The sequence below is a fragment of the Rattus norvegicus genome, chromosome 7 (genome assembly GCF_036323735.1).
Source record: "Rattus norvegicus strain BN/NHsdMcwi chromosome 7, GRCr8, whole genome shotgun sequence".
Taxonomy (NCBI): Eukaryota; Metazoa; Chordata; class Mammalia; order Rodentia; family Muridae; genus Rattus; species Rattus norvegicus.
This window is the reverse complement of record NC_086025.1, coordinates 37,719,907-37,791,995: the sequence shown is the minus strand read 5'-3', so window position 1 is coordinate 37,791,995 and position 72,089 is coordinate 37,719,907.

Here is a 72,089-nt window from a genome sequence, read left to right as displayed (position 1 = left end):
AGTGGAGCAATGAAATGTAATAAATGCATTACAAAATTGTCAAAAAATTAACCTATCTATACTTCTATACTGCCAAAACTTAATATTTGAGGTGACTAGCACTAAAAGTTTGTTTTTGCTTGTCTCACATGTTTATTCAAAATGTAAATAAAAATAGAAAGGAAAAAAAACCTGCAATCAGTATTTTTATATTGAAGAGAAATTTTAGTATTAAGCTTTTATTAGTAAATTCTTAGTTATTGAAGAAAACATATAAAGATAAAACAAATTTCACAAAATTAGTTCAGCTATTTAGGCTATCTTGGAAGTCTTGGAATCATTAAGCATCCATCTGGTTTCTCATCCTCTAAGTGAGCAAATGACTTTTGCCCCATGTTATAATCCTAAAGGATTATTTTTGAGGTCCATTCTGTCAGTGGAATTGAGGTTATGCAAAATGTATTAAAGAAAAGTGAATACAGTATCTTATAAACATAATTAATAGAACATCCAAGGATATTCTTTTAAGCCAGCAACTGTGTCCAAAGAAGTGATACATTAAACAAAACAGCAACAATGAAGGAAATCTTGAATAGCCCTGCTGTCACTCGGTGCTCACACAAAATGGGCAATTTTTATTTTGTTGTAGAAGTCAATATGTATCATAACACCTGGCACAAAGCAGATGCTAAACAAATGTGAAATAAGTAAACATATGGCTGTATGCCTAGATCGGTACCTGGCTAGCATAATAAACATTCAAGTAGTAAATCTTAATAAACCCGGGACAGTGAAACACAGTGGCGAATGTGTAGCATTGAATATTCCCTAGATTGGCGACTTAGAATCCTGATATCAATCAACCTCAGAATACACCCATCCCAGTATCTCACTTTACTTTTGGTGGTTCTATTTTTATTAGGCCTCACTGAATGAAGAGTCTCCTAGGATGGTCTGCCTAGTACACATACACAGAATTCATTTAGCGATGAATTGTGTTAGTGAAATGCTCTTTCCATCTATGAAAACCTTACTGGAAGCTTCACATCTAGATAATTATCTTGGAAGTTAGCTCTTTTTTTCGGCCTTCTCAAGATAATGGAACTATCCAGGAAAAATAATTATGTCTGAAGGGAGCAACATTTTTTTTGTCTTAAGCAAATTCACACCCTGAGTCTGATTAATTAAACAGGAGTCCTTAATAATTCTCTTTACCATAGGCCTCTTTGGCAGTTTGATAATGCTTTTGGACTCGGTTCTCCTCAGAATGATCATCTGAATTCTCTGAATAAAATGCACAAGATGACAAAATGTAATTATCTTGAAATACTTAAAATATTTCAATTACAACTCAGTAAAATAATGTATGTACTGCTTGATTAACACATTAAATATTAATATCCTGTACTGTTTATAATGTACTTGGATCTTAAAGTGGAGCTATTTTAGGACTATCAGTAACAAATGGACCTAGAAAATAATTATGTGACTGGTACTGCTAAAACAAATGTGAGGTTTCTTTTCTTTTTCAAAATCTATAAAGTAACTGAAGAAGTCTATTTGTGCTGTCATACTTAATTCTGTAGTTGTTAGCAGGATAGGTGGTATGTATCTAGTATATCATAGCAGGGCCAATGTGAAAGGAAAAGCGTGGCAAAGACAGTATGTTGAAATGAGAAATATTATGGGTGGTGGTCACGAACACGCACACACAAAGAACACTACTGAAGTCCCTTTTATGTTCTGTGATCAATCTTTTAACTAAGTTGGTTGTTTGCTTGGTGTTCAGTCTTTTGAGATCTTTGGATATTCTAGACACCAACCCTCCCTCTCATGTACAGCTGGTAAAGATTTCTTGCCCATCTGTGGGCTGGAAATTGAATATTCTATTTTTAAAAAATGCAGTCAATAGAGATATTCATAATCTGACAAAAATGTATCTACTATGCTGTGAACAGATTGTGTTGCTTCTGAAAACCTAGGTCAACTCTGGCGGAAATTTTATGATAGAAGTGAAAGTTAATCTATCTTATATCCAGGTGTGGCTTTTGAAAGTTGATTAGAATTAGATACTGTTATCAGAGTTCAGGCCCAGGAATAAATACAGATGGTGTTCTAACAAGAGTGTGATGAGAACATTCATATACAAAAACTCACGTCTCTCACAGGGATATTCTCTGTGCAATTCTGGGATTCTACCTAGGACAAGGTCTGGCAACGGACGCAGTCCTCTTGACTTTTGGCCAGAACTATAAGTGAAGATAAATGTCTCTTCTGTATAACCTGTGTAGTATGTAATGGCATACTGTTATCAATAAAAAACAAACCAAGATGGCATCTTTCCAGGTCATCTATGCTAGGATCAATCAGTATAAAATAACACAAAATAACACAGTAGATTCTGCAATGGAAAAAGTGTGTGTGTGTGTGTGTGTGTGTGTGTGTGTGTGTGTGTGTGTGTGTGTGTGTGTGTTGTGGCAAGTCCATTGAGTTTGTCACTCTGTGAAAGTGGGCAGGATTTGAATGTCTGTGGTCCAAGATATCATTATGCCTTCCTGGTAGTGACTGAACACTTGGAATGATGACTGGCTTCAAAGTAAGCAACAGGAGAACAGAAGTTCTGTGGATTTTTATGGATAAAACACAAAGGAATCCGGTGATAAGCATGAAAAACAGTGTTCCTTGTTGAGCTCATTTAGGTAAGATCCCTGAGGAGCAGTAAGTGTGACCTGATTTTATACTTATCATGGGAGCAAAGATTTACACAAATGAATATGACATTAGCAGTCTGGCCCTCCCTATCTAGTCTTCATCTAGCCTAAAGACAATGGAGAATTTAAAAAGTAATACCTCTCACAAAGAATCAATGAGTCAGAAGATAGAGGTAACTGATCAAGCCGTGGGTCTCTGCTGCATATATATATATATATATATATATATATATATATATATATATATATAAATTTTCCATAGCAGAAGCATCTGACTGATAATCAGCCAAATTGCCTGAGAAAACTGGACTGAAAAATAGCAGGTATCGTCCTCTGCCAGGCCACAGCTGCCTGATTCTCTGAAAGCTGGTAAGTACTGTCTGTTCATCAGAGACAAAATAAAACAAATACACTAAGCGTGTGGAATTCTGGGATGCCATATGTTTTGGGCATGTCTGCTAATTTTAGGTATCAGTTGTTCTTTCAATGTAGCCTTTTTTTTTTCAAGCAAGGAAACTGGATGATTCTCAGAAATCTTAACAGAGCTGGGGCATTTGTGACTGAATGTAAAACCTTTTCCTCCTTGAAACCAAACCCTGCCAATTCTTGGCAAAATCATCTAGGAAATTTGATTTCTCAGCAAGGTTACCTGTGGGAATCCTGAGCATGTAGATTTCATTCTCCCTCGATACATTTAAGGAGATTCTGAATTCAGTCCCTTTGAAGAGATGTCTGAGGAACCCTGTTTTAAAATACCTTGCAAATGATTAAAGGAACAGCGGTGCACAGAAATGACTGACTGAAGGCTCATGACAGATATACCTAACATGCTTTCCCTCTGTGACTATGGACTCTACATCACAATCTCATGTCCTGGGTGAACTCCATCTGTCACAAAACAATACTTTTTATAATAAAAATGGGGTTACGTAGAGAGATTCCTCTTGAGTACTGTCTCTATTTTGTTACGATTACAAATTTTAACAGGGTAAGAGGGAAATGATTAAAACTGTTTTTTACTAAAGTGGATTTCTTGTTTTTCTGGATATGTCTGGATAATGGAAGTTCACTATCATAATAATTCAATATTTTTTTTATTAACTTGAGTATTTCTTTTTTTTTTTATTAACTTGAGTATTTCTTATATACATTTCAAGTGTTATTCCCTTTCCCGGTTTCTGGGCAAAATCCCCCTCCCCCCTCCCCTTCCTTATGGGTGTTCCCCTCCCAACCCTCCCCCCATTGCCGCCCTCCCCCCATAGACTAGTTCACTGGGGGTTCAGTCTTAGCAGGACCCAGGGCTTCCCCTTCCACTGGTGCTCTTACTAGGATATTCATTGCTACCTATGGGGTCAGAGTCCAGGGTCAGTCCATGTATAGTCTTTAGGTAGTGGCTTAGTCCCTGGAAGCTCTGGTTGCTTGACATTGTTGTACTTTTGGGGTCTCGAGCCCCTTCAAGCTCTTCCAGTTCTTTCTCTGATTCCTTCAACGGGGACCTATTCTCAGTTCAGTGGTTTGCTGCTGGCATTCGCCTCTGTATTTGCTGTATTCTGGCTGTGTCTCTCAGGAGCGATCTACATCCGGCTCCTGTCGGTCTGCACTTCTTTGCTTCATCCATCTTGTCCAATTGGGTGGCTGTATATGTATGGGCCACCTGTGGGGCAGGCTCTGAATGGGTGTTCCTTCAGTCTCTGTTTTAATCTTTGCCTCTCCCTTCCCTGCCAAGGGTATTCTTTTTCCTCATTTAAAGAAGGAGTGAAGCATTCACATTTTGATCATCCGTCTTGAGTTTCGTTTGTTCTAGGGATCTAGGGTAATTCAAGCATTTGGGCTAATAGCCACTTATCAATGAGTGCATACCATGTATGTCTTTCTGTGATTGGGTTAGCTCACTCAGGATGATATTTTCCAGTTCCAACCATTTGCCTACGAATTTCATAAACTCGTTGTTTTTGATAGCTGAGTAATATTCCATTGTGTAGATGTACCACATTTTCTGTATCCATTCCTCTGTTGAAGGGCATCTGGGTTCTTTCCATTTCCTGGCTATTATAAATAAGGCTGCGATGAACATAGTGGAGCACGTGTCTCATTTATATGTTGAGGCATCTTTTGGGTATATGCCCAAGAGAGGTATAGCTGGATCCTCAGGCAGTTCAATGTCCAATTTTCTGAGGAACCTCCAGACTGATTTCCAGAATGGTTTTACCAGTCTGCAATCCCACCAACAATGGAGGAGTGTTCCTCTTTCTCCACATCCTCGCCAGCATCTGCTGTCACCTGAGTTTTTGATCTTAGCCATTCTCACTGGTGTGAGGTGAAATCTCAGGGTTGTTTTGATTTGCATTTCCCTTATGACTAAAGATGTGGAACATTTCTTTAGGTGTTTCTCAGCCATTCGGCATTCCTCAGCTGTGAATTCTTTGTTTAGCTCTGAACCCCATTTTTTAATAGGGTTATTTGTTTCCCTGCGGTCTAACTTCTTGAGTTCTTTGTATATTTTGGATATAAGGCCTCTATCTGTTGTAGGATTGGTAAAGATCTTTTCCCAATCTGTTGGTTGCCGTTTTGTCCTAACCACCGTGTCCTTTGCCTTACAGAAGCTTTGCAGTTTTATGAGATCCCATTTGTCGATTCTTGATCTTAGAGCATAAGCCATTGGTGTTTTGTTCAGGAAATTTTTTCCAGTGCCCATGTGTTCCAGATGCTTCCCTAGTTTTTCTACTATTAGTTTGAGTGTGTCTGGTTTGATGTGGAGGTCCTTGATCCACTTGGACTTAAGCTTTGTACAGGGTGATAAGCATGGATCGATCTGCATTCTTCTACATGTTGCCCTCCAGTTGAACCAGCACCATTTGCTGAAAATGCTATCTTTTTTCCATTGGATGGTTTTGGCTCCTTTGTCAAAAATCAAGTGACCATAGGTGTGTGGGTTCATTTCTGGGTCTTCAATTCTATTCCATTGGTCTATCTGTCTGTCTCTGTACCAATACCATGCAGTTTTTATCACTATTGCTCTGTAATACTGCTTGAGTTCAGGGATAGTGATTCCCCCTGAAGTCCTTTTATTGTTGAGGATAGCTTTAGCTATCCTGGGTTTTTTGTTATTCCAGATGAATTTGCAAATTGTTCTGTCTAACTCTTTGAAGAATTGGATTGGTATTTTGATGGGGATTGCATTGAATCTGTAGATTGCTTTTGGTAAAATGGCCATTTTTACTATATTAATCCTGCCAATCCATGAGCATGGGAGATCTTTCCATCTTCTGAGGTCTTCTTCAATTTCTTTCCTCAGTGTCTTGAAGTTCTTATTGTACAGATCTTTTACTTGCTTGGTTAAAGTCACACCGAGGTACTTTATATTATTTGGGTCTATTATGAAGGGTGTCGTTTCCCTAATTTCTTTCTTGGCTTGTTTCTCTTTTGTATAGAGGAAGGCAACTGATTTATTTGAGTTAATTTTATACCCAGCCACTTTGCTGAAGTTGTTTATCAGCTTTAGTAGTTCTCTGGTGGAACTTTTGGGATCACTTAAATATACTATCATGTCATCTGCAAATAGTGATATTTTGACTTCTTCTTTTCCGATCTGTATCCCCTTGATCTCCTTTTGTTGTCTGATTGCTCTGGCTAGAACTTCAAGAACTATATTGAATAAGTAGGGAGAGAGTGGGCAGCCTTGTCTAGTCCCTGATTTTAGTGGGATTGCTTCGAGTTTCTCTCCATTTAGTTTAATGTTAGCAACTGGTTTGCTGTATATGGCTTTTACTATGTTTAGGTATGGGCCTTGAATTCCTATTCTTTCCAGGACTTTTATCATGAAGGGGTGTTGAATTTTGTCAAATGCTTTCTCAGCATCTAATGAAATGATCATGTGGTTTTGTTCTTTCAGTTTGTTTATATGATGGATCACGTTGATGGTTTTCCGTATATTAAACCATCCCTGCATGCCTGGGATGAAGCCTACTTGATCATGGTGGATGATTGTTTTGATGTGCTCTTGAATTCGGTTTGCCAGAATTTTATTGAGTATTTTTGCGTCGATATTCATAAGGGAAATTGGTCTGAAGTTCTCTTTCTTTGTTGTGTCTTTGTGTGGTTTAGGTATAAGAGTAATTGTGGCTTCGTAGAAGGAATTCGGTAGTGCTCCATCTGTTTCAATTTTGTGGAATAGTTTGGATAATATTGGTATGAGGTCTTCTATGAAGGTTTGATAGAATTCTGCACTAAACCCGTCTGGACCTGGGCTCTTTTTGGTTGGAAGACCTTTAATGACTGCTTCTATTTCCTTAGGAGTCATGGGGTTGTTTAACTGGTTTATCTGTTCCTGATTTAACTTCGATACCTGGTATCTGTCTAGGAAATTGTCCATTTCCTGAAGATTTTCAAATTTTGTTGAATATAGGTTTTTATAGTAAGATCTGATGATTTTTTGAATTTCCTCTGAATCTGTAGTTATGTCTCCCTTTTCATTTCTAATTTTGTTAATTTGGACGCACTCTCTGTGTCCTCTCGTTAGTCTGGCTAAGGGTTTATCTATCTTGTTGATTTTCTCAAAGAACCAACTTTTGGTTCTGTTGATTCTTTCTATGGTCCTTTTTGTTTCTACTTGGTTGATTTCAGCTCTGAGTTTGATTATTTCCTGCCTTCTACTCCTCCTGGATGTATTTGCTTCTTTTTGTTCTAGAGCTTTTAGGTGTGCTGTCAAGCTGCTGACATATGCTCTTTCCTGTTTCTTTCTGCAGGCACTCAGCGCTATGAGTTTTCCTCTTAGCACAGCTTTCATTGTGTCCCATAAGTTTGGGTATGTTGTATCTTCATTTTCATTAAATTCTAAAAAGTTCATAATTTCTTTCTTTATTTCTTCCTTGACCAGGTTATCATTGAGTAGAGCATTGTTCAATTTCCACGTATATGTGGGCATTCTTCCCTTATTGTTATTGAAGACCAGTTTTAGGCCGTGGTGGTCCGATAGCATGCATGGGATTATCTCTATCTTTCTGTACCTGTTGAGGCCCGTTTTTTGACCAATTATATGGTCAATTTTGGAGAAAGTACCATGAGGAGCTGAGAAGAAGGTATATCCTTTTGCTTTAGGATAGAATGTTCTATAAATATCCGTTAAGTCCATTTGGCTCATGACTTCTCTTAGTCTGTCGACATCACTGTTTAATTTCTGTTTCCATGATCTGTCCATTGATGAGAGTGGGGTGTTGAAGTCTCCCACTATTATTGTGTGAGGTGCAATGTGTGTTTTGAGCTTTAGTAAGGTTTCTTTTACGTATGTAGGTTCCCTTGTATTTGGGGCATAGATATTTAGGATTGAGAGTTCATCTTGGTGGATTTTTCCTTTGATGAATATGAAGTGTCCTTCCTTATCTTTTTTGATGACTCTTAGTTGGAAATTGATTTTATTTGATATTAGAATGGCTACTCCAGCTTGCTTCTTCTGACCATTTGCTTGGAAAGTTGTTTTCCAGCCTTTCACTCTGAGGTAGTGTCTGTCTTTGTCTCTGAGGTGTGTTTCCTGTAGGCAGCAGAATGCAGGGTCCTCATTGCGTATCCAGTTTGTTAATCTATGTCTTTTTATTGGGGAGTTGAGGCCATTGATATTGAGAGATATTAAGGAATAGTGATTATTGCTTCCCTTTATATTCATATTTGGATGTGAGGTTATGTTTGTGTGCTTTCATTCTCTTTGTTTTGTTGCCAAGACGATTAGTTTCTTGCTTCTTCTAGGGTATAGCTTGCCTCCTTATGTTGGCCTTTACCATTTATTATCCTTTGTAGTGCTGGATTTGTAGAAAGATATTGTGTAAATTTGGTTTTGTCATGGAATATCTTGGTTCCTCCATCAATGTTAATTGAGAGTTTTGCTGGATACAGTAACCTGGGCTGGCATTTGTGTTCTCTTAAGGTCTGTATGACATCAGTCCAGGATCTTCTGGCCTTCATAGTTTCTGGCGAGAAGTCTGGTGTGATTCTGATAGGTCTCCCTTTATATGTTACTTGACCTTTTTCCCTTACTGCTTTTAATATTCTTTCTTTATTTTGTGCGTTTGGTGTTTTGACAATTATGTGACGGGAGGTGTTTCTTTTCTGGTCCAATCTATTTGGAGTTCTGTAGGCTTCTTGTATGTCTATGGGTATCTCTTTTTTTAGGTTAGGGAAGTTTTCTTCTATGATTTTGTTGAAGATATTTACTGGTCCTTTGAGCTGGGAGTCCTCACTCTCTTCTATACCTATTATCCTTAGGTTTGATCTTCTCATTGAGTCCTGGATTTCCTGTATGTTTTGGACCAGTAGCTTTTTCCGCTTTACATTATCTTTGACAGTTGAGTCAATGATTTCTATGGAATCTTCTGCTCCTGAGATTCTCTCTTCCATCTCTTGAATTCTGTTGGTGAGGCTTGTATCTACAGCTCCTTGTCTCTTCTTTTGGTTTTCTATATCCAGGGTTGTTTCCATGTGTTCTTTCTTGATTGCTTCTATTTCCATTTTTAATTCCTTCAACTGTTTGATTGTGTTTTCCTGGAATTCTTTCAGGGATTTTTGCGATTCCTCTCTGTAGGCTTTTACTTGTTTATTAATGTTTTCCTGTGCTTCCCTAAGTGTGTTCATGTCTTTCTTGAAGTCCTCCAGCATCATGATCAAATATGATTTTGTAACTAGATCTTGCTTTTCTGGTGTGTTTGGATATTCCATGTTTGTTTTGGTGGGAGAATTGGGCTCCGATGATGGCATGTAGTCTTGGTTTCTGTTGCTTGGGTTCCTGCGCTTGCCTCTCGCCATCAGATTATCTCTAGTGTTACTTTGTTCTGCTATTTCTGACAGTGGCTAGACTGTCCTATAAGCCTGTGTGACAGGAGTGCTGTAGACCTGTTTTCCTCTCTTTCAGTCAGTTATGGGGACAGAGTGTTCTGCTTTCTGGCGTGTAGTTTTTCCTCTCTACAGGTCTTCAGCTGTTCCTGTGGGCCTGTGTCTTGAGTTCACCAGGCAGCTTTCTTGCAGCAGAAAATTTGGTCTTACCTGTGGTCCCGAGGCTCAGGTTCGCTCGTGGGGTGCTGCCCACGGGCTCTCTGCAGCGGCAGCAACCAGGAAGACCTGTGCCGCCCCTTCCGGGAACTTCAGTGCACCAGGGTTCCAGATGGTCTTTGGCTTTTTCCTCTGGCGTCCGAGATGTGTGTGCAGGGAGCAGTCACTTCTGGTTTCCCAGGCTTGTCTGCCTCTCTGAAGGTTTAGCTCTCCCTCCCACGGGATTTGGGTGCAGAGAACTGTTTATCTGGTCTGTTTCTTTCAGGTTCCGGCGGTGTCTCAGGGACAGGGTCCTGCCGCTCCTGGGCCCTCCCCCACGGGAACCCAGAGGCCTTATACAGTTTCCTCTTGGGCCAGGGATGTGGGCAGGGGTGAGCAGAGTTGGTGGTCTCTTCTGCTCTGCAGCCTCAGGAGTGCCCACCTGACCAGGCGGTTGGGTCTCTCTCTCACCGGGTCTGGGAGCAGAGAGCTGCCAATAATTCAATATTTTATCTCTGCGGTGCCTCCTTGTTTCATTATACTTACATATTTGCTTAATTGTTGTCAAACTATTACCTTTAAATATGCTATTGTGTACACAATGATATACTCTTCTGTCATACATCAATACATACCAATATATAAATATATATACATGCATACACGCATACATGCATGCATACATTATACTACACTATGTTGTTTTAATACATTGTTAACTAAGGTAGATTTTTTTCAGTGTACATTCAAATTATTAGTCATCTTTCAGAAAAAAATCAGTCACACATAAGACATTACATTAACATTACATTAAATTTTCTTATGAAATTTCTTGTCTTATTCTTTATTTGATTAGTTATGTCTGTATTTTAAGCACAGTAACTCTGGAATAAATTTTAAATAATTTGAAAAATATATGTCTTTTAAGTAAGAAAAGAAATGATTGAAGTCTGGAATTTAATATTTATTTATCAAGAATGTAATTGTGATTATCATAAGTCTACCTGTCATAGGGAGATGGAGCCTATTCGCTTTTAAAAGTAGAAATTATCTTCACTGTAAAATCAAATTAACCTTGTGGTAAAATTGTAAGAGCTGTGTGATTTCACAAAGTACCTAAGGACCCTAATTCTGTCATTGTAAGAATGTGAAGGAATTGACACAATATCAGCTGCCTTACCAAAGAAAAGTAAGTGAACATAAACAATTTCTTAATATAAGGGAGCTACTGATCTTAGCTTATGATGACTGGAAGTTGAGACTTTAAAATGTACATTAACTTTAAAATCTATACTAACCATATCTTTATTGGCTAAATATAACACATTAACAAATAATGTTATATCTTATGTTTACATATGGAGTTACAACACAATGTACTTTAATTTAATAAGAAGACCAATAGTTTTCAGATTATATAAATAGTTTTCGTTGAAACTATTCAGTTAAGGGTACTTAGAATTGACATAAATTTTATTATTCAAAATATTTGGATAACATTTTTTCTAAAGGATTGGTTTTTTTTCTTCCTTTGGCATATATTAAAATATCCATAATGCCAAAAATTATCTTTCACTTGAGAACAGATTTAATTTTAAAATATCTCAACATCATCTGTAAGCAGTAAGAATAAATTTGATGATTGGAATGAATGTCAGCATCTAAGTTGGGGATAAAGATAAACGGATGTAATCTAATTTAGAACTATAGTTTATGATCTGTTTTTATGGAAATTCTCTCTGCACAAAATTACAAAGCAATTTTAGAAATAGGCAGCTTTTTTAAATTTAATTTTTTACTTATTCACTTTACATCCCACTCACATGCCCACCTCCCAGTCACCCTCTCCCACAATCCTTCCACCAAACCTCCCTCTCCCCTTCTCCTCTGAGAGAAGCAGACTGCCACCCCCACCCCAGGTATCTCAAAACCCTTGGACTTCAAATCTCTGTGAGGCTAGGCTCTTCCTCTCCCATTGAGGCCAGACAAGGCAGCCCAGCTAAAAGAGCATATCCCATGTATAGGCAAGAGCTTTTTGGACAGTTCCAGTTGTTCAAGATTCATGTAAAGACCAAGATGCTACACATCTGCTCCATATAAAAGGGGAAACCTAGGTCAAGCCTGTGTATATTCTTTGGTCAGTGGTTCAGCCTCTGAGAGCCCCAATGGTCTAGGTTAGTTGATTCTGTTGGTCTTCTTGTGGAATTTCTACCTCCTTTGAGGCCTGTAATCCTCCTTTCTATTCTTCCATAAGAGTCGTCAAGCTCTATCCACTCTTTCACTGTGGATGTCTGTATCTGTACAGACAGCACTTTAAAAGTAAACATTTAGAGTTCTCCAAAACCTCTTTCAGTATCTGAGGAACATAAGTATAATAAATACATAAAAAACAATCATATTAACAAAGATTGAATTGTGTATCTCTATATCTTTCAAAAGTCATTGAAAAAAAATAATTTGAAGTAATAAAAAGAGCCAAATCATTAGTCAAAATTATTATTTTCAGAAAAAAATTAAGCAAGCCAGTCTTTTAAAACATAGTTTATCAAAAGAATTTAATTTAGTTATATATTTTGATTTTAATTTACAATCCCAATGTCTGTATTTTGATAGTTGGTAGCACCAATCTGCAGGGGGTTCAGCGCAGACCTGAGGAGGGGGCAAAAGAGTGGGGGACAGGAGGCGCAAAGAAGTTGAGCCAGTCGATTGTTTGATCAAGCTCTCAGACTTTATTTCAGGGCAGTGGCTTAAAAAGACAAGCAAGCAGGGGGGAAGTCCACACAGGGCCCAAGACCAATTCATCACCATCACCACCCTCCCTGTAGCTATAAACAATAAATTGCAGGTATAAACTGACAAGAACAGACAACTGGCTAGGTTTCCCAGAGAAAGAGGCTGTAAAATTGAGCCTGAAACATTCCTGAGACAAAGGGTGTATAAGCGGGCTTGGCTCCGGCATCTCCTCCCTTTTAACTCCTTTTATGCGGTCAGTAAGCAGCCAGGGAATGATTGCATTATGAGAATAAATGGGCATTAACTAGAGGGGAAAAGCATTGACCTGATCTTCCCAGCACTTTGTGCAGTATCGGTGTCTTTTAGGGGAAGAGAGGAATCTTTGTCTTGGTGATCTCAACAGAAGTGTTATCTGTGAAATCCAACCAAGGGAGAGATTAACGCCAACCTCTATGCAATCAGGTTTACTTCTCTGGGGACTCAGAGATGGACAATAGGGTCCTCACCTTGCAGTACTTAGTCTCACACCCCCTGCAGGTACCCACGCCAATTCAGGCGAGCACAAATCTGAGTTTTATGCAGCTCCTAAAGGAGGCAGATCATCATAGGGTTTGGTCAGGCCTCTGTCAGCCAAATCAAGTCTCTGATAATGAATCTGTAGAGGTTTGGATGACAGGGAGTCAATGTGCTGCCTAATAAAGCTCATAAGTTTGTTAAACTGAAAGGGTCCCAAACAATGGCCCACGGAGGGGAAGAAAGTTAGGCAAGACTCCATTAAAGGCATTCCACAGAGGGTTGGTGAAGAGTTCTTGACATCTCTTTTTTGGGTCATCTTTGTGTTTTTTGATCCTGTCTTGGATTCCAGACTTATTTGTATAGAAGCAACATTTTTCCTGTAAAACCAAGCAGATACCTCCCTTTGTCCGCAGTTAGTAAGTCAAGGCCTTGTCTATTTTGGAGGACCACTTCAGCCAGGGAGTCCACTTGATCTTGAAGATCCTTTACTGAGTGAGACTATATTGGCGTCGTCAGTCAATTGTTGGGACAGCTTGTTTTAAGTATCTATTGACATTCCAAGACCAGCAGAGCCAGTAGCAAGTGCCCCAGATATGCCCTACCCAATTTAAAAGGGGGATAAATTGAACAGCTCTTTTACGTCTAGGGACAAATATGTCAAAACTAGACAAAGGGATGGGTACATCCTCTGGCATAATCTCAAGGTGCGGCAAAAGTAAGGCCTGAGCACAAGAACTGGTCCAATTCACAGGGAGGAAGGAGTATGCCATATTATCCCCACACACATACTCCCTCCATCTGCCCAAGGAGCCTGAATCAGAAGAATTAATGAAGTCATTGCATGAAGTAAACATGGCTAGGCCAAGATGCACATCAAAGGATTGTTTTCAAAAGGACTAAAAAGACAGGTAGACACATTAAAACCACTTGGTAAGACTTTAAAAGGCCTTGAATAGCTACAACTGTTGTGAGAGGGAAGGATTGTGAAGTCATTAGATAAGGGTATCACAAGAGGCCAGGAGGCTCCCAATGCAAGGCACAGTCAGCAGTCACTGGCCGGGGAGGATTGAAAACACTGAAGGTGGCATGAGTAGTAACAAGAATCCCAGGGGTCTCGGGGTTGGGTGTTTGGGGGGGGGAGGGGACAAACCTGATAGCCTCAGGGGTTTATCTTCAGTTTGGAGTCAGGGGCTGGCCCCTTGGGGAATTTCCCGGGCCTTGAAGGCAGGGTGCTACCCTGGGCATCCAGTTTAGAGCAGCACTCGGAAGCCCAATGTCTGCTTCTTTTGCATCGAGGACACAGGGAGGAGGGAGGTGTGCATCCAGCCTTGGGGGCCCTGCATTCTCTGGAGAAATGGCCTGGTTGTTTGCAACTGAAGCAAATCTTTGGGTGACTATCCTGGGTAAAGTCTCTAAGGGTGGCTCCGATGGTTAAGCCGACATTATGAGCTGAACTGATGCCCGCACAGAGTTTGATATAGCCAGAACAGTCCTTGCCACTATGGTAGGGCCGTATGGTGGCTTGACAGGCAGGGTTTGAGTTTTTGAAAGCAATATGTTTAATGAATTTTCCTTCATTTTTGTCTCAGCTGACAAGCCTTTCAGCCATCTGTGAGGCGGCTGATGAAGCTGCTATAGGATTCATCAGGACCCTGTCATATTTTGGCCAGGGAGGTAGTCGCTGACCCCTTGTGGAGCAGGTGTTTCCAGGCTTTAAGACCAGCGTTTTGTATCTGAGCTAAGAGGCCAGGAGGGAACTTAGCCTGCCATTCATTGGTGTCATAGGGGCTGAGACCTAAAAGTTTATCCTTGGTCCAAGTTTTGTAGGTTTTGCTTTCAAAATTGCAGATTGCTGTTTCTCTACAATTTTCAACAAATTCAGTTTTCCAGAGAACCTAATCGCCCCCTGACAAGGCGGCCCACGCCACAAGATACCAATCATTAGGTGTAAGCCATCGGTCACTCAAGGTTTCAATTACAGGTAAAGTAAATGGGGCTGCTGGGCCATAGAATGTTGCCACCGTCTTTAATTCTCTTATGTGTTTAAAGCCAAGGCAGCGATACTGTTGATGTTTAAACTCTTCCTTTTTCCCATCTGAATCTCCTGAAACCTCATTCTCATTACTTGAGGCTTCACCACCAATGGGGGGTGGGTCCCTCCCTGACTGGAAGCATTGTCTTCTCTGGCTGTTCCTTCAAGGTGGGGGGGTAAGGGCTATTTTGATTGTGACCAGGAATGCTTGAAGGGTTTTAGGGATTTTTTTTCTTTATTTCAGATTTAGGATTTTTCTTTGTCTCAATTTTAAGAGGGGTTGGTGACCAGATAGCTCAAGATCCAAAGCCCGCAATTCTCTCAATAGGGTAAGATGTCCCCTTTTCTTTAAGAGTAAATTTTTAAGGGAGGCTGCCTCCGGCAAAGTTTTATTTTAGCATTTGGCGTTCATAATATCTGAGTTAAAATTTAAAAAGGCTGTAAAAATGAGCCTGAAACATTTCTGAGAACACTCCTGAGACAAAGGGTGTATAAGTGGGCTTGGCTTCTGGCAGTTGATATTTAAAATTAGTAAAAAAAAATTACATATATACACACCAAACACCTTCTAGGTCTGTGTGATCCAGCTGGAATGCCAACATGCCACACATTTTTAATCCCTTTGACTAGAATACAGACAGGCCTTTAGTACACACTTTTAATTCCAAACAATGACAACTAATTGAGGAACAGATAGTGGTGAATCAGAGAAAGATTTGACAGAATGAGTCAGAGACAGAATAAGCCTAATTCTCATGAGAAGAGACAGAAAATAGGCTTCTTCAGAGCAGTGAACGGAGAGATATTTCAGTTCAGTTCAGAGCCTTTCAGTTTGGTGCAGTTTCAATCGAATGCAGTCAAGCTCAGTTGAGTCCCTGTAGTTCTGTTCGGTTCCATTCAGTTCATGCAGTCAGTGCAATTCAATTTGTGGAGTTCAGACACTGTTTATCCAATCAGAGCAATCCCATAAGAAGCCAAGAGAAGCCATTTTGAATCAGTCAGCTTGGAGAGGAGTTTGAGCTAGAACGGCTTAGTTGAACCAGGTATTCTTAGCCAGAATTCAGAAAGAGCTAGAAATGGTAAGTTTATTCAGCAATCAGTCTTGAAGGCTAAAGCATTCTAAGCATAGCTTAGCAGATGGAGGCTGGAAGCTGAAGCCTTAGAGGTCCAGGCTTGAGGAAGTATAGATTGTATGGAAGCTAGAAGTTTCTGGTCTTAGCCTTAGGGATAGTTAAAAATATACAATATTCCTCAACAATAAATATGTCTTTTTCCAGTTACCCATTAATATAAATATCTACCAGTCAGGATTATATGGAAATAACTATTACTTTTAGCAGTAATTCAGTGTTCAAATTATCCCATGGAAACAAATTTTTTTTAAAAAAAAGAAAGGAAAAATCAAAGGAAGCAATAAAGAAAATCCACAAGGTGGGGAAAAGAAGGTGGTTACATGAGTCAAATACACACTTCAGCATGGGAAGGGAAAAGTCCATGAAACTTCAAATCTAGGAATGCTGGGAGCAGAAGAAATTATCTTCCCTTGGGAAGACCAAACCAATTGGTTGTCTAATACTCAATGGTTAGCCTTGATACCGTATATGTGAGTAATATTACACAGTCTGAGCAGGTTATGTTTGGAGATATATATATATATATATGTATATATATATATATATATATATATATATATATATATATATAGTCAATTAGTAGAAAAGAGGACCTAAATTTGAAAGAAATCAAGGAAGTGTGTGTTGCCAAGTTTAGAGGAAGGAAAAAGAAGGGAGAAAAGATGTAATTATATTGCAATTTCAAATTTTTAGGGTAAAATTTTAAAAAGTTGATTCACAGAAAGGAAAAATTCCCATTATTAAGAAGGAATGAAGTCTGATTCTGAACTCCCTGCAAAGGGTTGTGAGTTTAATTGAAAATAAAGTGCTATGGGTCTTTATTTTTCTGGGGAAAAAAGTAACTCTCTGGATATTGAGCGTCAATCAAAGGCTAAATTTGACAAACAGGATTAGAGCAGTAAGTTAAGGTTCTGTGACAGGGACAATACAGATGAACACAAACAGCATTCTGAGTAGTTGAAAGAGGACAGAAACTATCGAACTGACTCAAATGCAAGGGACTGCATTCACCCCTTAGCTGGCCAATCAGACTATTCTTTACTGTGACCCTGATGGGTACTGTTTCTACTATTATTTCTACTCTTGAGAGAGAAATCGCAATGAGACGAATTTGAATGTCTTGTGGAACATTTCAAGTAGGCATCAAGAAGTAAAATTTAATTGATATTTGTTACTTTACAGACTTGTAGAAAGTACTCTACCTTTGCTTTCACAAAAGCAATATCCTCCTAAATTGTTCGGAATGTGAGAATTTGTTCCATGGAAGTACTAGAAGCACCATAAAATAACATTTCAGAGGGCAGTGTCAATGATTTCTTTTGTATGAAAGTCAATTCTGTTTTCATTTTATAATGAATCCTTGACACCTTAAGATTAAAAGCAAATGTTTTGGTTTCTTCAGTATTGAATATAAGCAATAGTCAAAATATACAGACATCTCATCTATATCTCAGTTTTAGAAAATCTGATTTTAAAATTGTATCTATAGTCTTATTTAATCCTTACTTTGTAAAGAAACTATAGCTGGGAAATTAAACACCAATTTACACAATGGGGAGGGCATTTTTATCCAATAGTAAGAAATCTTTAATCTAAAAACAGTATGGTTGTTCATCTTTGCTATTGGATCTAGTATTATTGTTACCTATGTAAGGAATATCTTAATATACTCGTTTATCTGTAAGTAGTGGAAGTAAGAAATAAAAATAAAAAATAAAAAATAAAGAATGTCTGCAGGCCAGAATGTTGGCCCAGCACTCAAGGGCACTTGCTGCTTTTGCAGAGGACTGAAGTTCAGTTATCAGCATTCCCATGGAGTCTCAAAACCATCTGAATTCCAGTGCTCAAAGATCCAACAACCTGTTCTGACCGCCTGAGGCACCTGAACTATGCATGGTGCATATACAGAAATAAAGGAAATACTCATAGACATAAACTGTAGAATAAAGCTTAATACCACTGGTGTATCAGCCACATTCCAAGACAGGTTCTGTGTTCAAGAGTTGTTGGACAACACAGAAGAAATAACGTGATTCTTGCTGTTGTTATTTCTATGGAGTTTTGATTTGGTGTTTTCTGTTCTTTTGGTCTTTTGCTTGCTTATTGTGATTTTGTAAGTGATTCTTTAGTGAATGAGAAAGAACATAAAGTTCGATGAGTATGGAGGTCCGAAAAATCTGGGGGAATTGGGAAAGGGAGAATAATGTCAAAATATACTGCATAAAGTTTTTTAAAATGTATATGTATAATAAAAAGTAAAAATAATAAAACAATCAAAAGGAAAGTATTATTGTGCCAAGTGTTGCCCCACTTCCAATGTTAAGTTATTGCCTCTCTATTTTGAGATGAACCTCTTCATAATTCTTGGGTATATCCAGGATTGAGATCATCAATACCATTTCAGTGAGATTTACCTAAGTGAATCTATGTGAAGGATTGAACTAAGTTTTATTGATTTTAATTATTCACTTTAAAGTTGAAGAAAGGAAGCATAGAAAGGAAAATAAAGTTGCTAAGTGTTAATGTTGGGTTCCAATTCAAATATAGCCTCCTTCTACAATGGAAACAAGGTTACAAATTCTCATTTTATTTTTCTTTAATTTAAGACAGCCACATTAATGATATCAAAACTGTTAGAACTGCTTCTATGTATAGACTTTATTCAAGATTCTTTTTTCATTTTGTATTTCCAATATTTTACACTTAAGCTTTGAAAATCATTTCAAATATATTAGAAATAAATGGTTCATCATTCATATTCCAACTACCTTTGTTTTAAGAAACAGTAAATTCAAAATAAAAGCAATAATTTCAAACCAAAGGAAATTGTGGTTGAAAAGAACCCACTCAAGTCTCATGTAGGCAATTGCTGAACTGTTAGACATTGATCCTTCATACTAAAAATAAAGGGACTAAAAATCTTTAATATGAAAGCTTAAGAAGTACTTGATACATGTCAAGCAAACATTTTCTTTCTGAACTCACTTGAGTTTTGCACTTGAATTACCACATTTTGTCAGACAAGGGCCACTCTGAACTGGTCCTTTTCTTTTCTAAACTGCAGAGAATAGTTTGTTTACAGAAGAAAAAATGCAAATAGAAAAAAAAAGTGGGATTTTCTAATAAGACACACCAGACAAAATAGTCTGAGGCTTTTCAGAGAAACGGGCCGTGTGAGAAATATGCTTCAAATGAGACTTCCTTGTGATGAAGCAGAAAAGCTAATTTAATCTGAATGTGAGATACAGAAACAAGCGCCAGAGAAAAGAAATGCTTTCCAGGAAATGAGTTTATTTTACGTCTCTGTACTTGACTGTTTTGTGTCTGAACATCCAGAGAAAGTGTGTGCTTAATAGGGAAGAGAGGGCAAGAGAGGTGTAGCCTATGGCTTCTGAGGAAGGCAGAATTAAGAGCGCTGGAGTTGGGAATGAAGGATGAGGAGTCAGTGGTTAAAAAGAACCATGGGCGTTGGCTCAGATGTAAACATTACGGGAAATCCTAGGCCACCATCAAAAGCGAAGTACGTTTTAAATTTCTCCTAGGTTTGGTCCTTGAGAAGTGAGCAGCTCTTGCGGCTGCCTAATAATAATACTGAAGCGCTGTGAAAGATGTACTGGTATTCCACTGGGATCCTAGAACGGGATGACTATTACAGGGCAGACAATTAGAACCAATGGCACCCGCAAAGGACACATGATGAAGAGCAACAAAGCCAGCCGAGCTGGGAAAGCTGTGTGGGCTGAATACCTGCAGAGTTCAGGGTCGCAGTATCCACTCAATGGCCTTGTTTGTAATTCTCGAAAAATTTTAATCTCGGGACAAGCACTTCACTTTATGCACTGAGTCACCTCCCCGCCCTTCAAATATGAATTTTACTGAATGAGACTGTATCCTTAGTGTGAGTAAGAATTTCTAGGTTAGAAAGAAGAAAGTTTCTGAAATGAGGCCACAGACAAATTTTATCAGGCATTACAAAGGAAGTAACTCTAAAACGTATATTAGGTACATCTATGGGGAAACTTATCTGCATTATAAATAATTTAGATAAAATGTCTAATAATTATTTTCATAACCCTTGCTGGGTTAAGTAGTACTATCAGAATAAAATTAGTACTCTAATATGAAAAATTTATAATTTCAAAGCTTTGCCTGATATCTATACAAAAATAAAAATTCTGTATCTCCACATTAATAAACAGTCATCAAGGGGTTGGGGATTTAGCTCAGTGGTAGAGCGCTTGTCTAGCAAGCGCAAGGCCCTGGGTTAGATCCTCAGCTCCAAAAAATAAAATAAAATAAAATAAAATAAAATAAAATAAAATAAAATAAACAGTCATCAAATAACAACAAAAGGACAAAAATGCTCCTACAAAGCATCTATACCTGGAAATAAATTAAACAATGAAAGTCATACCAAAGCATGAAAAGTCTGTGTGACTAGAACACAAGGTGGGCACTTCCTACCTCTTGGCAATCTCTGTGATGGTCCTCCAACCACAACACTTGATGCTTTTAAACACCAACCCCCTTCCCTGGTCCTGTGAATGGGGATACATTCAAGTGTGTCTGGCCCTATGAAAATATCTCTACCATTCAAACACCTGACTCCTTTCTTGTGGTAAATGCAAATTACCAGTAGAAAACTACTGAGATAGACTCCCACACACGTATGAGTACTCTTCCACAAGGGGTGTAATGAGACCTGCCTTGTGAAACATCCTTGCCCCAGATTTAACTCAGAAACCATATGGATTGTGTCCATAGTAAACTGTAAGACAGAGGTAAAGAATAACTCCTCCTTTGCAGAGCTGCATCCCTGTCTTTCTCCTTTTTTTGGCCACAGTGTTTCCTCATTGTAGCACTAAGCCTGGTTGCTCCTGCAAAAGTCTGCACTTGTAACCACTTACAGACTCAGACACCAATGAGGCTTTAAAAAAAAGAGAGAAAAAATATGTGGAGATCTGCACAGCATTTTTTTTTCTAAACTAACAGAGAACTAAGAAGCTAAAGAAAAGGCCATTATTTTGCATGTAATCACCTGTCACAAAAACATAAAATTTGGCCTTTTCCTATTCAGAATAGGTGATATTTTGAGGACGTGGTATTTTCTGCGAGATAAGACAGGAAAATAAAGTCTATGCCTACCGAGTCCGCACTCCCTGTTCACTGTCCTTTCTCATCAGTATTCCGAAGGGTGTTTTCCGCCTTTAAGAATCTCTGTCACTTTTCACAGTTTAACACTCAGCTATCAACTTTTCCATAACTGCAATCACACCAGGAACTTCTTCATCTGCATGTGTCAAGAGGAAAATGTAAAAAGATGTATATTTCATGACATAATAACATTCTACATATTTCAAAATAGAATCTTGCAACCTGTATGGTTATTTCTATTTTTTTTCTGTTTTATTTTTTTCCCCTTCTCAAACTGGTCTCATATTTGGGCCTTTCACGTGTTGGTGTTTGTTGCATATTTATTTCCATCTTTAAATTTTATGAAATTATCTCTTCCTCTGTCAGCTTACTGTGTGGATGTACTTTCAATCCTAAGGTTTAATAGGCACCACCATTTATTTTAACACGAGCTATCAAGAAAAATTACATTTGCTTTGATTTCCTTAGATGAACACTAAGATACAAAATGGGATTCAGGTGGTTTAAAGCATGGTCTATTCAACCAACCCTGAAATTTTTTGAATATATAACTATATTTCAATGAAGAACATACATTCTGTATTCTGGATTATGATTGGTGTGTGTGTGTGTGTGTGTGTGTGTGTGTGTGTGTGTGTGTGTAGTGTTGTATGTGTGTTGTGGTATGTGTGTATGTGTGTGTGTGTGTGTGTGTGTGTGTGTGTGTGTGTGTTCTCCTACCGTGTGTCCCTACCTGTACTGCCATTAGAGTAAGGGCAATATGGAATCCTTAGAATGCTGAAATCACACTCCAAGTCCACAGTCCAAAGTACACTTTGCACAAGGCAAAGTGTTCTCAATCCATCTCTATGGCTGTTACAACAGCATCACAAAAATAGTATGTTACAACAATATAAATGTATCTTTTTACATTTACAGGGGCAATGGTATAAAGTCAATTGCACTGGCTAAGTGCCAATGTCATCAGGGCCCTTCCTTCTGGAAGCCCTAGGAGAAGAATCCCTTCTGTGGCCTCTCCTGGCTTTCACAGATAAAAGTTTTGACTCAGTCTCATAATGCCCTTCCCTGTCTTCAAAGGCAGCCCTGTCACTCTTCAGATCTGTGTTCCCAAGATCACACCACCTTCTTTCTGTCATAAAAATCTCTCATACTCACAGCAGATCCAAACAGATAACCCAGGATAATCTCATTTCAAAATGCTTGCTTATTTCTGCAAAATTCCATTTGTAAAGTAAAATAACATGTCTGCTCATTCATGGTTTAAGACACAGAGGTCTTGGGAAGGTGCTCTTGAGCCAATGTCGTCGCTGGTGAATAAAGACTCTGTGTGTGTGTGTGTGTGTGTGTGTGTGTGTGTGTGTGTGTGGTGTGTGGTGTGTGTGTGTGTGTGGTGTGTGGTGTGTGTGTGTGTGTGGTATGGTGTGGTGTGTGTGTGTGTGTGTGGTGTGTGGTGTGTGTGTGTGTGTGTGTGTGTGTGGTATGGTGTGGTGTGTGTGTTGTGTATCTGTGTGTGGTATGGTGTGGTGTGTGTGTGTGTGGTTTGTGTGTGTGTGTGTGTGGTATGGTGTGGTGTGTGTGTGTTGTGTGTGTGTGTGTGGTATGGTGTGGTGTGTGTGTGTGTGTGGTTTGTGTGTATGTGTGTGTGGTATGGTGTGGTGTGTGTGTTGTGTATGTGTGTATGGTGTGTGTGTGTGTGGTGTGTGTGTGTGGTGTGTGTGTGTGGTGTGTGTGTGTGGTGTGTGTGTGTGTGTAATTTCAGTAGTGTTTTATAAATGGAATGGAAGGCTCAGTAGGAGCAGTGGTGATCCTCATTATTCTCAACAGATATGTATAAATGCTGTATTCTAAAGATGTTATCTTGCTGCCCATACATTTCTATAACCTCTTCCTATTCTTTCAGCATTGCTTATTCACCCAGCATTTAAACCTTAAGTCCTCTTATATTATTTAACGAAGACATTATACAGAGTGGAATAAATGCTTCCTCTTTTCACTGCATCCCAGAAAATTCTTAAAGCCATGATATATCAAATGGGTGAATTTTATCTGAAAGAAGAATGAGAAAAGATCCTAATGTGTTCCTAAAAGACAGGATGCACAGGACCAGGTAAGAAGCAAAGGACAAAAGGAAAAGAAAAGGGATTAGGTTCCTTGAGGTTTCAGCACTCTACCGACAATAGCAACCCTATTAATAACCACAATGTCATTAAGTAAGAGCAAATATTTCCTGGTGAAACAAAGAATTGGTAATAATGAACCTATTTGTGGATGATCTGGTCTATATTTTAAATACCACATGTCTAGAATTGTATATCCCTAAGTCAGATACCTCAACACTGCCCTTTGTCTTCTCAAGGGACAAGAGTCTCTCCAAACTCCATGACATAGGTGGCATCTAAGGAGAATTGGCCAGTCTGAAACCAGCAGAAAAGATAGGATCAATTTGCCAGGACCCCAATTATCATCCCAAAGCTTAAAAAATCCTACATCATTGTCATCTAAAATCAAAGATGGGCTAAAGAGGAAATGTTTGACATGTAATCTACATGAAGTTGGGAGGAAACTCAGCTGATCAATTGCTTGCCTTACAAGCATGAGGTCCAGAGTTCATGTAGAATATGGGTACCAATCCCTGTCTATATAGGCTATGGGCCCTGGGAAAAAACATACTACAATTTGTCCTGCTAAATGGGTGTAGTATTTAAATGACTCCTAAGGATTTATTGCTATACCCTTATAGACAGACTCATCACTCTGCCTGCACCAACAGTAGTTACTTTTTGCGGAAGGTAACAATTAATGCAGATGCCTACAACTGGTCAATGCAGGAGAGAGAAAAAATTTACAATAGCTTGAATGGTAGATGACTCTAAGGAAAGGTTGTCCCTTTTTTAACACAACAACGAAGATTCACATATCAATTATGAAATATGCAAAATCCTAAAGCAGACAAAATCTTAACATCAAGGGGAAAAAATAAACCAACCATTGTTGTCATGCAATTGCCATTTAGGAAGGGAATGTCACTTTTCTTTAATGGTATGATAGCCACCATACCTCAGGACAGGCCCCAGACTCAGGAGGATTTAACCAACACAAACTGACACCTTGTGGTTTTAAAGACACACACACACACACACACACACACACACACACACACACACACACACACATTCACAGGGTGTTGGGAGCTGGGTAATGTTGAGTAAGTAGAACCATAGAGGAAATGTTAACACTTCCCTTTCACTTTTATTTGTTTTCCAGAGTTCAGGTATTTGGTATTCTAAGCAGTTCTTCAATATGAAAGTGATAGTTTATAAAAATTATGTAGCACTGAATCTAAAGGCATGAAAGTTGAAGGCTGAATTGGTACAATAGTTATCTGAAACCAGAAACCCAATTTAAATGCCTTCTTTTAAGTCGTCTTAAGTCATAGTGCATAATCTCCAAAATAGAAAATTAGCTAATACAAGAATAAATTATTACCGGTGGAAGAAATTCCGACTAGCCATGCATGTGTGAACGTGAGTTCCTGAAAAGAAATCCTGTAGGCAAAGACACATTGACTACTTAGAACAGCAAGTGAGGACAGGTTGGCATGCTGTTAGTCTAGGCCCTACTTTTACTTTTCCTTGGGATAGTCTAGGCCCCTGTATAGTTTTTCCACATCCACCACTGCATCTAACATCCTATAACTAATAAATAAAAAAGAAAACCTTTTAGACTCTTCTAACTTAGCAAACCCCTAGCTCCAAAATCCCAAATGATCAGATACCATTTCTCCATCTTGCAGTAAACTGACTCCCCCATGTCTCTGCCATGTATTTTAAGTGCTTATTTTTTCTAACTCTTTTTGTTTGTTGTTCTTTTGTTTTTGTTTATAAGTTCACTATAAAAGTCTATAAACTGCTTCTGTGTTGGATAGTGTATCTTGGAAGACTCAAATACACGTATCCAGCCAGAGTCACATATATTTGCTCTAGAATAAATCATGTCTTTATTGTTGTCAGAGCCATGTCCTTCACTGACAACACCAAGGGGAGATCTCTTGGACTTTTGAGCTATCTTGCAAAGGAGCTCCAGCTTTTGAGGACTGTCATCTACTTGAGGGTGGGCTTCTTAGTTATGGGACTACTTTGAGTTTTCCTTGTTCCTACGAGTACCTTCTCTCACACCTACTCCTGTAAGTAGCACCAATAAAAAGCTCATTGGTTCATCGAGTTGGCCTTTGATGCAATCAACCTACCTCTGGGTTGAGGAGATGTGTGAGTAAATACGTGCTGTATTTCCCCAGGAAAAATTCGTCACATAACTGTAGTACTTGAAGTCCTTAAGCATTACTCTCTTGGATATAAAGTAATGAACAGTGATTAAGGCCACTTCCTTCCACTCATGAACTGTTAACTACTAAAATATTTTCATTGAATTTGCTGGTTGGTGTATTAGTGTGTGCATTTGTGCTTATACATCACATTGTAGACCTCCTGGAGGTCAATAAACAGCTTTCAGTTGGTTCTCCCCTCCCACACTGTGGGTCCTGGTGATGAAATTAGGTTTTCTGGATAAGCAGCAAAGTTCTCTACCTGCTGAGCCATCTTGATAACCTTTTCTCCTAGAAACTTAGTGCACAATAATTCAAAATATGTATTAGATTATGAAAGAATCAGCAGTTACATTAATAAGATCATTAATCAGATGTGTTGTTCTAATCCCGAGGACATTAAGTTTTCAATTATGAGTCAAACGTCATGTTTTGAATAGTCAATTTGAATTTTAAAAAAAGACTAAAGGAAGATTTAATATTTAAAAAATGAGATTGAATTTTTATTTTAATATTTTTAATGAAAATAATGGAATCAAGAGACTAATGATCAAGCAGCCACTATCCCTGCTTTCCAGAGACTGGACACCACTGGGTTTTGCTGGAAGCATTTTGTAAAGGTCAATGTTGACTACAGAACAATTTAATAAGCTCTAAGATTCTGAAGTTCCCCAAAAATACAATCGTCACATTGCCATATTAAAAAACTGCAACATTATTTACCCTCTCATGGACTATATGTTTTAAATTGAGCTTATTTTTTAAAAATATATATGTAACATTAGGTTGCCTTTATTAAAAGTAAAAACAAATGTGTCATTTTAACATAAAAATGCATAAATATGAAATGCTTCTGTTACATGTTGATTTATTTAGGACTGCAAATTAAAATGTCTGTAGCGCTACCTCTCTTGAGCCTAAAGGGCTTTTGTGTGCTTTAGTTTACGTTGTACACCATATACTGTATTTTTATTTAAAATTCCCCATCAAAATCTGTTTAAATATTCAGCAAAGCTTTAAGGCAATTTTATTTGTATTAAGTCTTCAGCTGTTTGTGCATGGAAACACAGTGAGACTGATAAATTATAAATGGAACTACTGACTTCGTTACAGTGGGAAAATTCCTGTGAAAGAAACAATGTAGCTTAAACTTTCTTTGGGATTGGACGCTTGTTTGCTTTCTGTGTCAGCAGTTTGGGTTTGTAGAGGACAATGGTTCCTAATGATACAAACTTGCACTCACTTCATTTATCCAATCAGGCACTCAGGTTGGGAAGGTCATGATTGCAAACAAAAGACACTTTATTTTAAATCACAGTGTGCATTTGTGTTTTTATCAGCTCCAACCTAAATCAGAGGAATTGCTCATTAGTCCTGTCCCTTTTGAGTCCTCATAAGTTTGTTTTAGTTGTGGTTTTGTTCTAAACAAATGGCTCTTATTTTAGTTTTGCAAAGTAAGAAGAGTAAATTTCTGTTTAGTTGCTATAGTAAAAATAACCAAAGAGTTTGCAGGTCAAAACCCAACTGTGCCCAGATCCTGGAAATCTGCCCAGCCACATCTCAGAAGGCTTTTGTAAACTTCACCTTATCTGCAGTGCAGGGAAGTGTCTGGTGCAGCTTATCATCACATTTCTTTGATTATAAAAGCCATACATAAAACTCCTGGTGAGTATAAGCAAAGGGTCACACTCCTGTTGGGGTCAAGTCAGGGGCCATTCTTGATCACCATTATTTTTTTAAAAAAATATTGATAATGGAATACAAAAAATAGGATCATATGTATCCACAGTCAGCTCTATACTTCTAATAGCTCATATGTAAGAAATGCAGTATGGAGATCAATTGTTTTGTTTACGCTGGGATATGGATGGGTTTGATCTTTCTCAAGTTGCATAGGTGACAACAGCTGCGTGACTTTGTGGGGGTAGCAACCATGTACCAAAGACAGCATTTCACAACATCTTTCCCCCTGTCTACCCTTACATTTTTCCATCTCCTCTCCTTCAGTATCTCCTGAACTTTGCTACAGATGGACAGGTACTGTTAATATAAAGTTATGGGGATTATTTTTTTGGGTTTTTTTGTTTGTTTGTCTTAAAGATGAAAACTCAGTCTCTTATTCTGAGCAATTTGACCAAGTATCCATCTCTGTTGACTGTATATGAAGGATCCTCACCTATCTAGGATAGGGACTGATAGAGTACACATACCTCAGCTATATGTAAGAAACGTGACAGGATTGTTCATAATAGGTACACATTTATGAAAATTCTTATTATCTGTCTCTGCTGCTTAAACAGAATGACGTTCTTAAAGAAGGCACGTAAGAAAACATGGCTGGGATGCACCGTTACAGAATGTGTGGAGCTCAGTAATGCATTCAAACTCTTTTATCACTTTTTTATTCCTTGACATATCTCTGGAGGAGTGAGATCTCATGTGAGAATATTAATATAAGTATGTACATGTGTATGTGCATTCATAAAACCATATACTGAGAAACAGTCTCTTGGCAAAGTGAGGGTCAAAGCTCTTAAGGTTAGCCAGGGCACAGACTGTGGCAGATGATGGTCTGAAAACTGGTCCGGACATATCCAGTCTCCTTCACAAAGAGCTAATACAACCAAATACTGCTCAGCAACTCACGTAAATGAAGGATCACACATCAAAGACTTGAAATTGAAGATTTTCCCATGATCCAACCAAAGAGAGTTCTCTTAAAGAAATTCTTTCCTATCTTTTCCTTGGGTCATTTTGTTTTCCTGTAGCCATTGTTTAATTTTCTTTCCTTTCCTTTTGGAAATTCATTGACAGGAGCAGATCTCTGATGCTAGAATGAACTCAGTTTCAGAAGGTAACAATGCTCCAGCTGCCAGCTGTGAAGCCTTCCAAAGTACTCATGGCTTGTGCAGGTGCTCCCAAACCTTCGCCCACATCAGCATGGTGTTCTTCATATCATGCAACCTGCTTCTCTGCTCATATGTTCATTCTATCCTGAAACGTTCACCACGGCTATTTAAACTTTAATATATACATACATTCTTCTTCAGGTAAAATCAGGTCGTGTTTATGAGAACAAAGACCATAAACAATGCACAAAAGAAATATTAACACACTCAAGGCAATGCAGAGACACTATACGTAGTCTTTGGTGGTTCCTAAGAAAAAGGAAAAAAAATCAAGCAGTGCACTGCAAAACACCAGAAACATGTATATAAGGTTATACACAGAAAGGACAAAAATATTTATTCAGAAATACAGAACTTTAAAAAGTAATAAAAGCCAGGGCTGCACAGAAGGATGGAGACTTGGTATTTAAAAACATAAAATGCTCTTGCTGAAAACTGGAGTTTGGTTTCTAGCACCCACACCAGACAGTTTAAAGCCATCTATATCTCCAGTTTCCAGAGATCAGCCACCTTCTTCTGATTTCTTTGTGCACCAGCACTCCTCTATATATATGCACACAGAGGCACACACATACACATAATTAAAACTAAAAGTATACTTTTTAAATGCAATGCAAGTGACATTATACCAAATCCTCTAGCCAGACCCTCAAATCAAATCAACTTGAATTATACAAAAAATATTAAAAGATACATTACTAATCTCAAAATACAGATTGTACTTTAGAGTATAAGATCCCCAAATCAAACTAAAAATAAAACGTATCAGTAGCACAGTATATCTCCATGGTGGTGCTTCCCCATATGCTATGATTCAACACTCTGAAGCATTTCAAATGAGTCCTGGTAGGAAGCTGATTTTGTCTCTTGGCAAGAGCTAGAGGATCAAAAATCCTCAATTATCTCATTCCCCATCTCTTTCATCGTGCTTTTCGATATGTTTTCACTTTCTGTTCTCACTGGGAAAGACATCACCTACCGAGAAGAAGGCTATGCAAACCTTTGGGCAGCTTGACAGCTTGTCTGAAATCTAGCTTGTGTTGCAAGACAGAATGAGAACAACAAAGTTTATCTGACATTCATTACCCCAGCAGCTAAGGGAACACACAACTTTTCTTTCTGAAGTTACGTTACCCAGGAGACAGAAGGCCTTCTCTGACGCTGCACTTCTAAAATGCTTCCAAGGCACCATGCATAGTGCCTTACTACAAATGAAGAATTGGTTTCTAAAGAACATAGATATAAGATTGGTTCAAGTAAACCAGACTTAGCCTAACTCTGAGAACGCCTTTGCCTTTCACCAACAGATATTCAAGGTCTGAAGTCTCACACATCATTTTTCTATCTACAAATATAATTCATTATCTGAAATTTAAAAGGTTGTTTATATATAAGGATTGAAATACCTCACTCAGTGAAACACAGCTGACATGCTAGGTTTTAAGAAAGTCGTCTGTTTACATGAAGTGACCCTCAGCAAGGTGGAGAAACGTGAGATTCTACCCATGTTTGGTGTGATCATCTGAGAAGTGAAACAATGTTCATATTTTTCAAAGGGTCTCTTTTTATGTACTAAATAAATTAGACCCAGTCCCCAAAGCTGGAGATTAGCTGTGTCTGGCTAAGAAATAAGTAAAGTAAAAGTTAATAAAAATGCATGCACCCACACTTTGGTCTTCCTTGCTCTTGAGCTTCATGTGGGCTGTGAATTGTATCTTGGGTATTCCAAGCTTTTAAGCCAATATCCACTTATGAGTGAGAGCATACCCTGTTGTTCTTTTGTGGTTGGGTTACCTCACTTAGGATAATATTTTCTAGTTCCTAGTTCCATCTATTTGACTAAGAATTTTATGAAGTCATTGTTTTCAAGACCTGAGTAGTACTCCATTGTGGAAACGTACCACTTTTGCTATATCCATTCCTCTGTTGAAGGACATCTGAGTTCTTTATAGCTTCTAGCTATTATAAATAAGGCTGCTATGATATAGTGGAGCATGTGTCCTTGTTATATGTTGGAACATCTTTGGGTATATGCCTAGGAATAGAATAGCTGGGTCCTCAGGTAGTACAATGTCCAATTTTCTAAGGAAACTCCAGACTGATTATCAGAGTGGTTGTACCAGCTTGTAATCCCACCAACAATGGAGTAGTGTTCCTCTTTCTAAACATCCTTGCTAGCATCTGTTGTCACCTGAGTTTTTGATCTTAGCCATTCTGACTGGTGTGAGGTAGAATTTCAGGGTTGTTTTTATTTGCATTTCCCTGAAGTCTAAGGATATTGAACATTTCTTAAGCTGCTTCACAGACATTCAATATTCTTCAATTAAGAATTCTTTGTTTAGCTTTGTACCCCATTTTTAATAGGGTTATTTGATTCTCGGAGTCTAAATTCTTGAGTTATTTGTATATATTGGATATTAGCCCTCTATCGAATATAGGTTTGGTAGAGATCTTTTCCCAACATGTTAGTTTCCATTTTGTCCTATTAACATGTCTTTCGCTTTAGTCCTTCTTAGAAGGGGGACCAAAATACAAACAGAAGTAAATACAGAGACAAAGCATGGAGCAGAGACTGAAGGAAAGGCAATCCAGAGTCTGCCCCACCTGGTCATCCATCCCATATACAGTCAGCAAACACAGACACTATTGGGGATGTCAAGAAGTACATGCTGGCAGGAAGGAGCCTGATATAACAGTCTCCTAAGAGGCTCTGCCAGAGCCTAGCAAATACAAAGGCCAACCATTGGACTGAGAACAGGGTCCCCAATGAAGGGATTAGAGAAAGGACGGAAGGAGCTGAAGAGGGTTACAACCCCATAGGAAGAACAAGAATGTCAACCAACAGACTCCCCCAGATTTCACAGGGACTAAACTACCAACCAAAGAGTACACATGGACTAACCCACGGGTCCAACCAAATATGTAGCAGAGGATGGTCTTGTCCAGCATCAATGGGAGGAGAGGCCTTTTGTCTTGTGAAGGCTTGTTCCACCAGTGTAGGGGAATGCCAGGCAGAGAAGGTAGGAGATAATGGATGAGTGGGTGAGGAGACATCCTCATAGAAACAGCGGGAGGGGAAGATGAGGTAGGTGGTTTCCAAAGAGAAATCCAGGAAAAGGGGATAATAGTTGAAATGCAAATAAAAAATATCCAATGAAAGAAAAGAAAAAAATAAAAATGTATACATATGAGTAGAAAATGAAAATATGATATTTTAAAGGAAATTTTGATGATTGGTTCACAATTGGCTCCATGAGCAATCTCTGTGCTTATAACATGGTTTGTACATCCCACCAGCACATACACTGTGATCAGAACATTGCTCACAATGTGAACAGGCTGGGATTTAACCATCTACTTATCTAAACAGGAAACTCTTTAGGCTGAAAAGTCAGTCTAATTCCCTAAAAGTTTACACAAGATTGAAATAAGTATCATCTCATTTCTCTTTCACATAATTGTTATTTTCCAAAATAAAATGTGTGTGGATGGCATGCTCTATTTTCTTGGGATCAGATATTTCCTCAGGCTACAAGTTAAGCGTTGAACTTTAAACAATATGCTCCAATGCTCCCTTTTCCTGTGAATAGCCAATGAGATCACAAGTATGGCTATAAAGTTTAATGGCACTATACGGCACACTAATACATTGTGGCAACTGCCCTGTTTTCTCAAATCTGTATACATGAGGCTGCTGTTCCCATGGAAAGTTTGACATGTACAGAGAATAGCAGGTTTTGAATTAAAAGGTACTTATATGCTTATATTTGAATATTTGGTCCTCAGTTATTAGAATTTGGGGGGTATGGCATTGTTGGAGTGGCCTTGTTAAAGGAGGTTAGTCACTATGGGAGGTGGGCTCTGAGGTTTGAAAGGCCACGTTAGGCGCTCTCTCTCTCTCTCTCTCTCTCTCTCTCTCTCTCTCTCTTCCTCTCTGTAGTTTATGATCTCTCTCTCCCTCTCTATAGTTTATGATGGATGTAAATTTTCAGCCCCATGTCTGCCTGTAGCTTCGTAATCCCTATCAGGATGATCATGGACTAATGTCTAAAACTGTTAGCAAGCTCCTAATTCAATGCTTTCTCTTATAAGGTCTTATAAGAATTATCTTGGTCATAGTGTCTCTTCACAGCTATAGATATATATCAAAATGTGGTGACCACCGGTAAAGGACAGATGCCATTTTTCAAAATGAAAGAATTTGCCTCTTCTATACAGGCAAAATACAGACAACATGAGTGGTATTTGAGATATGACTTAGTTAATGACTGGATGCTTTCTGTAATCCACGCAAAAGAAGAAAAAAAAAATCTTTCCAGGCTATCTTTGGCGTGTTTTCCGAGCAATGGATTTTTCCCTTCAAAAAATCACTGTGCAAGAATAAAAAGGCAGCAAGCTGCACCCCCAATATTAGATCTCATTAGCTGAGTACTGCTTCATTGTAATGCATTTATACTTAATTCTAAAGCCCCAGACAAGTAAAAAAGACCAGCAATTGTGAGTTCAAGCTAACAGCACTTCCTTGAAAAAGACATATAAGCTATGAATGATTTGATTTAAAAGCAAACAGTCCCTCAGCAAGTCATCTTCAGCTCTTAGTGAAAGTGACCTTGCAAGGAGGTCAGTGAGAATTGTGCTTTTCTGTCATCAGGATTAAATCTGTGCTTAGAAACCAAAGCGAGAGGCAAGCGCAGGAACCCAAGCAACAGAAACCAAGACTACATGCCATCATCGGAGCCCAATTCTCCCACCAAAACAAACATGGAATATCCAAACACACCAGAAAAGCAAGATCTAGTTACAAAATCATATTTGATCATGATGCTGGAGGACTTCATGAAAGACATGAACACACTTAGGGAAGCACAGGAAAACATTAATAAACAAGTAAAAGCCTACAGAGAGGAATCGCAAAAATCCCTGAAAGAATTCCAGGAAAACACAATCAAACAGTTGAAGGAATTAAAAATGGAAATAGAAGCAATCAAGAAAGAACACATGGAAACAACCCTGGATATAGAAAACCAAAAGAAGAGACAAGGAGCTGTAGATACAAGCCTCACCAACAGAATTCAAGAGATGGAAGAGAGAATCTCAGGAGCAGAAGATTCCATAGAAATCATTGACTCAACTGTCAAAGATAATGTAAAGCGGAAAAAGCTACTGGTCCAAAACATACAGGAAATCCAGGACTCAATGAGAAGATCAAACCTAAGGATAATAGGTATAGAAGAGAGTGAAGACTCCCAGCTCAAAGGACCAGTAAATATCTTCAACAAAATCATAGAAGAAAACTTCCCTAACCTAAAAAAAGAGATACCCATAGCCATACAAGAAGCCTACAGAACTCCAAATAGATTGGACCAGAAAAGAAACACCTCCCGTCACATAATTGTCAAAACACCAAACGCACAAAATAAAGAAAGAATATTAAAAGCAGTAAGGGAAAAAGGTCAAGTAACATATAAAGGGAGACCTATCAGAATCACACCAGACTTCTCGCCAGAAACTATGAAGGCCAGAAGATCCTGGACTGATGTCATACAGACCCTAAGAGAACACAAATGCCAGCCCAGGTTACTGTATCCAGCAAAACTCTCAATTAACATTGATGGAGAAACCAAGATATTCCATGACAAAACCAAATTTACACAATATCTTTCTACAAATCCAGCACTACAAAGGATAATAAATGGTAAAGCCCAACATAAGGAGGCAAGCTATACCCTAGAAGAAGCAAGAAACTAATCGTCTTGGCAACAAAACAAAGATAATGAAAGCACACAAACATAACCTCACATCCAAATATGAATATAAAGGGAAGCAATAATCACTATTCCTTAATATCTCTCAATATCAATGGCCTCAACTCCCCAATAAAAAGACATAGATTAACAAACTGGATACGCAATGAGGACCCTGCATTCTGCTGCCTACAGGAAACACACCTCAGAGACAAAGACAGACACTACCTCAGAGTGAAAGGCTGGAAAACAACTTTCCAAGCAAATGGTCAGAAGAAGCAAGCTGGAGTAGCCATTCTAATATCAAATAAAATCAATTTCCAACTAAAAGTCATCAAAAAAGATAAGGAAGGACACTTCATATTCATCAAAGGAAAAATCCACCAAGATGAACTCTCAATCCTAAATATCTATGCCCCAAATACAAGGGCACCTACATACGTAAAAGAAACCTTACTAAAGCTCAAAACACACATTGCACCTCACACAATAATAGTGGGAGATTTCAACACCCCACTCTCATCAATGGACAGATCATGGAAACAGAAATTAAACAGTGATGTCGACAGACTAAGAGAAGTCATGAGCCAAATGGACTTAACGGATATTTATAGAACATTCTATCCTAAAGCAAAAGGATACACCTTCTTCTCAGCTCCTCATGGTACTTTCTCCAAAATTGACCATATAATTGGTCAAAAAACGGGCCTCAACAGGTACAGAAAGATAGAGATAATCCCATGCATGCTATCGGACCACCACGGCCTAAAACTGGTCTTCAATAACAATAAGGGAAGAATGCCCACATATACGTGGAAATTGAACAATGCTCTACTCAATGATAACCTGGTCAAGGAAGAAATAAAGAAAGAAATTAAAAACTTTTTAGAATTTAATGAAAATGAAGATACAACATACCCAAACTTATGGGACACAATGAAAGCTGTGCTAAGAGGAAAACTCATAGCGCTGAGTGCCTACAGAAAGAAACAGGAAAGAGCATATGTCAGCAGCTTGAGAGCACACCTAAAAGCTCTAGAACAAAAAGAAGCAAATACACCCAGGAGGAGTAGAAGGCAGGAAATAATCAAACTCAGAGCTGAAATCAACCAAGTAGAAACAAAAAGGACCATAGAAAGAATCAACAGAACCAAAAGTTGGTTCTTTGAGAAAATCAACAAGATAGATAAACCCTTAGCCAGACTAACGAGAGGACACAGAGAGTGCGTCCAAATTAACAAAATTAGAAATGAAAAGGGAGACATAACTACAGATTCAGAGGAAATTCAAAAAATCATCAGATCTTACTATAAAAACCTATATTCAACAAAATTTGAAAATCTTCAGGAAATGGACAATTTCCTAGACAGATACCAGGTATCGAAGTTAAATCAGGAACAGATAAACCAGTTAAACAACCCCATAACTCCTAAGGAAATAGAAGCAGTCATTAAAGGTCTTCCAACCAAAAAGAGCCCAGGTCCAGACGGGTTTAGTGCAGAATTCTATCAAACCTTCATAGAAGACCTCATACCAATATTATCCAAACTATTCCACAAAATTGAAACAGATGGAGCACTACCGAATTCCTTCTACGAAGCCACAATTACTCTTATACCTAAACCACACAAAGACACAACAAAGAAAGAGAACTTCAGACCAATTTCCCTTATGAATATCGACGCAAAAATACTCAATAAAATTCTGGCAAACCGAATTCAAGAGCACATCAAAACAATCATCCACCATGATCAAGTAGGCTTCATCCCAGGCATGCAGGGATGGTTTAATATACGGAAAACCATCAACGTGATCCATCATATAAACAAACTGAAAGAACAAAACCACATGATCATTTCATTAGATGCTGAGAAAGCATTTGACAAAATTCAACACCCCTTCATGATAAAAGTCCTGGAAAGAATAGGAATTCAAGGCCCATACCTAAACATAGTAAAAGCCATATACAGCAAACCAGTTGCTAACATTAAACTAAATGGAGAGAAACTCGAAGCAATCCCACTAAAATCAGGGACTAGACAAGGCTGCCCACTCTCTCCCTACTTATTCAATATAGTTCTTGAAGTTCTAGCCAGAGCAATCAGACAACAAAAGGAGATCAAGGGGATACAGATCGGAAAAGAAGAAGTCAAAATATCACTATTTGCAGATGACATGATAGTATATTTAAGTGATCCCAAAAGTTCCACCAGAGAACTACTAAAGCTGATAAACAACTTCAGCAAAGTGGCTGGGTATAAAATTAACTCAAATAAATCAGTTGCCTTCCTCTATACAAAAGAGAAACAAGCCGAGAAAGAAATTAGGGAAACGACACCCTTCATAATAGACCCAAATAATATAAAGTACCTCGGTGTGACTTTAACCAAGCAAGTAAAAGATCTGTACAATAAGAACTTCAAGACACTGAGGAAAGAAATTGAAGAAGACCTCAGAAGATGGAAAGATCTCCCATGCTCATGGATTGGCAGGATTAATATAGTAAAAATGGCCATTTTACCAAAAGCAATCTACAGATTCAATGCAATCCCCATCAAAATACCAATCCAATTCTTCAAAGAGTTAGACAGAACAATTTGCAAATTCATCTGGAATAACAAAAAACCCAGGATAGCTAAAGCTATCCTCAACAATAAAAGGACTTCAGGGGGAATCACTATCCCTGAACTCAAGCAATATTACAGAGCAATAGTGATAAAAACTGCATGGTATTGGTACAGAGACAGACAGATAGACCAATGGAATAGAATTGAAGACCCAGAAATGAACCCACACACCTATGGTCACTTGATTTTTGACAAAGGAGCCAAAACCATCCAATGGAAAAAAGATAGCATTTTCAGCAAATGGTGCTGGTTCAACTGGAGGGCAACATGTAGAAGAATGCAGATCGATCCATGCTTATCACCCTGTACAAAGCTTAAGTCCAAGTGGATCAAGGACCTCCACATCAAACCAGACACACTCAAACTAATAGAAGAAAAACTAGGGAAGCATCTGGAACACATGGGCACTGGAAAAAATTTCCTGAACAAAACACCAATGGCTTATGCTCTAAGATCAAGAATCGACAAATGGGATCTCATAAAACTGCAAAGCTTCTGTAAGGCAAAGGACACGGTGGTTAGGACAAAACGGCAACCAACAGATTGGGAAAAGATCTTTACCAATCCTACAACAGATAGAGGCCTTATATCCAAAATATACAAAGAACTCAAGAAGTTAGACCGCAGGGAAACAAATAACCCTATTAAAAAATGGGGTTCAGAGCTAAACAAAGAATTCACAGCTGAGGAATGCCGAATGGCTGAGAAACACCTAAAGAAATGTTCCACATCTTTAGTCATAAGGGAAATGCAAATCAAAACAACCCTGAGATTTCACCTCACACCAGTGAGAATGGCTAAGATCAAAAACTCAGGTGACAGCAGATGCTGGCGAGGATGTGGAGAAAGAGGAACACTCCTCCATTGTTGGTGGGATTGCAGACTGGTAAAACCATTCTGGAAATCAGTCTGGAGGTTCCTCAGAAAATTGGACATTGAACTGCCTGAGGATCCAGCTATACCTCTCTTGGGCATATACCCAAAAGATGCCTCAACATATAAAAGAGACACGTGCTCCACTATATTCATCGCAGCCTTATTTATAATAGCCAGAAAATGGAAAGAACCCAGATGCCCTTCAACAGAGGAATGGATACAGAAAATGTGGTACATCTACACAATGGAATATTACTCAGCTATCAAAAACAACGAGTCTATGAAATTCGTAGGCAAATGGTTGGAACTGGAAAATATCATCCTGAGTGAGCTAACCCAATCACAGAAAGACATACATGGTATGCACTCATTGATAAGTGGCTATTAGCCCAAATGCTTGAATTACCCTAGATCCCTAGAACAAAGGAAACTCAAGACGGATGATCAAAATGTGAATGCTTCACTCCTTCTTTAAATGAGGAAAAAGAATACCCTTGGCTGGGAAGGGAGAGGCAAAGATTAAAACAGAGACTGAAGGAACACCCATTCAGAGCCTGCCCCACAGGTGGCCCATACATATACAGCCACCCAATTGGACAAGATGGATGAAGCAAAGAAGTGCAGACCGACAGGAGCAGGATGTAGATCGCTCCTGATAGACACAGCCAGAATACAGCAAATACAGAGGCGAATGCCAGCAGCAAACCACTGAGCTGAGAATAGGTCCCCCGTTGAAGGAATCAGAGAAAGAACTGGAAGAGCTTGAAGGGGCTCGAGACCCCAAAAGTACAACAATGTCAAGCAACCAGAGCTTCCAGGGACTAAGCCACTACCTAAAGACTATATATGGACTGACCCTGGACTCTGACCCCATAGGTAGCAATGAATATCCTAGTAAGAGCACCAGTGGAAGGGGAAGCCCTGGGTCCTGCTAAGACTGAACCCCCAGTGAACTAGACTATGGGGGGAGGGCGGCAATGGGGGGAGGGTTGGGAGGGGAACACCCATAAGGAAGGGGAGGGGGGAGGGGGATTTTGCCCGGAAACCGGGAAAGGGAATAACACTTGAAATGTATATAAGAAATACTCAAGTTAATAAAAAAAAAAAAAAAAAAAAAGAAACCAAGCACATTGTATCCTTAAACACTTTGGAAGCTTCTGAAAAGCAAAAGTTGGCCTCTGAATTGACAGCTCAGGACTCCTTAGAATAAGACTAAGCAGAATCTTCATGTCTCATGGGTTCCCTGTACTAAAGTTTGCATTACTTTACACAGTTTTCGTTTACATGTGCTGTTGAAACTCAATTTGCAGATAAACACATGCGCATACAGTTAAACAAATCTTGCTTCATAAAGTTTCCTGTAAACTTTCCGGTAAGAAACATGTGTTTAACCACAGCAGATACTAGAGTTTTTATGAGTATCCTTCACACAATTGTGTTTCAATCAGCAGTGTAGCAAAACATCTGTTTTTGCTTGAAAAATAGGAATAAAACAAAGACTAGCCTTTAGAGGAAGTTCTATTGAGTTTAAAGGAGAGCGGCCACTTCCACCTCTCAGGTCTGTTCTTTTGTAAGGTGAAGCCTCTACGTTTGCATTGTATTCTTGTTATTTCTTTTATGCCTTCCCATCAATCCTCTCTCTTGACCTACAACATGGAGTTATTCTGTGTTTCTGCCTTGATGGAATGCCATGATTTTGTAAAATGATAATTCTAACTCCCTGACTATTGCCTATTACATAGCTTCACAATGCCAGTCAAGCATTTTGACTTTTGACTCCAGCTGTGTAGAACCACATGTGAATATGAGGTACTTGACCTTGTTGTTCATTGATTTGTATTAAGCTTTACTACCTACTGGTTTTTGCCATTCACTCCACTCAACACATCAGATGTCATGACCTTTGCAGAGAATAGTACTCTCCAAGCCAGTTTTAGGAAAGCAAAAAACATTAATACAGCAGGGCCAACATTATGAAAATATCAAAGACAAGCAGACATTTCTTGTCAAAGATCAAAGGCTTAGACCCTGGTTTTCTGGAGAAAACAGAGGATAGTAAATCTAAGCTCCTTGGGAAATGTTGTGCAAAGTAACATTCTTAAATATATTGACTTATTTTATAATGTGTTTCTTTCTTATAAACACTGACTGTTTTCTGATAGATAACTTTTCTATGGAATGCCAGGCAGCGCTAGTAAAGAATAGTTCAAACATTAAGAGAAACAAAACAGTATGAAAAAAAAATCTACCACTAAACCTCATGATAAGCCAAATGTTAGAATTAAACCTTTTCCCTTTAAAATGACAAAGCCTTTATAAAAGTAATTAAAATCTCAAATTATAGCATTTGTAAAATAATAAAATATTATGTATTTATGTCTAGGAATCGAGGAGTAGTGGTACAGGTATTATTATAGGACAACAATGAGCAAATAACTGTCTACAGATATATTTATGCTGTATTAATTATATTTCCCTCTAACTGATGAGAATTTTAAAAATTGTTGACTCAACAACAATGTCAAGCAACCAGAGCTTCCAGGGACTAAACCAGTACCTAAATACTATACATGGACTGACCCTGGACTCTGACCCCATAGGTAGCAATGAATATCCTAGTAAGAGCACCAGTGGAAGGGGAAGCCCTGGGTCCTGCTAAGTCTGAACCCCCAGTGAACTAGACTATGGGGGGAGGGCAGCAATAGGGGGAGGGTTAAGAGGGGAACACCCATAAGGAAGGGGAGGGGGGAGGGGGATGTTTGCCCGGAAACCGGGAAAGGGAATAACACTTGAAATGTATATAAGAAATACTCAAGTTAATAAAAAAAAAATTGTTGACTCAAAGTTTAATAGAGTCTTTGGACATTTATACTCTATAATTATCATGTAATAAATATAGTTATCTATAGAAAAAATAATTTAGTTCTTTGTTTTTTTAATAAATAGAAAATATTTAGTTATAGAATATAGATTTATTTTAGAAAATTACAAAAACATATTGCAGGCATACTCTGATCATGAGCTGGGAATGCAATCAATGTGTTGATAATTTTTTTCCTTTAAGTTTTCCAAAGAGGTATAGAAAGCCAGGTATACAATACTAATGTTACTTATTTTTTCTATAATTTTCAGTGTAAGTAGATATGTAATTGTCAAAGACTAATCTTGTAGAGGTACTTGATTATGATTATTAAATACCATTTTGCTGTTGAATTTCATGAATATTCAGTGTACCACTGGAAGGGTGCCATCAATATCCTCAAATCTAGTCAATAAAAGTTCAATTCTATAACCAGTTTTAAGATTCCATCTTCTTGAGATCAATATGTAATAGCCCTCTTGATTGTGAATCAGAATGAAAACAAATGTTATAAATATGTGAAAAAAAGTTTCTATAACAATTTCAATATACTCAAATAGAAGAATCCGAGGATGCACACACAGTCCTGGTAGAGGCAGATAGTGAAGAATCAATGTCACTGATCATGGCCCTTGAAACACTCTACTGTGTGCACAAGTTAGAACTTAAGAAGAATGCCAGGAACCATTTACATCTGGCCTACATATCAAAGTGGCATAAAGGAGAAGAAAAAGAAGTCATAAAGTGGTCTTTAGGAGTGGATTCCATGGCAGAGGGCTATGAATCCATTGATAATGAAGACATCATCTCTGTTTACTGGCAGGAACGTTTTTTGGAGAGCAGGCATTGACCTGAGGCCAGTTAACACTGCATCTGATAACAACCATCAAACACTGCATCTGATTGCCATTGTCTAACATTGTATCTGATAACCATTAACTAACACTTCGTACAATGACCATGATTTAAATCTTCATGTGATGACTATTATCTACTATAATATATGATGGTCATTATTTAACACTGTATATGATGACCATTATATAACACTGTATATGATGACCATTACCTAACACTGCACTGATGACCACTACCTAACACTGTCTCTGATAATCATTGTCTATCTCTGCTTCTAATGATCATTACCTCGCACAATATCTATAGCTATGATTTAATGTTGCATATGATGACCATTACCTAATACTACATGTGCTGATCACTATCCAACACTCATCTGATGATCATTATCTTCCGAGAGTCACAATTCTTTGAATTTTTCCTTCCAGATGAAGCACACCCCGTTTTCTTGGCTAGTTGTAACCTAGATCCCAGAATGGAGAGAATGAAAAAACCCCAAGTTGTCCACAAATATGCTGATATTCAATTTATAAAACACACTCTAGAACAGGAATTGTACCAGTAAATATAGCTAAAATTATAAAGGTATTTAATGGCAGAATTGCCTTGTACATAAAAGGATGAATACAGAGAAAGTATGTGAGTAGGTAGTTATTAATAGGATTTGATCCTACTGATTTTTATCCATTCTTTTCAGGGCTGTTTAGAATGAAAAGGAAACTATGACACCCTTCAGGTTTTTCCCCTTCATGGGGAGATGAAATATACAAGTAAAGGAAGCCAGAGAAGCTACATCACTGAATGAGCATGAAAGTGGAATGATTTGATGGAAATTTCACTCTTACTTATGAGAATCATGAATCTCTCAAGCTCCTTTCAGCTTGCCATGGTGATATCTTTCAAAGGATCCGAAATGTTAGGCACCCTGGTGGACACACCTGGATTTGGCTCCAAAGAATCTGGTGCATTGAGCTGGACCAAATGCCAGACATTCTTGATACTTCCTGTACTATTCACTTGCTTCCCTGTTGTTCCTCAAAACTACAAAGCTCTGTGTATTAAAGGACCAGAGATTCGTACATTTGGTGGTCGATTTCTGACATTTTATCTTCTAATCATTCTTAACTCAAGATGGAGTTAACATCCTATTAAAACAAAGGGTGTGAATACATGTAAATTTTTGAATGGCAAGCACCAGACATGTTGCATGTGGTACAGCTTTGGGTAGTAAAAATACCAAGCACCCCAGCCCATTGTCAGTTAATAATTTTCTGATGTACACTAGAGAGAGAAAGCAGGTATTTTAGTGAGCACACCAAGCCTCAACCCTACACAAAACAAGGAACAAAAGGCAACTCAAGTAAACTAGGCACAGAGAAGGGGATCCTCCCTAAGAAAAGGACAACAATTGGTTGTCCAGTGCCAAATGCTTAGCTCTGAAAACATATACATTATTAACATTATATTTATACTATTTTTGTATATACAAATTCATATATTCATGTAATATCTATTGATGAAAAAGAGGTCTTGACTTTAAATGAAAGCAGAGAGGGTTATATGGGAGGGCTTGGGAGAGGAAAGGGGGAAGAAATACTGTGACTAGATTAGAATATCAAAAAAATATTTTCTATTCTAAATTCAAGATAGGTTGCTGACATCATAGATACAGAGGGCATCTGAATGGGAACTTTTCCTTCTCCTCACCCTCGTTCATCTTTATTTTTCAGTCTTGTCCTGGTGCTTTATCTATAGGAAAATATTAGCAACTAGAAAATGTGAAGGGTTGGAAAGTAATACAAAGGTCAATGTTTCCACTGAAATTCTTTTTCCAAGTTCTTAAGTGCTGAGAAACTTACTGTAACTATCCTGAGTTTGTGATCTTAAAACCCCCCATGATCCTGAAAATGCACTGCTGTTAGCAGTCAAATCAAAGAACAGAAGGCAGGGCTTTATGAGCAACAAAAAAAATTTAAGATGCTTTGAAGATTAGTCCTTTCTTCTTTCTCTTGTAGACCATGATGAAAGTGACATCTTTGAAATCTTGAGGCGCCTGTCTCTGTGGCCTCTGTCATTTTCTCCCTTTCTTCAGTGTGTCTGAGGCCTTGATCCCTGGCCATTGGCTTGTTCGCCTGCTGTGGTGGCCCACCTTTCATTTGTACTCGGGTCAGCTTCTTTTCAGGTGTGCAGCCCCACCATCTTACCTCTGAACCTCTGAACTAAAACAGTTTTTGAAAGGCTGCAAATCTACCAAGGGTGACCGGGAGGAAACACGAAGGGAAGTTAACTTAGAATTAAACAGTAGTTTTCAGATAAAGTTTCACAAACCCATTTTGATATTTTTAGCCTTCTGTCTATGGTGCTTTTACATCAACTGGGTAGGGTCTCCTTTTCTCTTTCCTCCTTCAATGAGGGAAGCAAGCAATGAGGGTGAGGGGAGGGAGGAAGCTGAATGGAAAGGGGGAAAGGGATGGGAAGAAGGGGATATGATCATGTATTGGAGCGGGAACAGGATTGAAGCCCTGAGGGCCAGCAGAAAGAACAGAAACATGCAACCTTGGGAGGTAGGAGGTGGGGGACCATCTAAACTGTACCAGAGACCTGAGAGATGAGAGACTTTCAGGACTCAAAGAGAGGGACCTTAGATGATATACTCTACAGTGGGGAGAGAGAACATGTAGGGACCACCTCCAGCAGAAAGACAGAGCATCAAGTGGAGAGATGGGTTTGCCATCCCACAGTCAAAAACTCTGACCCAGAATTGTTCCTGTCTGAAAGAACTGCAGGGTCAAAAATGGAGAAGAGCCTCAGGGAAAGGAGATCCAGCAACAGGCCCAAAGTGGTATCCAGCACAAGGGGAGGCCCTAAGGCCTGACAAAACTAATGATACTATGGCGTACTTACAAACAGGAGCCTAGCATGACTGCCCCCTGAAAGGCCCAACAAGCAGCTGAAAGAGTCAGATACAAGTATTTACACCCAACCAATGGACAGAAACCAGTGACACCTGTGGTTGAATTAGGGAAATGTTGGAAGAAGCTGAGGAGGAGGGCATCCCTATGGGAAGAGCAGCAGTCTCAACTAACCTGGAACCCTGAGATCTCTCAGACACTGAGTCACCAAACAGGTAACATACACCAGCTAATATGAGGACCCAGACATACAGACAGCAGAGACTGCTGGGTTTGCCCTCAGCGAGAGAAGAAGCACCTCAAGTTGAGAGACTTAAGGCCCCAGGGAGTGGGGAGGCCTGGTGAGGTGTGTGTTGTGGAGTGGGGATAGCCTCTTGGAGTGGGGGTTGGGGGGGAGGAAATATGGGATGTGGAGAAGTCAGAGGGCATATGGGTGGAGGTGGCAGATACAAACTGGATTGTAGAAAAGATTAAAGAATTAACAAAAAAAAAAGATAATAGACAGCAAATTGCATGCCATTCTTGTTACCCTAGTGCTCCAAATTTCAAGAATATGTATTTCTCCTCCTTGGTTGGGTCTCTGTGTGGCTTAGATATCAGTGTAATTGTGGCTTCAAAGTATGAGTAAGATAGCATTCCCTCTTTCTATCTTGTGAAATAGTTTGAAGAATATTGGTATCTTCTTTAAAGGTCTGATAGAATTCTGCACTAAAAACCATCTGGTCCTGGACTTATTTTTGGTTGGGAGACTCCTAATGACTGCTTCTATTTCTTTAGGGGTTATGGGACCGATAAGATGGTTTATCTGATCCTGATTTAACTTTGGTACCTGGTATCTGTCTAGAAAATTATCTATTTCATCCAGATTTTCCAGTTTTGTTGAGTATAGGCTTTTGTAGTAGGATTTGATGATTTTGTCAGATTTCTTCGGTTTCTGTTGTTGTCTTTCTTTTCACTCTGAGTTTGTTTATTTGAATACTGTCACTGAGAATTTAGAACAAAAGCCGCATGAGGGTACTTCTGTTTGTTGTAGGGGACATAGATTCAGTCCCAGTTCTCACATGGCAGTTCCTAACATCTGTAAGTCCAATTTTAAGAAATCCAAATCCGTCTTCTACCTTCTGTGACACAGGCAGGAGAAACATATATATTCATAAAACAAAAATGAATGCTCCTTTTTTAAAAGATGGAAAAGGGCAACTATGTAAGGAGATAAATATCAACACAATGGCAAACAAACTGATAATGAGGAAAAACACTGTATTATACTTTTGAGAAGACTGGAATAACTTTGTACGATGCACAAGACAGCAAACACCTCACCGAACTGGGAAAGCTATTGAGGATGGATACTTCAGAACTTGGAGGTCTATGAAGGTCATTGGTGTTCCATTTTTAAGTGGAAAATTTTAACAACATATAGAAAATATACCTGAATTCTGAATGAGATGAGACAGGGATGGGTTAGAAAGAAGAAGGAGTATTTGTGCACTTGTAGGCAGGCTTTTTTTTTCCCTTTAGGTTTTGGTTCTTGTTTGTTTTATCTTTAGAAAAGTGAAAAGGGGAAACACAGCAGATACACAGTGATGATTAGAATTCAGCTAAATTAGAGTTCTATGTTGACATGTCAAATGTACTAAATTAATTAACTCAATGTAGGAAAGAATATGGATTTAAAAAAATACTTGATAGATCCCAAATTTTAAAATATGTGTGTGTTTATAGAATTAAAAAGAAATCCATGTTTAGGTATTTAGGCATTTCACTTTGTAATTACAGCAGTAATAATATAAAATAAATGTACATATATTTTAGAATTTAGCACAGTCTATGGTGATGAGTATCTACCAAGAAATAAATTTAGTCTTAGATCTGGAATGAAACCTCTTGCCTTATATATGTTCCAGTTAGATTTTTCTTTTTTTTTAATTGAAAATCATTCTTATCTCCTATAATACATCCCCACCACAGTCTCCCCTCCCTCCACTCCTCAGAGTCCTTCTCCCACTCCCTCTCCCCATATCCAGTCCCCTCTATTTCCTCTTCAGTAAAGAGCTGGCCTCCAACAGACATAGCCAAACAGGACAAAGACAATATACAATGAGACAAGGCAAAACCCCTCATATCTAGGATGACCAAGGCAACACAATAGAAAGAAAAGAGACCCAAAGCAGGCAAAAAAGTCAGAGACATACTTGCATCAACTGTTAGGACTGTCACAAAAACACCAAACTATCAGCCATAATGTATAAGCAGACCTGTGCCGGCCCAGTGCTTGCTGGTTCAGTCTCTGGGACTGAATGTATGATCCAGTGGGCCACATTCTCCTGGTATCCCTCATTCCCTCTGACTCCCATGATTTTTATAATCAGAGAGTTACAATGAGGAAAATTGAATTTTCTTCGCAAGCATAAATCTACACTTTTTTTTTCTTTTTTCTTTTTTTTTTTTTATTAACTTGAGTATTTCTTATATACATTTCGAGTGTTATTCCCTTTCCCGGTTTCCGGGCAAACATCCCCCTCCCCCCTCCCCTTCCTTATGGGTGTTCCCCTCCCAACCCTCCCCCCATTGCCGCCCTCCCCCCATAGACTAGTTCACTGGGGGTTCAGTCTTAGCAGGACCCAGAGCTTCCCCTTCCACTGGTGCTTTTACTAGGATATTCATTGCTACCTATGGGGTCAGAGTCCAGGGTCAGTCCATGTATAGTCTTTAGGTAGTGGCTTAGTCCCTGGAAGCTCTGGTTGCTTGGCATTGTTGTACTTTTGGGGTCTCGAGTCCCTTCAAGCTCTTCCAGTTCTTTCTCTGATTCCTTCAATAGGGGACCTATTCTCAGTTCAGTGGTTTGCTGCTGGCATTCGCCTCTATATTTGCTGTATTCTGGCTGTGTCTCTCAGGAGCGATCTACATCCGGCTCCTGTCGGTCTGCACTTCTTTGCTTCATCCATCTTGTCTAATTGGGTGGCTGTATATGTATGGGCCACATGTGGGGCAGGCTCTGAATGGGTGTTCGTTCAGTCTCTGTTTTAATCTTTGCCTCTCCCTTCCCTGCCAAGGGTATTCTTTTTCCTCATTTAAAGAAGGAGTGAAGCATTCACATTTTGATCATCCGTCTTGAGTTTCGTTTGTTCTAGGGATCTAGGGTAATTCAAGCATTTGGGCTAATAGCCACTTATCAATGAGTGCATACCATGTATGTCTTTCTGTGATTGGGTTAGCTCACTCAGGATGATATTTTCCAGTTCCAACCATTTGCCTACGAATTTCATAAACTCGTTGTTTTTGATAGCTGAGTAATATTCCATTGTGTAGATGTACCACATTTTCTGTATCCATTCCTCTGTTGAAGGGCATCTGGGTTCTTTCCATTTTCTGGCTATTATAAATAAGGCTGCGATGAACATAGTGGAGCACGTGTCTCTTTTATATGTTGAGGCACAGCTGAGGAATGCCGAATGGCGGAGAAACACCTAAAGAAATGTTCAACATCTTTAGTCATAAGGGAAATGCAAATCAAAACAACCCTGAGATTTCACCTCACACCAGTGCGATTGGCTAAGATCAAAAACTCAGGTGACAGCAGATGCTGGCGAGGATGTGGAGAAAGAGGAACACTCCTCCATTGTTGGTGGGATTGCAGACTGGTAAAACCATTCTGGAAATCAGTCTGGAGGTTCCTCAGAAAATTGGACATAAATCTACACTTTTAACAGACCTTATAATGACAGATATTTGTTTCCGTCCAAAACTTGGATTCTTTATTGTATTTGAATTTATTTCATATGACATAAATTTTCACTTTAGCAAGTATTTCTCTTCTGACTTGGTTATTCTCACATACGATTGTTGGTCATTTCCAATAATGTTTAAAACCTCATGAAGTCATATTATTTTCTAATTTTCCATTCAGATAATAAAAATAATTTTCATGTCTTAAGTCTTCATTTTAGAACTTTAGCTGTTCTTTGTTCTCTCTCTCCCCTTAGTCATGTCTTGTCATAGCATCCATGCACACAATTTCTGCTATATTATATTAATGTCATTAGTACATTATTATAACAAAATACCAGAAGCTAGTTAACTTGAAAGAATAAGGTAGTTCACTTAGATTATACTTTTAGAGACTCTAGTATCAGCATATGCTGGGCTTTGGTAAGGGTCAGATGTATATTAAAATGACAGGAGCCTAATGGCAGGAAAATACTACCTCTTGATATAGGAGTCCAAAGAGAGGCATGAAAGTCTATAGTCCATTTTGTGGACATACTTGTAATTGACTTAAGGACCTCCCACAAGGTCTAACTCTCAAAGTCCCACTGGTTTCGACAGAGCAATACCAGAAGCCAAGATTCTAGCACAAGGCATTTTAGAAACTGACAAAGGCCATATTTAAACGTCTTCAATCATCATGTTCCAGGAAAAGGTTTCTTAAACCCTGCTTCCCCAGACCATGTAGGGCTTACTGGAGGAAATGGGTAGTATAGAGCTCTCAAACTTAAAATTGAGCCATTCTTCTTTGAAATGAACAAAAACAGGAAAATACAGCAAAAATCAATGTGACAATAACTTAATACGGTGCCTTTCTCTTCTAAATGATGAATTGCCACTCAGATTCAGGTAATTTGTCAGAAATTGTTTGGTAACATACAACAGTCTCACAATACTCTCTGTCAACAGCTGCATGGGCAACTGTGACTGCTTTTATTTCCTGAAACAGGCAGAAGGCAATAGAACCATCTGTACCAAACAACAAATGAATATTTGTTTCCTCGATAGTAAATAATTTAAGGCAGATCTTATTAAAACAAGCAAGGATGTAGTATGGAATGGAATGCAAAGTTCACATGAATAATTTAGGACAAAGCATGAAACCAAAAGGAGTTCTCACATTTATGGTTAGCCTCTTGGGGGTCTGCTCCAAATCCAAGGGAAATTCAGACTCCTTGCTTTTCCCTTACTGGTTGTGGAAGTTTGTAAAATATAGTTCTAACCAAGGTGAACTATTTTAAAACTTTTTTTACTAAAAAGTAGATATATTCAATTCATATTTTCCTATCTGAATAGAAAAGGAAAAAATACCAGAATATTGAAACATACTGGTACTATATTTCAGAAGAAAGGTATTCATAATTACTCTATTTAATGACTTTATAAGACATTCCAGGAATATATCTAAAGTATCAACATCTGCAATAAAGTAAGTATGATTTTTTCAGGATCTCCGACTTAGATTTACTCTCCACATGAGATAAAGTACCGACATATGAACCTTCTAAATACATTTTGACTACAAATAAGAATACAGCAGCACATTACCTGTTCTTTGTCTTTCGGTGTCTATCACATGCCATGGGGCTTCAGGATCGACTCTTAAATCTGAATCTACCATATTTGCTTGTTTGAAGTTAGACAAAACATTCACCGTCTCTGAGTTTCAGGTCATTGAGAAAAACATAGGCAATACATGTGTGAGTAGTCAGAAGACATGCTTACCCCCTATGAATTATCAGAGAAATGTCTATTCCAACAGCTTTTGTTTTGTGCATATATATACACATATATATTCTCACCTACAATAAAATAAGATACATCAAGTTCTACAAAAGTCTACAAAAACTAAGCTTGTTGATCAATACGTGTGTAAGGGCCTATGATTCACTGAAGAGTGATACCCTGGACTCAAACAGTATGCAACAGCAAATAGCTTTTATTGAGCAACATTTCCTGTACTCAGGGGTCTCCCCATTTGGGAAAAGAGACCCCTAGTGGACTTGTGGGCATAGCTTTTATCGTCAGTAAGGAGAATTCCAGGTTGGGTTATGTGCCTTTTACCTTGGTTGGTTAGCTTTATCTCTAGAGATCTTACTGGTTCTACAACTGGTTAGGCTCTGGAGATGTCCCAGAGGTGTCACTTACTCATTCTAGCTATTATTCTTACTTCAGACCTGATGACAAGGTGTGCTTTGATTGACTGCCCATGGCTGTCCACAGGTTCCTGGATCTGGGTTCTCATTTCTGGGAAAGAGATACTGAAGCCTAGTCTCCCAAACTGCCAGCCTACTGCCTGTCATGGAGTTAGACTGGCTCAGTCCTCTCACATGTTCTATGGGAAAAAAAAGTCACTGTTTTAAAGGTAAGATAATCAAAAGCAAACATAGAAGAGTGACATATAAAAAGTCATTGTATTAATTTTGTTAGGGTCTATATTCAATTTAATTTGCAATTTAATATCCCAAGGTTTGGATTCTGGGAATTTTCTCTCTGTACACACTCTCACCCTCATCTGCATGAATACAAGTGTCACTAAGCTTAGGTCCCATCAGGGATTATATCATGTCTTAGGAAATACAAAGGAAGAGATTAAAAGACTGAATTAGGATAGAAAAATGAAGACATAGACCATGTTGGGCTTAAAAGGTTCATTAAGAGGCCAATGTTGAGACTCCTGTATATGTGGATCACATGAAGAAATGGAGTATTTGTTAAGGAGATATCAGAAGTGTCACTTCAGAGAAGCCCAATATGAGGAGACCATTTCCTGTTTGCAAACTCCATCTCCACAAAAGCCCTTCACAAGAAACCAAAACTTTAGGCAATGAGACTCTGCCCTTAAGTGCCTCTGAAATTTTCCCAAGTTTTATTACAATCATTTCCTGTACCCTCCATAAACCCATACTGCATGCCCATATGCATGCCATATCAACACGCTAACAGATCTTGTACTATGCTAACTTGTTGAACCGGCAACGTTCACACATTCATTAAAACACTTTCCTGATCATCATTCAATAGGTAGGTTCTGTGTAAATTATGTGTGGCCCTAAAATCTCAGTAGCGGAAACTGATCTTTGACCCAATGTGCCCATCTCCTGTCACACTTGATAAGAGAAATGGTGGTCTAGTGTTTATTGCTTTATACATAGAGTATAATTTCATCAAGTGCACATTATGAAATGAATGGAAAGACAGTCAGTTAGCAAAAATCCTATTTTAATGTTTAAAATAAAAAATTACAGTGAATATAAGGGCAAGTTAAAACAATCCTTTGTTCTTTTTACTTTGCACATAAATGTTTTTAGCAGTTTACTTAATTCATTGAGCTTGTTCCCATGCATATTATAAAATTGTAGTTTAGTTACATTGTTTTATATGAGACAATGAATATTTTAACTGAGACCATCCATTTAAATACTATAAAAGCAGCAGGTTATGAAGAAGAAGAAGAAGAAGAAGAAGAAGAAGAAGAAGAAGAAGAAGAAGAAGAAGAAGAAGAAGAAGAAGAGGAGGAGGAGGAGGAGGAGGAGGAGGAGGAGGAGGAGGAGGAGGAGGAGGAGGAGGAGGAGGAGGAGGAGGAGGAGGAGGAGGAGGAGGAGGAGGAGGAGGGAAGGAGGGACGGAGGGAGGGAGGTTGGGTGGGAGGGAGGGAGGTAAGGAAGGAACTACACTTGTGTTTGAGGAAATCTTTAATGAATCCTTTAGTTTCCCTAAATAAGAAACTAGATCTTAGCAGCCTGAAGCAAATTAGAGTTAATGTGCCCCGTGAAACAATAAAAAAAGAAAATGTTCTCATATTTAGTAAAAGTGCTGTTTTTAGCCAGGTGCCTGCATGCGTAAAAAGAAAATGCTTCCAACCATCCCTGGAATGAAAGATAAAAGCAAAAGCTTATTAAACTGTCCTGTGCTTTCACCCCTCCTCTCCTCTCTTCTCCTCTCCTCTCTTCTCCTCTCCTCTCTTCTCCTCTCTTCTCTTCTCCTCTCCTCTCTTCTCCTCTCCTCTCTTCTCCTCTCTTCTCTTCTCCTCTCTTCTCTTCTCCTCTCTTCTCTTCTCCTCTCTTCTCTTCTCCTCTCTTCTCTTCTCCTCTCCTCTCTTCTCCTCTCCTCTCTTCTCCTCTCCTCTCTTCTCCTCTCCTCTCTTCTCCTCTCTTCTCTTCTCCTCTCCTCTCTTCTCCTCTCCTCTCTTCTCCTCTCCTCTCTTCTCCTCTCTTCTCTTCTCCTCTCTTCTCTTCTCCTCTCCTCTCTTCTCCTCTCTTCTCTTCTCCTCTCCTCTCTTCTCCTCTCCTCTCTTCTCCTCTCCTCTCTTCTCCTCTCCTCTCTTCTCCTCTCTTCTCTTCTCCTCTCCTCTCTTCTCCTCTCCTCTCTTCTCCTCTCCTCTCTTCTCCTCTCTTCTCTTCTCCTCTCTTCTCTTCTCCTCTCTTCTCTTCTCCTCTCTTCTCTTCTCCTCTCCTCTCTTCTCCTCTCCTCTCTTCTCCTCTCCTCTCTTCTCCTCTCTTCTCTTCTCCTCTCTTTTCTTCTCCTCTCTTCTCTTCTCCTCTCCTCTCTTCTCCTCTCCTCTCTTCTCCTCTCCTCTCTTCTCTTCTCCTCTCCTCTCTTCTCCTCTCCTCTCTTCTCCTCTCCTCTCTTCTCCTCTCCTCTCTTCTCCTCTCTTCTCTTCTCCTCTCTTCTCTTCTCCTCTCCTCTCTTCTCCTCTCCTCTCTTCTCCTCTCCTCTCTTCTCCTCTCTTCTCTTCTCCTCTCTTCTCTTCTCCTCTCCTCTCTTCTCCTCTCCTCTCTTCTCCTCTCTTCTCTTCTCCTCTCCTCTCTTCTCCTCTCTTCTCTTCTCCTCTCTTCTCTTCTCCTCTCTTCTCTTTCTTTTTCTTTTTCTTTTCTTTCTGCTTAGGATGTTTTACGGTGTCAGAAAAGTAAATGTATGGAGAAACATACCTACATATCCATTTGAAATGTAAAGTCAATACAGATACCTGCTTGATAATTCTCGACATTATCAGCTGTACTAGAAATGTGGCTGCTTGGATAAATGTGGAACAATGTGCCAACTGCCACATTTCAGTAATAATACATTTACATTTTAGGATGTATTTGTAGTATTAGTTAGTTTTTAATTATACCAAAGGTGGCCTTTTAGAGAGGCATGTTCAAAAGTCTCTTCACCATATGTTTAGGTTTTACTTCCACCTTTTTGCGTGGAAATTGAAAATTTTTGTATATGATAAAAATAAAAGTAACTCCCCCAATTTGATAATTAACTTTATTTTTTATGGTATGATACCAGGTAGAAAATTAAACACCTTATGAAGTTATAGTTATTAAAAAATGTGTCTTTGGGAAATAAAAAATATTATTACCTATACAGAATAAATAATTTCTCAATGAAGCAAAATCATTTTTTCTTTACATGTGCAAACTCAGAAAATAAAGTATAATCTCTAATATTGGTTTAAGCTTTAGATTTAAATATAATCTCCTGGGGCATGCTGAATAGAATCTACTTGTATTCCCACTGAATCAGTCTGAGTAATGTACCAAGAATAGTGTGGACGATTGTTACGAACAAGACCTCACTACAGAAGAAGATTCTGTGACTGACTTTATTTTAAGAACCTCCTGAAAAATCTGAATTTTTTCTAGACAATAACTTTCCCTCAGGACAACAGATTTCTTTTATGCCAAATTTCTCCCTTCTGAACCCAGACATCACTCAGCTGGGAAAAAAAAATTGCTAATCAAAATAATTTATTTATCAGATGTTCACCTCACCGTGTCTACCAGTTCCAAATAGTTAACTCATTAACTTCGGCAAGTCTCAATAAAATTTCTTTATTAATGGTATCAGATCTGAGGCTAGATCCTAAAACTTGTAAACATAATGATTCCAACATGTACACATTTCAGATGGACCATCAGATATGGCAATGGGAATTAAAATTCAGAATTGCACGAGATGACAATGTGAAGTCCCACTTACTACTTTAGGAAGCATTTATTTAAGCTCCTTCCTTTGAGTGGCAGATTATGAGCAGGTTCGTTTGTGACATTTTCAAGAGGTGGCATCCTGTACTCCTTTTGCCTTCACATAGCAACTGTGCGAGTTGAGGTCCTTTGTTTGGTAGCCACCTATCCCTTAGTTCATGAAAGCTACCGAGTAAACCAACTTAGAGTTGCTTGTTAAAATTTCAATAATCTTAATCGTGCTACATGGTAATATTAGAAGTCCAAAGGGATGCTGCATAGTGCAAGTCTCCTTGTGTATTTTTCCTCACACTCCTTTCGTTGTAATCAGGATGGAACAATGCAGCCGGTAAAATACATGTATTTTGATGTTGACCTTGAGTCTTCATGGGTCCCACTCCAAACCAGTTGGTGGGTAACAAGGAAACCATAATGGAATATCTTCAAGATGCACAAGCTGGAGACTCCTTTGAACCATGTAGTATGGGTCATATCCAGGAAGAAGTTTATTGAATTTAACATTTCAGAAAAGATAGTCACTGGTGTTTTTGGCAACGGCTAGATTGTCAACTTGGCTGATCAAGACACCAATGAATTTGGAAGCACACATATCTGAAGCACTTCTTCAGACTTTGCTAAAATTTTCTTGATTTCAGAAACATATAATATTTAGTGGATTATTGTGTCTAAATTCTAAAATAATTTTCATTATAAATTCAATTAATTCATTTTATATAATCATTCTACTTTTTGTGTTCGCTGTTATTTTTATTTTTTATTAGTTTTATTTTTTCTTTGAAGTATGTACAAGGTGTGTTGGTCATCTTTAATCCTCTACCTTCCAACGTTTCCAAGATCTAATTCCCTTCCCTACCCATCTAACTCTGTGTTCTTTTAAAGTTTCCCTCCATGCATGCACTTATTTTTAACAATTTTTCACATTTTCTAGAGTAAAAGTTATTAACCTCCAAATATAGTATCATATGTGGGTGTATTTACATTTTTTGAAATATTCTTTCTTTCCTTTAATTATCAATCCCAACGACAATATTTAAAAGATTCATAATATTTGTCAAAATATAAATTATTATTAAATAAACAATATGTAAATATATCAAGGTATTCTGTCTTCTTTTTAATTCAGAAAAAAATACCAAGTTGCATAGTGAATTCTCTTCCTATGGATGCTATATTTTAAAATGTATCCCCTCTTCAATAATAGAAAGCAGAGTTTTGAAGGGTCATTTTATAACTTCCACTCAAAATTTTATATATTAGGTTTTCAACAAACAGTATTTTATTTCATAAAAATCTACACAATGGGGGATGAGGGTGGGGTGGGGACATCTTCATGGAGACAGGGGGAGGAGGTATGGGATGTGGAACAGTCAGAGGGTAGATCAAGAGGGGGATAAAATCTTGACTGTAAAAAAGTCAAATTTAAAAAATATGTATCACCTTATTTTTATTTTTTTTCCAATAAAATGAAATTTACCTGATAATTTTGCTAATACTCAAATTCTTACTTATTGTGAGCCTTCTCTGAAAGACTCTGTTTAAGAAACAAATTGCAATCAGTTCAGATTTTTATAAAGCTGCAGTGTCATATACGGAAAACTAAAAATTCTTGGTAGATACAATTCCATAGAAGATAATAGAGAAGTTCCAGAAGCAAAATTGATAATGAAAATTGAAACTGTCAGTTAGGGTCATATGTTATATCACACCCTGAGTCATGAGGACTGATGCTAAAGGATAAAAAATTTTATTTCATGGACGGAGGAAAGAAAACGTTAATATCTATGATGCTTTCTGATAAATCACACAGATAAAAATATTCTCATGTTATCTTCCAGAGAGTGTATTGCTATTTGTATTGTTCTTTTTTTTTCTGTTACTGCTAAGACATATGTTGATATAATTTGCATTTTAAACTCAAATGACCACCAAGCATCCAGAGATGCTTGAAGAGAAGAGGAGAGAGCGGGGATTGTGCAGAACTGGGATACAGGATAAATGTGGAGCGATTGCAGACCATGAACTGGTAAGTGGTAATGCTGTCCTTCAGAGAAACATTTCTAAAATGCATAGGAATTGTACCACAGAGACACACATCTTGATTTACCAGATTTTTATTCCAGCAATGTCCTGCATTTGGTCTAAGTATAAGATTGTTTGCTTAAAAGGATTGGAAAACTGCCAATACAAATTGTCGTTTTTCTCCTAAGGCCACATATCAAAGTTCTAAAATACTCCAATACGAAATAAATTCCTTGGCAGGAAAGCAACTTTTTGTGTTCATTGGCAAGTAATTAATAGGATATTCTATGATATACATATATATATATATATATACATTATACATTTATTATATCTAATTGACATAAGATTAAGACATTTATTTTCTGAGCCATAAATATTTAAAGCCCAGCTTTTGGTAAGCATCATTTGAATTCCTATTTCTATAAGTTTCATGTGATCTGTTTTTTGTGTCATATTTTACTAACATTTCATCTTTCTCATCGATCTGTTTTCCCAATTAACAGTATTTCATTATATCTGTGACTAAACTACTTTCCGAGGTTCCCCTGTTAAATGTATTACATGTGTAGATGGGTGTTTTAGAGTCAATCAAGCTTGCTTCCACATCTTGGCTATGGTGAACATAGAGAAGAGGTATCTCCTCAATATTCTAGATTATATTTTGGGGGAATTTATTTCCAGTAGTGGGATAAACTGTTATATTTATAAATTGTTGTATTCATGTCATATTTTTATTATTGGATTGATTTTCTGAAAATTATTTGCCTTCTCCACATAATAGACATTTTGCTTAGTTTTCATCTGGTCTTAACCATGTCTTCACTAATATAAACACCAGTCACCTATGGGAAAATAGTCATTTTAATGGTAACAATATTACCTTTCTTGAAGATTTGTAAGTTTAAACATTTTTCACAAACCTGGTAGACATTTGTATGTCTTCTTTTGAGAAACGTTTTCTCTCATCCTTGGATCATTTCTTTATTGCGTTGCACATTTCTTTGTTATTATTTCAATTCCTTATGCATATTAGCATTTATTACCTATCAGACTGTGATTTGATGTTATCCAATTAGATACGTTATTTTCAGTCAATTAATCATTTGTTATTTAGATGATTTTTTAATATTATGTATCTTATTTGTAGTTTTTTTTTTTTTTTTTGCTTTTACCTTGGTATGGTTTTTTGTGTTATCTCCCCCAGAACATTTTTCAAATCAATGTCACAGATTTCCATTCTGTTCCTACTACTGTATGGATTATTTTGTTTTATTTGCTTTCTCTCTGTCTGTCTCTGTATCTGCCCGCCCCGCCCTGTGTGTGTGTGTGTGTGTGTGTGTGTGTGTGTGTGCGTGCGGGTGTGAGTGTGTGTGTGTGTGAGTGTGTGTAGGTAAGTGTGTGTGTGTGTGTGTGTGTGCGTGTGCCTGTGTGTGCACACACACACAGGCATATGCTCATGCATGTGAGTGAGCTCCCATGGAAATACAAGTGTGACTGTAGATGCCAGGGATCATCATTGAGGGTCATTCTTCTATTTCCTTGGTTGTGTTGTTCTGTTAAGACAGAGTTTGTCATTGCATTGAGATTCACTTGAGTTTAGGCCATTGTGTACCCAAGCTTCTGCTTGTCTTTCTCTCTCTATTCTGGATAATAAGCATGCACCATGCCCAGGATCCTCATGTGTGGGCTGTGCATCAAATACAGCTCATCACAGTTGAGTGACAAGAACTTTATTACCTGAACCTTGTAGAATTCCTGGCTGTACAGCTTCCAATGCATGACTTTTAATCTATTTTTGCTAATGTTAATATATGGTATGAAATTAAAAATTCAACTTCATTCTTCAACCATGTATATTTTCCCCCAGCATTAATCAAAGAGACAGACTTGACCACTTTGCTTTTAGTATTTGGTTGAAAATCATCCAAATGGAAATGTCTCTTAATTCTAGGTTATCTGTACAGCTGAATACATTAATCTGTTTGTTTGTATAATAGGACTATACAATTTTAATCTCTATAGCTTTGTAGTATATTTTGGCACTAGAGTACGTACTGCCCCTAATTTTTTTATTTTGATAAAGATTGCATTGGCTACTTGGAATCTTCTGCATCCATATACATTTTAAGGTCTTTAAAAATTTATTTCTTCGATTTATGTAAAACTGGAAATTTGGAAGAGATTATATTAATCAACAGTTACATGGTGGTCTCCTTACAATCTTTTTGTCCAATCTATAAATATTGGATAGATTTCTGTTTTGAAAAACAAATCTTCAATTATTTTTCATCAATACTGTATTTTTTTCAATATAAGATTGTATATCTACTTGGTTAGAGTTATTGGTGAGGATTTATTTTTTAAACCCTACTTGAAACCACTTAAAAGTACATGTGTTTGATTAGCTGCCCACTACTCTGGAGTGTTTACTATGAAATGTTTTATAGAATTCTTGTGATGGGTCTGTAGATAAAATAATTTGCTCTGATTAGGCACCTCAGACATTTCCTGGATGGCTTTCCTTTAGAGTTGTAGAAAATCAGCAATTTCTCATTGTCTGTTATGCATAACTGTTTTAGTCATATATGTATATGTGTGTACATATATTTATATGTATATTATATATACTCTAATGTAGAGGAAGGAATTTTTAATACAGCAACATGGCTTCTCCGATCACATTCAAAAGACCTGCTAAGACTATGAGATCTGGCTGGGATGAAGACATTCTCTGAGTATACACTTTCAATCCCAAACAGTGACCTATAATTGAGGGGCAGACAAAGAATCGAGTGACAAATCAGAGAAATATTTGACCGAATGAGTCAGACATAGCACACACACAAGTCTCAAGAGAAAAGCCATTTAAGAACAGAGCAATGAGAGTGAAGCCGTTTCCATAGTTCAGTCAGTCAGCTGGGACTCAGTGCAGCACAGTGGAGTTGCGTTTATACGTTTTCATGCAGTTCAGTGCAGATCAGCAGAGCCAGTCGGATCTAGAGAATAAGAGTCAAAGATTACAACAAGTTGCTACACTTAGTTTGAGGCCAAGCAGAGCAATTCGGTGAGAAGTTGAGAGAACGCAGTTTGAATCAGTCAATCAGTCAGCTTGAAGAGGAGTTTGAGCCAGAATATCTGAGTTGAACCAGCCAGCCAGAGATCTACAAGAGCTAGAAATGGCGAGCTTATTCATCAGTAAGCCTGTGGAGCAACATTGCATCACATGAATAAAAGCACATTTACACTTTAGTGCTACAAAAATTTCCTTAGCCTGTTATGACTGGCAAGAAGACTGTATAACAAGAATTGTACAAGCGTTTCTCCATCCCAAACCCAAGCACTTTCCTCTACTACTCTTTCACTCTCAGACAAAATAATAATTCTGAGACAAAAGGACTTCCAAGTTTTCTGATCCTAACCCCATGCCCCTTACTCAGCAATGTGGGGACACTGAAGGTCTGTTGTTGTTGTTGTTGTTGCTGCTGCTGTTGTTTTCCGGTTTTGCTTTTAAATTAAGAACATAATACAATCTAAACTCAGTGTTTCAGAAAGAGGTTTGGAAATAGTTTCAAATTTGGGTCAGAAGCAAAATATCAATTATTTAAATGATCCAAGTACAGAGGAGCAAATGCCAGTTGGAAGCATCAAAGATAAACATTTTTTTAATGTCAGAATGTTGTGAGAAATTCAAACAGAAAGATAAAATAGGAGAACAAAAACAGGCAATCAAGTTTCATTGATTAGAAATAAATTTTTATACAAAGGAATTCAGAAAAGGTACATACATAGCCTTTCACCAGAATCTATATAAGTGAATATTGACACGGATTTGAGCCCAATTTGGTTCAGTGTATATATATTGGACACTGAAGCAACCCAAAGGAGAAAAATAGTTAATTTTTGTTCCCAGTCCACCATGGCTGACAAGATTTTGTGGCAGAAATGTAACATGATTTGTTATATGCTCTTACAGTACAGAAGCAGATAATAATAAGCACTGATGGTGAGCTCATTCTTTTCTCTATATTCACTATAAACCCTGGTCCATTGAATGGTACCAGCCCTCTTTAGGCCTGATCTTTCTGCTTTGACAAACATTTCTAGACAGCCCATCAGTACCAAGGTTTGTTTCATGATAGTGGTAAATTCTATCATGCTTATAAAGTCAATCATCACAATGCATGAAAAAGGAACTCCTTATTGCCAAAGAGGCTCCTATATTGCACATATACATATATATATATATATATATGTGTGTGTGTGTGTGTGTGTGTGTATATATATATGTATGTACATATATATATATATATATATGATGAGGAAAGAGTAGAAGAGTAGAAGCTGTTTACTGTAGATATTTTAATGCACTGTGCATCGAATATTTCTCATTTATTAAAACTATGAACATAATGGTAATAATGTGATAGAATAAGGGAATAAGAACCAAAGTTATAAATGACACTAATAAGCAACTCTCACTTCAGGAAATGGTACCTTAGACTACTAGAGTAACTTAGAAATAAAACAAGAATAAATTACCCTCCTGTCCCAGCTATCAGTGCCCATGAGGCTTCCTTCTGTCAGCAAACCACCTCGAAACTCTCAGTCAGAGTTTATTGAATCAGGTTGTATATTAATGAAGCAAAGGCCTACAGATTTTCTTTCACTTTAAATCAATTACACATGAAGTATTGTTTAATATGTATTTCAGCATTATGAACAAAAAGTTCAATGTTTGCAGGCCTCGGGCAAACACTCAACGCCTTCCAAAAGTATTAGGCACACAGTCAAGGAGAAAATTCTCTCTCCACTGGAGCTTACTAAATCAACACCTGTCATATTAAATCCCTCATCTATTTCTACTGTCTACAAAATACACAGATTAATCTTAATGTGTGAATTATATATACTAATTTATGAAATTAGAATTGTGGTAAATAAAATAGTTAAAACACTAGCTATCAATCATACTTTTGTTATGTATTTTGAAATCAAGATTTTTAAATACCAAAATTTTCCATCCTGTATGTTTTTAGTTAACAAGGAAAAGAACTAAGATACCCTTCAAAGTAAGTCACAGAACCTTAAGAGATATGAAAATATGTACAAAAGTTTATTCAAACACAGTACTGCAGCATACTGCCTGTACACTGCAACTGTAGTCACTAAGCAGTGACACACACTCTGTGGTCACCTTAGAATTTATCCTTAGATACATCTAAGTTTGCTGCAATTCACACAAATTCCAAATTCAACTTTGAACAGCTACCACAGAACAAACAGTTGGAAATTGAATATCAGATTCCCTACAGTTATTATGAGTAAATTTTTTTCCACCTTATATTTGGGCAAATAGTATTGCTATATGATAACGTCTAAGGCTAGATTCAGTATAAAGAAGAGGATGTTTTTATGTAAAGTTCAGGAATCTGAGGTTGGTGGTCCTCGCAGTTCTTTACAGTGAAGTCCTAAGGGCAAATGTCAGGATGGCATAAGTGCAGCAAGAGGGGGAAGCACACAGAAAGCAAGAACAGATAGGGATCGATCTCACCTTTCAAATGTGTGTTTGTCTGCTAACAAACCAGGGGCGCTTAAGACCTACATTAATTTCTTTAAGGAGCTTACTAGTGTAAGCTAGTGTTTCTCACTAGTACACACCTCTCAAACGTTTTCCTTGTTCCTAACTCACAAAGATGGAAAAAGAAGGAATTTAAGATATATATGTGTGTGTGATTTGTGTGTGTGTGTGTATATACACACAAATATAGCAATCATTTCTTTAAACATTAAAAATGTTGATATTTAACACCATATAAAAACACATAGACTTGAATCCCTGTGACATTATTGGATTATGCTTTGGTATTATATTTAATCTTTGATGTTTTACTTTTTATTATATAAAGCAAATTTTATTCTTTCCTTTCTCCCATATTCATTTATTCCTCTCCCCCTCCCTACCTAAGCAACTTTAATTTATTTCTCAAAAGCAAAAACAAAACAAACAAAAAACAAAAACAGACAAGATTGGGCACCTTCAGGTGGCATGGCCATAGAGTACTGAATTGGGGACTATTCCTGAACAGCTGCTGTCTGTCTGTGGGATATATTCTTCTAACTGGGCTGCCTTGTCTGGCCTCAGTTGGAGAGGAAGCACTCAGCCTCACAGAGACTTGAAGTGCCAGTGTGGAGTGAACCAGTTTGATTGATGACATGCATCATATAAATATTGTTCAGGATAATATCTTTTGTGCAATCAATTGCTTTTTGTCAAAAAAAAAAAAAACACCACCTAAGGAGAGGACCACAGTCATGGTGCCACATAAAACCAACATAGCATTGTACGCAGTAAAGTAAGATAATGTGCTGAATGTGATGGAACAAGTCTATCTAAGCACTAATTGAGACATTGTCAAGCTAAATATAGCATAAGGTCAAAAAGCAAGCTGCCCATCAAGAGGCAGTTTTCACAGAAGACCCAGAAATAAATTAAAAGTGAATCAAGACAGTCATATAGTAAAGAAAGCAGTCGACACCCGCGGATCCCGGCCCGCAGCAGCTCTCTGCTCCCAGACCCGGTGAGAGAGAGACCCAACCGCCTGGTCAGGTGGGCACTCCTGAGGCTGCAGAGCGGAAGAGACCACCAACCCTGCTCACCCCTGCCCACATCCCTGGCCCAAGAGGAAACTGTATAAGGCCTCTGGGCTCCCGTGGGGGAGGGCCCAGGAGCGGCAGGACTTCTGCGCCTGAGACACCGCCGGAACCTGAAAGAAACAGACCGGATAAACAGTTCTCTGCACCCAAATCCCGTGGGAGGGAGAGCTAAACCTTCAGAGAGGCAGACAAGCCTGGGAAACCAGAAGAGACTGCTCCCTGCACACACATCTCGGACGCCAGAGGAAAAAGCCAAAGACCATCTGGAACCCTGGTGCACTGAAGCTCCCGGAAGGGGCGGCACAGGTCTCCCTGGTTGCTGCCGCTGCAGAGAGCCCCTGGGCAGCACCCCACGAGCGAACCTGAGCCTCGGGACCACAGGTAAGACCAAATTTTCTGCTGCAAGAAAGCTGCCTGGTGAGCTTGGGACACGGAAGCAGAATTTCTCTAGGAGGCACGGTCTGTGTTTACCGGAAGTCCCACACCCGCGGATCCCGGCCCGCAGCAGCTCTCTGCTCCCAGACCCGGTGAGAGAGAGACCCAACCGCCTGGTCAGGTGGGCACTCCTGAGGCTGCAGAGCGGAAGAGACCACCAACCCTGCTCACCCCTGCCCACATCCCTGGCCCAAGAGGAAACTGTATAAGGCCTCTGGGCTCCCGGGGGAGAGGGCCCAGGAGCGGCAGGACTTCTGCGCCTGAGACACCGCCGGAACCTGAAAGAAACAGACCGGATAAACAGTTCTCTGCACCCAAATCCCGTGGGAGGGAGAGCTAAACCTTCAGAGAGGCAGACAAGCCTGGGAAACCAGAAGAGACTGCTCCCTGCACACACATCTCGGACGCCAGAGGAAAAAGCCAAAGACCATCTGGAACCCTGGTGCACTGAAGCTCCCGGAAGGGGCGGCACAGGTCTTCCTGGTTGCTGCCGCTGCAGAGAGCCCCTGGGCAGCACCCCACGAGCGAACCTGAGCCTCGGGACCACAGGTAAGACCAAATTTTCTGCTGCAAGAAAGCTGCCTGGTGAACTCAAGACACAGGCCCACAGGAACAGCTGAAGACCTGTAGAGAGGAAAAACTACACGCCGGAAAGCAGAACACACTGTCCCCATAACTGACTGAAAGAGAGGAAAACAGGTCTACAGCACTCCTGACACACAGGCTTATAGGTCAGTCTAGCCACTGCCAGAAATAGCAGAACAAAGTAACACTAGAGATAATCTGATGGCGAGAGGCAAGCGCAGGAACCCAAGCAACAGAAACCAAGACTGCATGCCATCATCGGAGCCCAATTCTCCCGCCAAAACAAATATGGAATATCCAAACACACCAGAAAAGCAAGATCTAGTTTCAAAATCATATTTGATCATGATGCTGGAGGACTTCAAGAAAGACATGAACACACTTAGGGAAACACAGGAAATCATTAATAAACAAGTAGAAGCCTACAGAGAGGAATGGCAAAAATCCCTGAAAGAATTCCAGGAAAACACAATCAAACAGATGAAGGAATTAAAAACGGAAATAGAAGCAATCAAGAAAGAACACATGGAAACAACCCTGGATATAGAAAACCAAAAGAAGAGACAAGGAGCTGTAGATACAAGCTTCACCAACAGAATACAAGAGATGGAAGAGAGAATCTCAGGAGCAGAAGATTCCATAGAAATCATTGACTCAACTGTCAAAGATAATGTAAAGCGGAAAAAGCTACTGGTCCAAAACATACAGGAAATCCAGGACTCAATGAGAAGATCAAACCTAAGGATAATAGGTATAGAAGAGAGTGAAGACTCCCAGCTCAAAGGACCAGTAAATATCTTCAACAAAATCATAGAAGAAAACTTCCCTAACCTAAAAAAAGAGATACCCATAGGCATACAAGAAGCCTACAGAACTCCAAATAGATTGGACCAGAAAAGAAACACCTCCCGTCACATAATTGTCAAAACACCAAACGCACAAAATAAAGAAAGAATATTAAAAGCAGTAAGGGAAAAAGGTCAAGTAACATATAAAGGGAGACCTATCAGAATCACACCAGACTTCTCGCCAGAAACTATGAAGGCCAGAAGATCCTGGACTGATGTCATACAGACCCTAAGAGAACACAAATGCCAGCCCAGGTTACTGTATCCAGCAAAACTCTCAATTAACATTGATGGAGAAACCAAGATATTCCATGACAAAACCAAATTTACACAATATCTTTCTACAAATCCAGCACTACAAAGGATAATAAATGGTAAAGCCCAACATAAGGAGGCAAGCTATACCCTAGAAGAAGCAAGAAACTAATCGTCTTGGCAACAAAACAAAGAGAATGAAAGCACACAAACATAACCTCACATCCAAATATGAATATAAAGGGAAACAATAATCACTATTCCTTAATATCTCTCAATATCAATGGCCTCAACTCCCCAATAAAAAGACATAGATTAACAAACTGGATACGCAACGAGGACCCTGCATTCTGCTGCCTACAGGAAACACACCTCAGAGACAAAGACAGACACTACCTCAGAGTGAAAGGCTGGAAAACAACTTTCCAAGCAAATGGTCAGAAGAAGCAAGCTGGAGTAGCCATTCTAATATCAAATAAAATCAATTTCCAACTAAAAGTCATCAAAAAAGATAAGGAAGGACACTTCATATTCATCAAAGGAAAAATCCACCAAGATGAACTGTCAATCCTAAATATCTATGCCCCAAATACAAGGGCACCTACATACGTAAAAGAAACCTTACTAAAGCTCAAAACACACATTGCACCTCACACAATAATAGTGGGAGATTTCAACACCCCACTCTCATCAATGGACAGATCATGGAAACAGAAATTAAACAGTGATGTCGACAGACTAAGAGAAGTCATGAGCCAAATGGACTTAACGGATATTTATAGAACATTCTATCCTAAAGCAAAAGGATATACCTTCTTCTCAGCTCCTCATGGTACTTTCTCCAAAATTGACCATATAATTGGTCAAAAAACGGGCCTCAACAGGTACAGAAAGATAGAAATAATCCCATGCGTGCTTTCGGACCACCACGGCCTAAAACTGGTCTTCAATAACAATAAGGGAAGAATGCCCACATATACGTGGAAGTTGAACAATGCTCTACTCAATGATAACCTGGTCAAGGAAGAAATAAAGAAAGAAATTAAAAACTTTTTAGAATTTAATGAAAATGAAGATACAACATACTCAAACTTATGGGACACAATGAAAGCTGTGCTAAGAGGAAAACTCATAGCGCTGAGTGCCTGCAGAAAGAAACAGGAAAGAGCATATGTCAGCAGCTTGACAGCACACCTAAAAGCTCTAGAACAAAAAGAAGCAAATACACCCAGGAGGAGTAGAAGGCAGGAAATAATCAAACTCAGAGCTGAAATCAACCAAGTAGAAACAAAAAGGACCATAGAAAGAATCAACAGAATCAAAAGTTGGTTCTTTGAGAAAATCAACAAGATAGATAAACCCTTAGCCAGACTAACGAGAGGACACAGAGAGTGCGTCCAAATTAACAAAATCAGAAATGAAAAGGGAGACATAACTACAGATTCAGAGGAAATTCAAAAAATCATCAGATCTTACTATAAAAACCTATATTCAACAAAATTTGAAAATCTTCAGGAAATGGACAATTTCCTAGACAGATATCAGGTATCAAAGTTAAATCAGGAACAGATAAACCAGTTAAACAACCCCATAACTCCTAAGGAAATAGAAGCAGTCATTAAAGGTCTCCCAACCAAAAAGAGCCCAGGTCCAGATGGGTTTAGTGCAGAATTCTATCAAACCTTCATAGAAGACCTCATACCAATATTATCCAAACTATTCCACAAAATTGAAACAGATGGAGCCCTACCGAATTCCTTCTACGAATCTACAATTACTCTTATACCTAAACCACACAAAGACACAACAAAGAAAGAGAACTTCAGACCAATTTCCCTTATGAATATCGACGCAAAAATACTCAATAAAATTCTGGCAAACCGAATTCAAGAGCACATCAAAACAATCATCCACCATGATCAAGTAGGCTTCATCCCAGGCATGCAGGGATGGTTTAATATACGGAAAACCATCAACGTGATCCATTATATAAACAAACTGAAAGAACAGAACCACATGATCATTTCATTAGATGCTGAGAAAGCATTTGACAAAATTCAACACCCCTTCATGATAAAAGTCCTGGAAAGAATAGGAATTCAAGGCCCATACCTAAACATAGTAAAAGCCATATACAGCAAACCAGTTGCTAACATTAAACTAAATGGAGAGAAACTTGAAGCAATCCCACTAAAATCAGGGACTAGACAAGGCTGCCCACTCTCTCCCTACTTATTCAATATAGTTCTTGAAGTTCTAGCCAGAGCAATCAGACAACAAAAGGAGATCAAAGGGATACAGATCGGAAAAGAAGAGGTCAAAATATCACTATTTGCAGATGATATGATAGTATATTTAAGTGATCCCAAAAGTTCCACCAGAGAACTACTAAAGCTGATAAACAACTTCAGCAAAGTGGCTGGGTATAAAATTAACTCAAATAAATCAGTTGCCTTCCTCTATACAAAAGAGAAACAAGCCGAGAAAGAAATTAGGGAAACGACACCCTTCATAATAGACCCAAATAATATAAAGTACCTCGGTGTGACTTTAACCAAGCAAGTAAAAGATCTGTACAATAAGAACTTCAAGACACTGAAGAAAGAAATTGAAGAAGACCTCAGAAGATGGAAAGATCTCCCATGCTCATGGATTGGCAGGATTAATATAGTAAAAATGGCCATTTTACCAAAAGCAATCTACAGATTCAATGCAATCCCCATCAAAATACCAATCCAATTCTTCAAAGAGTTAGACAGAACAATTTGCAAATTCATCTGGAATAACAAAAAACCCAGGATAGCTAAAGCTATCCTCAACAATAAAAGGACTTCAGGGGGAATCACTATCCCTGAACTCAAGCAGTATTACAGAGCAATAGTGATAAAAACTGCATGGTATTGGTACAGAGACAGACAGATAGACCAATGGAATAGAATTGAAGACCCAGAAATGAACCCACACACCTATGGTCACTTGATTTTTGACAAAGGAGCCAAAACCATCCAATGGAAAAAAGATAGCATTTTCAGCAAATGGTGCTGGTTCAACTGGAGGGCAACATGTAGAAGAATGCAGATCGATCCATGCTTATCACCCTGTACAAAGCTTAAGTCGAAGTGGATCAAGGACCTCCACATCAAACCAGACACACTCAAACTAATAGAAGAAAAACTAGGGAAGCATCTGGAACACATGGGCACTGGAAAAAATTTCCTGAACAAAACACCAATGGCTTATGCTCTAAGATCAAGAATTGACAAATGGGATCTCATAAAACTGCAAAGCTTCTGTAAGGCAAAGGACACTGTGGTTAGGACAAAACGGCAACCAACAGATTGGGAAAAGATCTTTACCAACCCTACAACAGATAGAGGCCTTATATCCAAAATATACAAAGAACTCAAGAAGTTAGACCGCAGGGAAACAAATAACCCTATTAAAAAATGGGGTTCAGAGCTAAACAAAGAATTCACAGCTGAGGAATGCCGAATGGCTGAGAAACACCTAAAGAAATGTTCAACATCTTTAGTCATAAGGGAAATGCAAATCAAAACAACCCTGAGATTTCACCTCACACCAGTGCGATTGGCTAAGATCAAAAACTCAGGTGACAGCAGATGCTGGCGAGGTTGTGGAGAAAGAGGAACACTCCTCCATTGTTGGTGGGATTGCAGACTGGTAAAACCATTCTGGAAATCAGTCTGGAGGTTCCTCAGAAAATTGGACATTGAACTGCCTGAGGATCCAGCTATACCTCTCTTGGGCATATACCCAAAAGATGCCTCAACATATAAAAGAGACACGTGCTCCACTATGTTCATCGCAGCCTTATTTATAATAGCCAGAAAATGGAAAGAACCCAGATGCCCTTCAACAGATGAATGGATACAGAAAATGTGGTACATCTACACAATGGAATACTACTCAGCTATCAAAAACAACGAGTTTATGAAATTCGTAGGCAAATGGTTGGAACTGGAAAATATCATCCTGAGTGAACTAACCCAATCACAGAAAGACATACATGGTATGCACTCATTGATAAGTGGCTATTAGCCCAAATGCTTGAATTACCCTAGATCCCTAGAACAAACGAAACTCAAGACGGATGATCAAAATGTGAATGCTTCACTCCTTCTTTAAATGAGGAAAAAGAATACCCTTGGCAGGGAAGGGAGAGGCAAAGATTAAAACAGAGACTGAAGGAACACCCATTCAGAGCCTGTCCCACATTTGGCCCATACATATACAGCCACCCAATTAGACAAGATGGATGAAGCAAAGAAGTGCAGACCGACAGGAGCCGGATGTAGATCGCTCCTGAGAGACACAGCCAGAATACAGCAAATACAGAGGCGAATGCCAGCAGCAAACCACTGAACTGAGAATAGGTCCCCTATTGAAGGAATCAGAGAAAGAACTGGAAGAGCTTGAAGGGGCTCGAGACCCCAAAAGTACAACAATGCCAAGCAACCAGAGCTTCCAGGGACTAAGCCACTACCTAAAGACTATACATGGACTGACCCTGGACTCTGACCCCATAGGTAGCAATGAATATCCTAGTAAGAGCACCAGTGGAAGGGGAAGCCCTGGGTCCTGCTAAGACTGAACCCCCAGTGAACTAGTCTATGGGGGGAGGGCGGCAATGGTGGGAGGGTTGGGAGGGGAACACCCATAAGGAAGGGGAGGGGGGAGGGGGATGTTTGCCCGGAAACCGGGAAAGGGAATAACACTCGAAATGTATATAAGAAATACTCAAGTTAATAAAAAAAAAAAAAAATAAAAAAAAAAAAATAAAAAAAAAAAAAAGAAAAAAAAGAAAAAAAAAAAAAAAAGTGAATCAAAGAAAACTGCTAACCATGCAGTCTCAACAAGAAAGCTAGCAAGGCTATGTGAATTAGAGATAAGGTGGTTCTAAAAAAAAAGATCATTCCAGGGGCATTTCGTAATGAAAAATGCACAAATTCATCAATGATATCAATGTACAAGTATCTATTTCAAAGGGTGTGGAGTTCTTTGGGTATATGCTCAGGAGTGGTGTAATCTAGGTGTGCTATCATTTTTCCTTTAGTTTTCTGAGACACCTTGACACGGATTTTCAAGATGGCTGCATTGGCTTGCACTCCTACTAATGGAATGAGTGCTGCCCTGTCCACACTTCCATGAAAGTTTGTTATCATTTGTATTCCTTAAGATGGACTGGGGTGAAATGGAATACCAAAGTACTTTTAGTTTGTATTTCCCAGTTACCTGTTGAGGTTGAACACTTGTGAAAATGATTGTAGCCTTTTCTATTTCTTCCTTTGTGGACTCTAAGATCTCTTCTGTAGTTGGGTTTAATTGGGTTCTCAGTTCAGCAGAGCTGTTGCCATGGTGTTTAGCTTTTTGAATTCTTTATATATTTCCATCACCAATTCTGTCTCGGATATATTGCTGACAAGGATTCTTCTTCAGTACTGCAGGCAGCATATACATGAGCCTGGTATTTGTCTTTGATTTACAGACACTTTTTATTGTTGTCTTATTTATTTACATTTCAAATATTGTCCCCCTTCCCACTTTCCCCTCCACAAACACCATCCTGCTTCACCCCTGCCTGTATGAGGATGTTCCCCCTGTCTACCCCCGCACTCCCGCTTAACTGCCCTAGCACCCCCCTAAGTTGGGGCACCGAGCCTCCACAGGACCAAGGGTCTCCCTTCCCATTGATGTCAGATAAGGCCATCCTCTACTACATGTGTGACTGGAACCATGGGTCCCTCCATGCGTACTCTTTGGTTAGTGGTTTAGTCCCTGCGAGCTCTGGAGGATCCAATTAGTTGATAGTGTTCTTCCTATAGGGTTGCAATCCCCATTCAGCTCCTTAGTCCTTCCCTTAGCTCTTCTATTTGGGGTCCCAAGGCTCAGCCTGGTGGTTGTGTTGGAGTTATCAGGGTCTCTTATAGAAGAAATTACATCATATAAAAGAAGAGATTTTGGATGTGTTCCTGTTCATATCCCCCTCACTTTTATTTATTAATTTTATTTATTTATTACTTATCAAGGCTGAAATCAAGCACTGTATTAAATAGAAAGGAAGAAGGTGAACAGCCTTATCTTGTTCCTCATTTTAGTGGTGATGCATTTAACTTTGCTCTGTAAGCATTATGTTTACTATAGCTTTCTTATTCTACATCTCTTACCCACTCTTGTGAATATACCCAAACTGCTATATACACCTTGGCAGGCATATTTGCTCATATATGCTCATTTTGTCCTACTACAATAGCTAAGGTCAAGAAGCTGTTTAGATGTCTATCAGTGAATGAGAGTACAGTGAAAATGTTATAGATACACTCAGTGCAATTGTATTCAGCTGAAAAAAAACCAAAGCTAAGAAAATTACAGACATTGATAGATTAGTAAAATTATGAATTGCGAATATCATTATGTATCAACTAGACCTATATGTCTACAGAATAATCTTCCCAGGTACCAGATAATATACATTCTACCCAGAAGCCCATGGAGCAGTTCATTGATGTGAGGAAATTTTGGAGTATGATGTAAATGCTTAACTGCAGTGGTTGTTACATGAACTTATTCGTTTACTTCCAAAATTATGTAGTTAAAATGGATGCTGCTGTTACTGCTGACAAAAGAATTTGAACTAAATGTTATCTTAAAGCTGGAAAAGCATATAAAGATAATGAGAATACTGATATTTTATTATAAAAATAGACATCATGGTGTAGACAATGGCATAAACATTCTGGAAATGCTTGAGAACCTCATAAGACATTTTAAATTGTGCTTTGTTTTCAAGGAAAGATGTTTCCATCCATATTCTTAGATGTCATTTGAATTTCAAAGCCTCACATATATGGCTTTAAAAACTAAGTGCTGCTATCTGGTTTCAGTTCCTGTTTTATATTTCATTTTATATTTTCTTGTATTTTAAATCCAGTAAGGATTATTGAAGTATAAATGAAAATCAATTTCTGAAATTTTCCATCCAGCAAGTCAGCGTTTGTTTCTCATTCAATAGTCAAGTCGAAAATTTTGTGTTAGAAGAGTTAAGGCTAGGGGCTAGAGAGATGACTCAGGGGTGAAGAACACTGACTGCTCTTCAAAGGGTCCTGAGTTCAATTCCCAGCAACCACATGGTGGCTCACAACCATCTG